Genomic DNA, 72,089 nt, shown 5'->3' with positions numbered 1-72,089 from the left:
TCAGTGTGTATGCCCAGCAGTGGGATTGCTGGGTCATATGGCAGTTCTATTTCTACTTTTTTTTAAGGAATCTCCACACTGTTCTCCATAGTGGCTGTACTAGTTTGCATTCCCACCAACAGTGTAAGAGGGTTCCCTTTTCTTCACACCCTCTCCAGCATTTATTGCTTGTAGACTTTTGGATAGCAGCCATTCTAACTGGTGTGAAATGGTATCTCATTGTGGTTTTGATTTGCATTTCTCTTTGGAAAGAATGATGCTAAAGCTGAAACTCCAGTACTTTGGCCACCTCATGCGAATAGTTGACTCATTGGAAAAGACTCTGATGCTGGGAGGGATTGGGGGAAGGAGGAAAAGGGGACGACAGAGGATGAGATGGCTGGATGGTAACACCAACTCGATGGACATGAGTTTGAGTGAACTCTGGGAGTTGGTGATGGACAGGGAGGCCTGGCATGCTGCGATTCATGGGGTCGCAAAGAGTTGGACACGACTGTGCGACTGAACTGATAGGAGTGATGTTGAACATCTTTTCATGTGTTTGTTAGCCATCTATATGTCTTCTTTGGAGAAATATCTGTTTAGTTCTTTGGCCCATTTTTTTATTGGGTCATTTATTTTTCTGGAATTGAGCTGCAGGAGTTGCTTGTATATTTTTTGAGATTAATTCTTTGTCAGTTGCTTCATTTGCTATTATTTCCCCCCATTCTTAAGGCTGTCTTTTCACCTTGCTTGTAGTTTCCTTTGTTGTGCAGAAGCTTTTAAGTTTAATTAGGTCCCATTTGTTTATTTTTGCTTTTATTTACAATATTCTGGGAGGTGGGTCATAGAGGATCCTGCTGTGGTTTATGTTGGAGAGCGTTTTGCCTGTGTTCTCCTCTAGGAGTTTTATAGTTTCTGGTCTTACATTTAGATCTTTAATCCATTTTGAGTTTATTTTTGTGTATGGTGTTAGAAAGTGTTCTAGTTTCATTCTTTTACAAGTGGTTGACCAGTTTTCCCAGCACCACTTGTTAAAGAGATAGTCTTTTCTCCATTGTTTATTCTTGCCTCCTTTGTCCAAGATAAGGTGTCCATAGGTGTGTGGATTTATCTCTGGGCTTCCTATTTTTTTCCATTGATCTATATTTCTGTCTTTGTGCCAATACCATACTGTCTTGATGACTGTGGCTTTGTAGTAGAGTGTGATGTCAGGCAGGTTGATTCCTCCAGTTCCATTCTTCTTTCTCAAGATTGCTTTGGCTATTCGAGGTTTTTTGTATTTCCATACAAATTGTGAAATTATTTGTTCTAGCTCTGTGAAAAATACCGTTGGTAGCTTGATAGGGATTGCATTGAATCTATAGATTGCTTTGGGTAGTATACTCATTTTCACTATATTGATTCTTCTGATCCATGAACACAGTATATTTCTCCATCTATTAGTGTCCTGCTTGCTTTCTTTCACCAGTGTTTTATAGTTTTCTGTATATAGGTATTTTTTTTCTTTAGGTAGATATATTCCTAAGTATATTATTCTTTTCAATGCAATGGTGAATGGAATTGTTTCCTTAATTTCTCTATTTTCTCATTATTAGTGTATAGGAATGCAAGGGATTTCTGTCTGTTGATTTTATATCCTGGAACTTTACTATATTAATTGATTAGCTCTAATAATTTTCTGGTGGAGTCTTTAGGGTTCTCTATGTAAAGGATCATGTCATCTGCAAACAGTTAGAGTTTTACTCCTTTTTTTCCAATCTGGATTCCTTTTATTTTTTTTTCTGCTCTAATTGCTGTGGCCAAAACTTCCAAAACTATGTTGAATAGTAGTGGTGAGAGTGGGCACCCTTGTCTTGTTCCTGACTTTAGGAGAAATACTTTCAGTTTTTCACCATTGAGGATAATGTTTGCTGTGGGTTTGTCATATATAGCTTTTATTATGTTGAGGTATGTTCCTTCTATTCCTGCTTTCTGGAGGGTTTTTATCATAAATGGATGTTGAATTTTGTCAAAGACCTTCTTTGAATCTATTGAGATAATCATATGGCTTTTATTTTTCAATTTGTTAATGTGGTGTATTACATTGATTGATTTGTGGATATTGAAGAATTCTTGCATCCCTGGGATAAAGCCTACTTGGTCATGATGTATGATCTTTTTAATGTATTGTTGGATTCTGATTGCTAGAATTTTGTTAAGGATTTTTGCATCAGTGTTCATCAGTGATATTGGCCTGTAGTTTTCTTTTTTTGTGGCATCTTTGTCAGGTTTTGGAATTAGGGTGATGGTGACCTCATAGAATAAGTCTGGAAGTTTACCTTTCTCTGCAATTTTCTGGAAGAGTTTGAGTAGGATAGGTGTTAGCTCTTCTCTAAATTTTTGGTAGAATTCAGCTGTGAAGCCATCTGGACCTGGGCTTTTGTTTGCTGGAAGATTTCTGATTACAGTTTCAATTTCCATGTTTGTGATGGGTCTGTTAACATTTTCTATTTCTTCCTGGTTCAATTTTGGAAAGTTGTACTTTTCTAAGAATTTGTCCATTTTTTCCATGTTGTCCATTTTATTGGCATATAATTGCTGATAGTAGTCTCTTATGATCCTTTGTATTTCTGTGTTGTCTGTTGTGATCTCTCCATTTTTATTTCTAATCTTATTGATTTGATTTTTCTCCCTTTGTTTCTTGATGAGTCTGGCTAATGGTTTGTCAATTTTATTTATCCTCTCAAAGAACCAGCTTTTGGCTTTGTTGATTTTTGCTATGGTCTCTTTTGTTTCTTTTGCATTTATTTCTGCCCTAATTTTTAAGATTTCTTTCCTTCCACTAACCCTGGGGTTCTTCATTTCTTCCTTTCCTAGTTGCTTTAGGTGTAGAGTTAGGTTATTTATTTGACTTTTGTTGTTGTTGTTTGTTTGTTTCTTGAGGTATGCCTGTATTGTTATGAACTTTTGCCTTATCACTGCTTTTACAGTGTCCCACTGGTTTTGGGTTGTTGTGTTTTCATTTTCATTTGTTTCTATCCATATTTTGATTTCTTTTTTTATTTCTTCTGTGATTTGCTGGTTATTCAGCAGCATGTTGTTCAACCTCCATATATTGGAGTTTTTAATAGATTTTCGCCTGTAATTGACATCTAATCTTACTGCATTGTTGTCAGAAAAGGTGCTTGGAATGATTTCAATTTTTTTGAATTTACAAAGACTAGATTTATGGCCCAGGATGTAGTCTATCCTGGAGAAGGTTCCGTGTGTGCTTGAGAAAAATGTGAAATTCATTCTTGTGGGGTGAAACGTCCTATAGATATCAATTAGGGCTAACTGGCCTATTGTACCATTTAAAGTTTGTGTTTCCTTGTTAATTTCCTGTTTAGTTGATCTATCCATAGGTGTGAGTTGGGTGTTAAAGTCTCCCACTATTATTGTGTTATTGTTAATTTCCCCTTTCATACTTGTTAGCATTTGTCTTATATATTGTGGTGCCCCTATGTTGGGTGCATATATATTCATAATTGTTATATCCTCTTCTTGGATTGATCATTTGATCATGATGTAGTGTCCTTCTTTGTCTCTTTTCACCGCCTTTGTTTTAAAGTCTATTTTATCTGATATGAGTACTGCTACTCCTGCTTTCTTTTGGTCTCTATTTGCATGGAAAATCTTTTTCCAACCCTTCACTTTCAGTCTGTATGTGTCCCTTGTTTTGAGGTGAGTTTCTTGTAGACAGCATATATAGGGGTCTTGTTTTTGTATCCATTCAGCCAATCTTTGTCTTTTGGTTGGGGCATTCAACCCATTTACATTTAAGATAATTATTGATAAGTATGATCCCGTTGCCACTTACTTTGTTGTTTTGGGTTCGAGTTTATACACCTATTCTGTGTTTCCTGTCTAGAGAAGATCCTTTAGCATTTGTTGAAGAGCTGGTTTGGCGGTACTGAATTCTCTCAGCTTTTGCTTGTCTGTAAAGCTTTTGATTTCTCCTTCATATTTGAATGAATTCCTTGCTGGGTACAGTAATTTGGGCTGTAGGTTATTTTCTTTCATCACTTTAAGTATGTCCTGCCATTCCCTCCTGGCCTGAAGAGCTTCTATTGAAAGATCAACTGTTATCCTTATGGGAATTCCCTTGTGTGTTATCTGTTGTTTTTCCCTTGTTGCTTTTAATATTTCTTCTTTGTGTTTGATCATTGTTAATTTGATTAATATGTGTCTTGGGGTGTTTCGCCTTCGGTTTATCCTTTTTGGGACTCTCTGGGTTTCTTGGACTTGGGTGATTATTTTCTTCCCCATTTTAGGGAAATTTTCAACTATTATCTCCTCAAGTATTTTCTCATGGTCTTTCTTTTTGTCTTCTTCTTCTGGGACTCCTATGATTTGAATGTTGGGGCACTTAACATTGTTCCAGAGGTCTCTAAGATTGTCCTCATTTCTTTTTATTTTTACCATTCTATCTTCTAACTCACTAATCCTATCTTCTGCTTCTGTTATTCTATTATTTGTTGCCTCCAGAGTGTTTTTGATCTCATTAATTGATTTATTCATTATATATTGATTCTTTTTTATTTCTTCTAGATCCTTGTTAAACCTTTCTTGCATCTTCTCAATCCTTGTCTCCAGGCTATTTATCTGTAACTCCATTTTGTTTTCAAGATTTTGGGTCATTTTAATTATCATTATTTGGAATTCTTTATCAGGTAGGTTCCCTTTCTCTTCCTCTTTGGTTTGGTTTGGTGGGCATTTATCCTGTTCCTTTACCTTCTGGGTATTCCTCTGTCTCTTCATCTTGTTTGTATTGCTGTGTTTGGGGTGGCCTTTCTGTATTCTGGCAGTTTGTGGAGTTCTCTTTATTGTGGAGTTTCCTCACTGTGAGTGGTGTTGGATGGGTGGTTTGTCAAAGTTTCCTGGTTAGGGAAGCTGTGTCAGTGTTCTGGTGGGTGGAGCTGGATATCTTCTCTCTGGAATGCAATGAAGTGTCCAGTAATGAGTTATGAGATGTCAGTGGGTTTGGAGTGACTTTGGGCAGACTGTATATTGAAGCTCAGGGCTATATTTTTGTGTTGCTGGAGGATTTGTGTGGTATGTCTTGCCCTGGAACTTGTTGGCCCTTGGGTGGTGCTTTGTTTCAGTGTAGGGATGGAGGCACTTGATGAGCTCCTGTTGATTAATGTTCCCTGGAGTCAGGAGTTCTCTGGTGTCCTCAGGATTTGGACTTAAGCCTCCTGCCTCTGGTTTTCAGTCTTGTTTTTAGCCTCAAGACTTCTCCATCTATACAGCACCATTGATAATACATCTAAGTTAATGATGAAAAGTTTCTCCACAGTGAGGGACACCCAGAGAGGTTCACAGAGTTACAGGGAGAAGAGAAGAGGGAGGAGGGAGATAGAGGTGACCAGGATGAGATGAGGGGGAATCAAAAGAGGAGAGAGCAAGCTAGCCAGTAGTCACTTCGTTATGTGTGCTCCACAGTCTGGACCGCTCAGAGATGTTCATGGAGTTATACAGAAGAGAAGAGGGAGGAAGGAGACAGAGGTGGCCAGGAGGATACAGAGAGGAATCAGAAGGAGAGAGACAGATCCAGCCAGTAATCAGTTCCCTAAGTGTTCTCCATAGTCCAGAACACAGAAAGAGATTCACAGAGTTGGGTAGAGAAGAGAAGGGGAAGGGAGGAGATAGAGATGACCTGTTGGAGAAAAAGGAGAGTCCAAAGGGGGAGAGAGCAGTCAAGCTAGTAATCTCGCTCCCAAGTGAAAATGGGTACTGAATATTGGGTTCTTAAAGGTACAAAATTGATAACAAATACCAAAAAGCAAAGATTAAAAATCTAGAGTAGAGGTTTTATTTTCAAAAATACAATATTTAAGAAAAAAAGTCACAAAAATTATAATATATATATATATATATATATATATATATATATGAAGTTTGGTTTAAAAAATAGGGTCTTTTCCCCCCCAAGTAATAGTAGGTTATAAAAATGAAAATTAAAGGAGTAATAGAGGACTTAAAAATTAAAAAATATAAAAAAAACTAAAGAATAATAATAGTAAAAATATATCTAGGACTTTCTCCGGTGTTGTGGACAGTGTGGGGTTAGTTCATTTTCAGATAGTTCCTTGATCCGGTTTATACTTCTCAAGATCTATAGACCCCTTCCTATGTAGTTGGTACTAACTACAGGGTTTTAATCTATTGCACCTGTCACTTCCAAGGACAGGTCCCTCTGTTTTAGCTTCTTCTGTTTGCTGGTCTCTTCAGTGTCTAATTTCCGCCCTGACACAAGGGGGCGGTGGTGGTCACTTTTTAAGGCTCACTTGTTCAGTCGTGCTGTGGGGAGGGAGGGACGCTGCAAACAGATATCACTGGCGTCTGTGGGGAGTGCTCACAGTGTCTCAGCTACACTGGGTTTGCCCCCGCTCACGGCATGTGTGCTTTCCCTGTGTACACCGCTTAGGCTCTAGGTTGCTCTGCTGGGAACTGTCTGAGGCCGGCCCTGGGCTGCATGCACCTCCCAGGTCTAAGCCGCTCAGGTTCAGGTACTCAAGTAGTCCTCAGAGGCACAGATTCAGCTGGGCCTGCGTTTTGTGCCCTTCCCAGGTCCGAGCAGCTCAGGTGACCAGGTGTTTGGTAAGTGCAGTCACTATGACTTATCACCTCCTCCTTCCCTGCCGCTCGATTTTCTGGGTGTACAACCGGCATACCTTCTCAGGTGGATGTTGACTGCCCAGAATCCCAAGAAGTCTTGGTTAGCAATGAAGCCTGCTTGCAGTTTGGTAGATAATATCTCTCTGGGGTTGCGATTGCCCCCTTCTGGCTCTGGCCGCCCTCGCCTGCCTGCTTCTGGAGTGGGGTGGGTCAGTCCGCAGCTGGCTAGCTCTGCTCAGTCCTTTGTTCTGTGAGCAGGCCTGGCGGTATCTTAGGTTAGGGCTTTTTGCGGGGTAGCTATCCCACAGTATGGTTTGCTATCTCAAGTTAGTTCCTTCAGGTTGCCCTCGGGGCATTCAGGCCCGGTCCTTACTCTAAGCAATGCGGCCCGCGCCTCCCTGCCCAGCCCCTGCTTGCTAGTGGTGGATGCAGTGTCTGTGCTGCTTCTCCGCTGGGGGAGTTACTGTTGGGCACATACTCTGTGAGTTTTAATTATTTGTTTATTTTTTCCTCCCAGTTATGTTGCCTTCTGTGGTTCCAATGCTCGCCACAGACTTGCCAGTGAGAGTGTTTCCTGGTGTTTGGGAACTTCTCTCTTTTTTAAGACTCCCTTCCCAGGACGGAGCTCTGTCCCTACCTCTTTTGTCTCTCTTTTTATCTTTTATATTTTTTCCTACCTCCTTTTGAAGACAATGGGCTGCTTTTCTGGGTGCCTGATGTCCTCTGCCAGCATTCAGAAGTTTTTTGTGGAATTTACTCAGCTTTCAAATGTTCTTTTGATGAATTTGTGGGGGAGAAAGTGGTCTCCCTGTCCTATTCCTCTGCCATCTTAGGATCGCCTCTCCCACTCCAGTATTCTTGCCTGGAGACTTCCATAGACAAAGGAGCCTGGCAAGCTACAGTTCATGGCATTGCAAAGAGTTGGACATGACTGAGTGACTAACACATACACACACTGCTGATTTGGGCTGCTGTATGGCAGAAAGCAATACAACATTGCAAAAAAATTTTTTTTAATATTTAAATTGTAAAGAATAGTAAAAAAAGATGTGCAGAGGAGGAAATGGCAACCCACTCCAGTGTTCTTCCTGGAGAATCCCATGGATAGAGGAGCCTGGTGGACTACAGTCCATGGGGTCACAAAGAGTTGGATATGACTGAATGAGCATGCAGGCACACACAATTGGTCACTCTATCTCCTTTACTCTGAGGGCCCTGTCCTCCTGTCTTGGCTGAACAGTTGCTATAATATTTGGGAAAGAGGAGGGTTGGTCTCTTACCTGTTTTCAAGCTACGTGCTTGTCTTCGGCTCCTTGAGTATCTGTTTCATGACAGACTGCCACCCGCTTTAAAAGAGGGTGGATCACAAGCTTCTCACTGGGTCATGCAATCTTCAGACTTTAGTTTCACTCTTGTGATGTTGATCTCTTCAAAACAGACACTGAGGCCCCCTGATGTCCCAGGTGGTTAAGCATCAGCTCTTCTGAGCTATTTTTGCCCAAAAGAATAATAGGTACGGCCCATTTGGGGCTCAGTGTCCAGAGGATCATTGGTGGATAAAACACATGTTATCTATGGACAAACTTGGGTGCAACAAGATAACAGATCATGCAGAGAAAGAGGAGCCTCTTCGTAAGATTCCCATGATAGTTCTTAGCACGTTCAGAAACTACCCCATGGAAAATACCACCACCTACACCTGAAAACCAGTGTCATATGTCTGTCTATGTAAAGTGATGCTAGCCTTAGGATGTGAAATTGAGTGGTGTAAATTCAGGATGCAGCTTTAAACTTGCTTACTACTTTTGCTGACCTTTCAATGGAGAAAGGGTGCTTCTACCGATATGTTCGGAAAATAGAGAATGGTTTGAAAGCTAAAGAGAATACATCATGCTAAAAGGTGATCATAACTTTCATTTTAGACACAGAAGAATGTGGAATCGACTTGATGGCTAGTATTAGGTCAATTTTCCTGAGTTTTATTATACAGAAGCCCTGGATTCTTGTGTAAACCATTTGCAGTCTAGCACTGATTGTGCCCACGGTGGGACACAGTTACATGGAGAAGTCTAAATGACTGAATTGCATAGTTACACCATTGATAACATTTGACTCTTTTTGTTTGGAAAAAAATGTACTGACCACATTTTTGCATTTTCCTTTGAATAGTCAGTGTTTAAAATTTTTCTGTGGGGTTTTGGCTTGTTGAGAACTCAACTCCTGCATATGTAACTATAACATTTGTGTCTCTTGTGGCTTATTAAGGTCAAGATGCTGCTAGCTATAGCCTAGCTAACGAAGTTTTAGATTTCCATGTCCCTTTTCTAAAGTGCTCCTGTAGCTTGACATCCTTAAGCAACTAGGCTAATGAGACAACCTTTGGAGATTACCTTTTTGAAAAGAGCAGTTCTCTCATCTTTATTTGGTTCTATCTCCTTGGTTAGCTTTTACATCAAGGTAGAAATCACAGTGCTGAGGAGACTAGCCTCTTCTAGGACTAGATAGAGTGTGAGAGCAACATACGAAGCTTTTCTCTTGTTTTGTTTCTGTGTTTCTTCAAAGCTGCTCTGTCCCCTGTATATTCTCCTTACACATCCCAAGCTGCCCTTGCATGTTTTCAGTGGGGTCCTGTGGTCAGGGGAGGCTTCAGGAGCCTGCTTCTTGCTTCCTCCCTCAGAAGAACTCTAGGGAAGGCTCCATGCTGCGCCATTGTTGCCTGGAGTCTTATTTTAATTAATTTATTTTTTTATTTTTTTGTAAAGGTGCATTTTCACTTTGCACTGGACCCCACAAATTTTGTGCCTGATTCTGCCTGTAGTCAAGGCCTAGATAACCTTCTGAAGCAGCATTAGCATTAGTCCTAATCACTTTTTACACCTTGACTTTGTAGGAATCTCCAGGTTTCTCCACGGCATCCTCTTTGGGACTTGTGTCTGACTTTCCTCGAATTTCTGTCTTCTTTGGGTATCAGTGACCCGGGGAGGGTATACTCAAGTATCTAAGGAATAGCTTGCAGGCCAATGTATTACCCAGCCATGCTGTGTGACGTCTTATCTAGAAAGAGTGATGACCAGTTCTGGAATTTCACGTGTCTCACATGAATTGTATGATACTTTTGACTAGAGAGAAATATGTGTGCAATGGTAACTGAAAAGAACAGTTTTCAAGTACATTTAGTCCCCTGCATACAAATGAATTCCATCCAAGGTGATGCTCATAAGTCCAACAAATTTAGCCTAACTAACACAATTGGTTCAGAAAAGGCAATGGCAACCCACTCTAGTACTCTTGCCTGGAAAATCCCATGGACAGAGGAGCCTGGTAGGCTGCAGTCCTTGGGGTCACTAAGAGTCGGACACGACTGAGCAACTTCACTTTCACTTTTCACTTTCATGCATTGGAGAAGGAAATGGCAACCCACTCCAGTGTTCTTGCCTGGAGAATCCCAGGGATGGGGAGCCTGGTGGGCTGCCATCTATGGGGTTGCACAGAGTCGGACACACCTGAAGCAACTTAGCAGCAGCAACACAATTGGTTATATGGCACTTTAGTAAAACTTCACACAAATAATAAATAAAGAGCAAATAAATACAAAAAGTAAACAATTTAAATCTTATAGGACCTTGAAAAGTTCAGTAGTATAGTGCAACAGCTGGCACACAGGGGCTGGCATCAAAAGAACAGGCAATAAGAATTACTGATTGGAGGATGGGGGGCGGGGATGATAGAGCTGAAGAATGGTCAGCAATAGGGGATGGAGGGCCAGCTGCAGTTTCACTCAGGCCCAACGTTGGTGGAAAGCATTTTCACATCTTTGAAAGTTAGCAACTTGAAGATTCATATGTAGGGACTTACCGTACCCAAACTGGGTAGATGCTGGCCCCTTACATATTTATTCCCTCCTTATCTCTCTCTCCTACCTCCAAGCTTTATCCAAAGGACATGCTTAGTGAGTATCTGGGCTATTTTAAATAAATGGAATTATTTCGTACTCAGACTATTCTGCAAAGAGGAGTCAGTGGGGTCAAGAATGGCACACATCTGAAGGAGAAATCAGAAGAGAGCTCTGGCTGCTCAAAGTACTGGCATGTCTTCTTCCCCATTTAGGAATCCTCCCTAGCTACTCTGTTCTTGAGGTCACTCTCCATTCCTCCTCCCTCTCAGCTGCCCTCTCCAGGATACCTGCTGCAGAATCACTGTTTGGGTACCAAGTTGTCTTGTATTTAGTAGGAAGGGGAAGTGCCTGCTCTCCATCTTCATCCACTTGTAAATGTGGCCATGGGCGTCTTGCAGAGATGGTTGGTTAAACCCAACCATGGTTGATCTGTGCATACCATAGAAACACTCACGTACCCCTGAGACTAATGTGTCCCTTTGTTACCCTTGCCTGGGATCTCCCATCTGGGACTAAAATTAATCTAAATCCGCTTCTTATAACCAATCCACATGGCTGTTGTATCTTGGTCAAGACATACTTCCTTTTATGTAACACAGTGTGTTCTGTTATTTGCTCATCATGTCCAACTCTTTGTGACCCCACGGGCTGCCCACCTGGTTTCAAGTTATGACCTGCTTATATTAACTCAGCAGGAAGCATCCCCTAACCCAAATTATGTTGGTGGTTTATTAAAGGAAATTTGAACCAAACAATATGTAATTTTGCAGGTTAGTATCATAATATTAAAAGTTGAAACATGCTGTCTTCATGCTCTTCCATTTAAATATGGAACAAAGAATGAGCGTCTCCAGAAGAAACTCCATGTTCTTTCCTTGATGTTTAAAATTCTATGAGTGTTAATTGCTCAGTTGTGTCTGACTCTTTGCAACCCTATAGACTGTAGCCCTTTAGGCTCCTCTGTCCATGGGGTTTTCCAGGCAAGAATACTGGAGTGGGTTGCCATTTCCTTCTCCAGGGGATCTTCCTGACCCAGGGATCAAACCCAGGTCTCCTGCATAGCAGGCAGACTCTTTGTTCTCTCAGTTCAGTTCAGTTCAGTTGCTCAGTTGTGTCTGACTCTTTGCAGACCCATGAATTGCAGCACGCCAGGACTCCCTGTCCATCACCATCTCCCAGAGTTCACTCAAACTCACGTCCATTGAGTCGGTGATGCCATCCAGCCATCTCATCCTCTGTTGTCCCTTTTTCCTCCTGCCCCCAATCCCTCCCTTCATCAGAGTCTTTTCCAATGAGTCAACTCTTTGCATGAGGTGGCCAAAGTACTCTAAACCTCTATAAATATCTCAAATTGTCTCCTTTCTGATAAAATAGTCTGCCTCAGCTCCAGTAATGAGTCCTTCATTGATACTGATTAATTTTTAATGTTAAAGATGAATGTAAGAACCTGTTTAAACAATTGCCAGGAGCTAAGAAAAATAATTTAAAATAATTGATTCAAAAGCCTGTAGAGACATTTGTTTCAAGGCCAGATTCCCTGGCAGACGTTCCACCTCTTCTATGAGGCTGTGGATGGTCGTAGACAAGTGGAGTTGATCGTCACAGTGAGATGGGCTTTAAAGGGCAATTAAAACCTGCACCCAGAGGTCTGTTTCTCTGGGCTGCTATGGAAGTTATTTCTGCCTTATCTTTTTCCCTCAGTTATTCCCATGGTAACCTGGCTAATTATGTTTTACCAATGCAATGAATCTTTAAAATAGCAAGGTATAGCTGTGGCCAAGATTCATTATTACTTTAAAAAGAAAAATGCAGACATGTATGGACTTTTAAGTAACATTTTTTTGTGTGTGAAATATTTTTTGGGAAGGAGGAATTAGAAACCTTGTAGTGGTTAAGCTTACAAAAAGACTGAACTTGGAGCTTTTATTATTTATTAATTATAGTTTTTTTGAACTGTTTGAACTTGTAATCATTAGCACAGGTAATTTTTTATTAATATCAGTATTGTTGCTTTTCAGTCCCTCAGTAGTGTCTGGCTCTTTGTGACCCTACGGATGGCAGCACGCCAGGCTTCCCTGTCCTTCACCAACTCCCAGAGTTTGCTCAAATTCATGTCCATTAAGTAGATGATACCACCCAACCATCTCATCCTCTGTTGTCTCCTTCTCCTCCTGCCCTCAATCTTTCCCAGCATCAGAGTCTTTTCCAGTGAGTCAGCTCTTCGAATCAGGTGGCCAAAGTATTGGAGCTTCAGCTGCAGCATCAGTCCTTCTAATGAGTGTTCAGGGTTGACAGCAATATGATTACCTAATATATTCATCCAGGCATAGATTATGCAGAAATATCACATCTCAAGGGTTTCTTATCACAAAAGTTTATTTCTCACTCCATATGGATTGGCAGGAGGTCTTGGCCTACATGGTAGAAGTTCTGCCGTCTGGACCACATGGCAGACTAGCAGCAGAGGAAGAGAGCCTGGACAGCAATCAGCAAAAGCTCTCCAACCAGGAAGCAGTAAGGAGGTGTGACATTCCTGCTTGAATTCTGTTGCCCAGTACTAGCTTCAAAGTGAGTGAAATTCTCTCAGTCATGTCCGACTCTTTGCGATCCCATGGACTGTATAGTCCATGGAATTCTTCAGGCCAGAATACTGGAGTGGGTAGCCTTTTCCTTCTCCAAGGGATCTTCCCAACACAGGGACCGAACCCAGGTCTCCTGCATTACAGGCAAATTCTTTACCAGCTGAGCCACAAGGGAAGCCTAGTTTCAAGGCCCCACCCAGTTGCAAGGAAGGCTAAGAATTATTAATGTCCCTTAAATAATCCCAAGTTTTTGGAGACAACATTATGTTAGACAGATAGATATTGTTTCTGAGACTACAGCAGACAGCATATAAATTGATAAGTGGCAGTTTGCTTTTACTAATAAGTAACGGTTTCATGTGCTTCATCTATTTACCATTTAAGTGAGGATACTTTCATTTCAGGTGTGGCTCCTTGTGGTTTCAATAAGGCTGCCACATCTCCTAGCATCATGTCCTCATGCAGCTGGGTCTTCCCAGGTGATTCAGTGGTAAAGAATCTGCCTGCATTGCAAGAAACACAGGAGACACAGGTTTGATCCCTGAAGGAGGAAATGATAACCCACTCTAATATTCCTGCCAGGAAAATCCCATGGACAGAGGGGACTGGCAGGCTGCAGTCCATGTGGTCACAAAGAGTCCAACGTGACTTAGTGACTGACCATGAGCACACACATAACAATATTCCTGTGCAACTGCATTAAAAGTTAGGAAGGAAAAATAGTATCAGTCAGTTCAGTCACTCAGTTGTGTCTGACTCTTTGTGACCCCATGGACTGCAGCACACCAGGCCTCCCTGTCCATCACCAACTCCTGGAGTTTACTCAAACTCAAGTCCATTGAGTCATTGATGCCATCCAGCCATTTCATCCTCTGTCATCCCTTTCGCCTCCTGCCTTCAATCTTTCCCAGCATCGGGCCTTTTCCAGTGAATCAGTTCTTTGCATCAGGTGGCCAAAGTATTGGAGTTTCAGCTTCAACATCAGTCCTTCCAATGAATATTCAGAACTGATTTCCTTTAGGATGGACTGGTTGGATCTCCTTGCAGTCCAAGGGACTCTCAAGAGTCTTCTCCAACACCATAGTTCAAAAGCATCAATTCTTTGATGTTCAGCTTTCTTTATAGTCCAACTCTTACATCCATACATGACTACTGGAAAAACCATAGCCTTGACTAGATGGAGCTTGACTAGAAAATCGTATACTTACTAGTTTATCAGCATATTGATAAGGGTTAGGTTTAGCTGTTTGAATCCAAAAACTGAATTTTGCAGTGGCTTAAATACACAATATGAAGGTTTATCAGGTTGATGGAAGCAGGGATGTTCTTACACTTCTATGACACTATCATAGCCCCAGGTCTCTGGCATTCCTGTGCTCTGCCATCCATAGAGTTTGCCTTGTTTCACATAGTACATGGTGGCCACTGCAGGCTCAGCAGTCACACCTGCTTCACACAGGCAGGGACAAGAAAATAAACTAATAAAAAGAGACAAAGGTCTCTAAATGCTGTATTTTGAGGAACATTCCCAGGGGCTTCCCCTCACTTTTATTTTCTCTCTGTTTTCCAGAACTCAGTGACATCATCCCACCTGACTACAATGATAGCACTACCATAAAATACTATAATGTTTTTTGTAGGATGCTTAAAAATACTTTCATTTTCTATTTTCTAATATGAACCTGGACTTTCACTAGAGAATTGTTGGAATATTTGGTGATGCTACTTCCAGAGTTTTGCCTCTGAGTTTCAGTAGAACTTCTATTACTACTATTAGCAAATACTGGTTTTTAAATAAAAATCCCAAAGGTTTTCTATAATGAAGAACATACAAGCAAGCTCAAAATATTTAGCAAACATGTGTGTTAGGTCACTTCATTTGTGTTCAACTCTTTGTGACCCTATGGACTGTAGCCTGCCAGGCTCCTCTGTTAATGGGATTTTCCAGGGAGAAATACTGGAGTGGGTTGCCAGGCCTTCCTCAGGGGATTTTCCCAACCCAGGGATTGAACCTGCATCTCCTGAGTCTCCTGCATTGGCAGGCAGATACTTTACCCCTAAGCCATCTGGGAAGCCCTAGTTCATGATATGCTTAATAGTAATAACACTATTCACAGGAGATAGAGTGATTTAAACAGGTTGCTTTGGTATAACTTCAAAAGAAATAATATGTGGAGCCAAAACAATTAATTCCTGATAATCAAATTGCAGAAGCATCCAATTAATGTTTACTGAATACTATGGAGACAGAATCAATAGATCGACTAAAAAATGTTGAGTGTAAAAATTTCAGAACACTTACCTTATGTTTCTAATAACCTCATTTTTTTTTTAACTTGCAGTGTCAAGGTGGTTGAAACCAGCCCTCCAAGATATGTCTAAGCAAGCTGCTTTTATCTTGATGCTGTGCTGTGCTTAGCCACTCAGCTGTGTCCGACTTTTTGCCACCCCATGAACTGTAGCCCACCAGGATCTTCTGACGTCCTGCAGGGGATCTTCCTACTTTTATCTTGGAGTTTTTATCTAATTCCACTGAGGACAAAGGGAGCAAAGAAACTAAAATCTGACAAATTCTTGACATTAAATATTCTAATTAAAAAAAAATTTTTGAGCGTAATTAATTTGTTGATTGGCCCACCAGTCCTGGATCATAATAAGAATCTTACAGGTATTTATTTCTAATAGACTCAGGGCAAAGATTTTTTTTCTTATATGAACACTTTACAAAGTTAAACATAACAGCATGATTTATATTTTTGAGGTAGATGACCCATATTCTGTTTTATTTGCAATTGTGAGAAAAAAGAAAATTTAGTGTGTATGATTCTTCCCAGATGTTACTTTCCCAGTGATTTCTACTGAATAGAACATGGGCTTTTTAGAGGACAATTGACTGAGACCACAGTCACAAGTTGAACCTTGAAAAAATAATAATTAGTATCAGTCAGGATAAGCCAAGTTTACCAAAAGAGGTTACTGGCTAAATACCCAAAGTTCAGTTCAGTTCAGTTCAGTCGCTCAGTCGTGTTCGACTCTTTGCGACCCCATGAATCACAGCACGCCAGGCCTCCCTGTCCATCACCAACTCCCGGAGTTCACTCAGACTCACGTCCACTGAGTCAGTGATGCCATCCAGCCATCTCATCCTCTGTCATCCCCTTCTCCTTCTGCCCCCAATCCCTCCCAGCATCATAGTCTTTTCCAATGAGTCAACTCTTCACATGAGGTGGCCAAAGTACTAGAGTTGCAGCTTTAGCATCATTCCTTCCAAAAAAATCCCAGGGCTGATCTCCTTCAGAATGGACTGGTTGGATCTCCTTGCCGTCCAAGGGACTCTCAAGAGTCTTCTCCAACACCACAGTTCAAAAGCATCAATTCTTCAGTGCTCAGCCTTCTTCACAGTCCAACTCTCACATTCATACATGACCACAGGAAAAACCATAGCCTTGACTAGACGGACCTTTGTTGGCAAAGTAATGTCCTTCCAACAGCACAAGAGAAGACTCTACACATGGACAACACCAGATGGTCAACACTGAAATCAGATTGATTATATTCTTTGCAGCCAAAGATGGAGAAGCTCTATACAGTCAACAAAAACAAGACCAGGAGCTGACTGTGGCTCAGATCATGAACTCCTTATTGCCAAATTCAGACTTAAATTGAAGGAAGTAGGGAAAACCACTAGACCATTCAGGTATGACCTAAGTCAAACCTCTTATGATTATACAGTGGAAGTGAGAAATAGATTTAAGGGCCTAGATCTGATACATAGAGTGCCTGATGAACTATGGAATGAGGTTCATGACATTGTACAGGAGACAGGGATCAAGACCATCCCCATGGAAAAGAAATGCAAAAAAGCAAAATGACTGTCTGAGGAGGCCTTACAAATAGCTGTGAAGAGAAGAGAAGTGAAAAGCAAAGGAGAAAAGGAAAGATATAAGCATCTGAATGCAGAGTTCAAAAGAATAGCAAGAAGAGATAAGAAAGTCTTCCTCAGTGACCAATGCAAAGAAATAGAGGAAAACAACAGAATGGGAAATACCCAAAAGATGGAGATAAATAAGCACAGGAGCTATGGTAGAAGTTCCATCATTTTGGAACTCCTAATAAAACAATAACTAAGTAACTGACTGCCAGCAGTGGCTGCTAATGGCATCAGGGAAAAGTTGATGTTATCCGGGTGGTAGATAAATGAGGCAGAAGCCCTGAAGTACACTAATTAATTGTAACATCACTAAAAGTGGGATAAGGAGAAACTATCCTCTGATAATGATGTGACTGAGATGCACTAATAGAACAGATTTTTGGCATCATCACCAGCTGAACCATATGGATGGAAAATAGGGTGTTTTCCTAAAAGAATATTCAAAATCTATGTCTTTTAAAGCATATTTGGGTAGGAATTGGGAGAAGCTGCATGTGGGGTTGAAGCAGAGAGTCTTCTCTGGGTTTTCATCTGCTGGGTGAGAGGTGTTATCTGTTTTCTCACCTGAGCATTCACCTTCACACCAACAGAATGACCTGTAAATGATGGAATGAAAGAGGGGTGTAGACAGACAAAGTCACAATAACATTAGTACAGATTATGAGAGAATGTAGGTGCTAAGTTTCTGCAACTGAAATTAACAGATGATCAAACTTTATTCATCAAAAGACTCTAATTTTAAAATATGCCTATTTACATGTAAACTATTTAGGGGTAGAGAAGGTAAATGAGAGAAGTTTCTGAAGGAAAGGGGAGAGTTAGGAGATATGGTGATGGGGTTGGGGGTGCTAATTCCTAGGAATATATAGGAGCATTCAGTCCATTAAAGGGGAAGAAGGGAGGATACATTAGGCATTTGGGATTAACAGATACACTGATAATACTAACAATACTACTGTATTTAAAATAGATAAAAAAACAAGCACCTACTGTATAACACAGGAAACTATACTATGCAATAACCTGTAATGGAAAAGAATTGGAAGAAGACATGTAGCTAAAAGTCTGGCTTAAAACTCAACATTCAAAAAACTAAGACCATGGCATCTGGTCCCATGACTTCATGCAAATAAATGGAGAAACAATGGAAACAGAGACAGACTTTATTTCTTGGGCTCCAAAATCACTGTGGATGGTGACTGCAGCCATGAAATTAAAAGATGCTTGCTCCTTGGAAGGAAAGCTATAGCAAACCTAGGCCAGTATATTAAAACGCAGACATGTTGCTTTGCTGACAAAGGTTCTCATTAGTCAAAGCTATGACTTTTCCAGTAGTTATGTACAGATGTGAGAGTTGGACCATAAAGAAGGCTGAATGCCAAAGAATTAATGCTTTTGAACTGTGGTGTTGGAGGAGACTTTTGAGAGTCCCTTGGACTGCAAGAAGATCAACCCAGTCCATCCTAAAGGAAACCAGCCCTGAACATTCATTGGAGGGACTGATGCTGAAGCTGAAGCTCCACAACTTTGGTCACCAGATGTCAAGAGTCGACTAACTGGAAAAGACCCTGATGCTGGAAAAGATTGAGGGCAGGAGAAGAAGGGGGTGATGGAGGATGAGATGGCTGAATGCCATCACTGACTCAAGGAACATGAGTTTGAACAAAATCAGGGAAGCCTGGCATGCTGCAGTTCTTGGGGTCACAAAGAGACAGGACTGAGCAATGGAACAACAATAGGGGCTTCCCAAGGGGCTTCCCAAAGAATCTGCCTTCCAGTGCAGGAGATGCAAGAGACGGGGGTTTGATCCTTGGGTCAGGAAGACCCCCTGGAGTAGGAAATGGGAAACTGATCCGAATTTGCCTGGAAAATTCCATGGACAGAGGAACCTGGTGTGCTACAGTCCATGGGGCCTCAAAGAGCCAGACATGACTGAGCATCTGTATAACTGACTTGCTTTGCTGTACATCTGAAACTAACACAACTTTGTAAATCAACTATACTTCAATTAAAAAAATAAAAAGAATGCACGAGAAATCATGAAACCATGATCTCATGCCAAGACCTGTCAGAAACCCATAAAGTTGCATAGAGAGTTTCTTTGAAACACTGGTCAGCTGTGCAGACAGCACTGGGGAGTGTGGCTCAGTACATCACAGTCACTTCAGTCCCTTCCTAAAATCCACCGGGGACTCACTATCCTTCTGAGACTGAAACACACATGATCTGTGCTCTCTTTGTCTCTCAGGCTTCATCTCAATCTCTTGGCACTGGGATCCCCACTGGGGATTTCTCTTTGCTTATCATTTGGTTCATCTCCTCTGCAGAGAGGATTCTCCTGACCATTCTTGCTCAACTCTCCTTTCCCCAGTTTCTCAAAGTTCCACGTTTAACTCTAGCCTTGTAGCTCATTTGGCAAAGAATCTTCCTGCAGTGCAGGAGACCTGTGTTCGATTCCTGGGTTGGGAAGATCCCCTTGGAGAAGGAAATGGCAACTCACTCCAGTATTCTTGCCTGGAGAATCCCACGGACGGAGGAGCCTGGTAGGTTACTGTCTGTGGGGTCGCAAGTGTCAGACAAGACTGGTGACTAAAGCACCACCCCCAGTTTGTTGATCTCTGCAGAGAGGACTGTCCTGACCACTCTTGCTAAACTCTCCTTTCCCCGGCTTCTCACTGTTATACACTGCTCTCATCTCTGGTTATTATCAATGGGATTTTTGTTTTAATGAAGCTGAATGAATCTGTAAGAGTGGACATTTCATAACTTGAATGAAAAGAATTTTTAAAAAAGATGAGAACCATTGATTAAGGAGCATGATTGCAGCCTGATTTGATCCTGTTGGTTACAGCATGACTGTGTTAATGGGGGTAAATAAAACTTAGTTACGTTCATTACAACTGCTTTCTGTGAGTGGTGGCTAGCTAAGATCATGGAAGTGTAAAGTGAAAAATGTGACCAGAAATAATAGTTCTGCCATGATGAAGCGAGAAAGGCCACCCCGTGAAGGCTAGATTTAGTCAAAACCTGCATGTACACAGTAATGTTAGATTTTATGGTTAGATATCTATAGGCATTAAAACATTTTCAAGTAATTTTGCACAGAAAACTTTATTTCTATGAGTCTGAAATGCTCCCCAAACTCCATTTAAAATCACTGATTTTATAATTTTATTTTTGGAACACTTCTTTACTCTAATTTCAAATTTGCAGAAAGATTTCAAGATTAGTACAAGGAACCTTTATGTAAATACCATTTACTCAAACTCAGGAATTGTTTGTTTTGCCTCGTTGCTTTCTCTCTCTCCTGTCTCCCACACACATGTACACAAACACACACACGTATTTTTATATCACTTTTTGGGGACATTCTATATTCCCTCTCTAAACATGCCCTCTTGTCATGATTCCTTGTTTGGTGAAATGATCCAAATCTCATTCCTGAAGGGTATGGACCTTTAGTTTTCCTGCCTAAATTGGATTGCTATAGCTTTCCATTGACTTTAGTTGCATTCATGAAAGTACTAAGACATCCTCAATTATCATGTTCCAGACACGCTCCTCCCTGCTGGCTTTTTGATGCTGCTGCTAAGTCACTTCAGTCGTGTCCAACTCTGTGCAACCCCATAGACCGCAGCCCACCAGGTTCCTCCGTCCCTGGGATTCTCCAGGCAAGAACACTGGAGTGGGGTGCCATTTCCTTCTCCAATGCAGGAAAGCGAAAAGTAAAAGTGAAGTTGCTCAGTCGTGTCCCACTCTTAGCGACCCCATGGGCTGCAGCCTACCAGGCTCCTCCGTCCATGGGATTTTCCAGGCAAGAGTACTGGAGTGGGGTGCCATTGCCTTCTCCATTGCTTTTTGCAGTAGTCACCAACTTCATAGTCAAGATCACCAGCCCAGCCAGCACAGTGACTCCCTTCTTTGCTTGTGGATCCAGAAGAATAAGACGCTCCAAGAGCCCAGGTGGCAGTATGAACTCCAGTTTGATAGGATCATTTGTCATGCCTCCTGGTGAAACCATTCCTCCCTTTGGACCTATGACCTCTAAACAGCAGAACCTAAAATCATAGCCAGGCAGGCAAATAAAACCAATGTTGAAGTCAAATTAAGAAGCACTTTTTTTTTTCTGTGTAAGGTAGAGTGATGTATGTCAGGTGTACTGGTGTAAAATGGTAATGAAATTCTCAGAGCAGTGAACCCAAAGGAGGGCAGCTCTGAGTTGCAAAAAGCTACCTGTCAAGCAGTGATTAAAATTAGTGGCTGCCATTTGCAGACAGAGAAATCAATACTAATGACTGCAAGACTTGCCTTCCGGGGTAGAAACAAATGGTTCAGAGCACTGCAGTAGGAGTCCCTGCAGGGAGCCCCTTACCCAGCAGAGAACCCACGTGTGGGGGCTGCTTTTTGATGCTCGTGCCCCAGAGGCAGTCTAGTCAATAGGAAACCCAGCAAATAAGCTGCAGGGAATTTTTTAAAAGACTGGAGTTCTGTTGTTTCTAATTTGTAATCCTTCCATTCATTTTCACTTTTAACAGATACCTGTGTTTCTATTTACCAGATAAAGTAGACAAAAATGATTGAAGCCTCAGTAATAACACTATTTTCTGAATTATTGTTTTACAAAAAAAAAGTATTGAGAAATATATGTGTTTGGGCAGCCCTCAGAAAGAGATGCAAAAGTTTATGTGATTTGAAAAATACACCCAGAAATCTTGAGAACTGTTATTTTTTTAATCAAATTTTAATTTAGATAATTGCAGATTTTTATGCGGTTGAAAGAAACAATACCTAAATAGCCCATGAAACCTTTGCCCAGGGTTTCCCAGTGGTAAACATCTTGTAAATGTGGTTGTGTAAGTTATCACAATGAAGGTATTGACCCTGAAATGAATCACTTATCTTACTCAGGTTTCCTCAGTTTTATATCTACTTGTGTGTGAGTGTTGTGCACTAGAATGTGCACTTTGAATCTATACAATTTGTGAATCTATGTCACAGTCAAGATTCCGTGGCTCAGATGGTAAAGAATCTGCCTGCAATGCAGGACACCCAGGTTCGATCCCTGGATCGGAAAGATCCCCTGGAGAAGGGAACGGCAACCCACGTCAGTATTCTTGCCTGGAGAATGAATCCCATGGACAGAGGAGCCTGGTGGGCTACGGTTCAGGGGCCACACAGAATCAGACGTGACTGAGCAACTAACACTTTCACTTTCATCACCTCAGGCTCTCTCATGCTGCCATTAACAACCCCTCCACCATCATCCCTAACATGTAATCATCAGTGATCTATTTTCTATTTCTAGACTTTTGCCATTTTAAAAAATATTCCATACATGAAACCATGTGGTATGTAACATATTGGGATAGGCATTTTCATCCAGCAAAATATATTTGATCCTTAGCCTTTATAAGGTTGAATTTTATTATATTATTACAATTGTATTTCATATTATATAATACAATAAATATATTAGTATTATAACTATATATTATATTCCAATTATAAGACTATAATAGATATAGGAGCCTGGCAGGCTACAGTACATGGGATTCTAAGAGTCAGATGTGATTTAGTGACTAAACTACCACCACCATTAAAGAAGGAAATTCTGACAGATACCACAACATCAATCAACCTTGAGGCTAATACATTAATTGAAATAAGCCAGTTATAGATAGACAAACATGTATGCTGCTAAGTCACTTCAGTCGTGTCCGACTCTGTGCGACCCCATAGACAGCAGCCCACCAGGCTCCCCTGTCCCTGGGATTCTCCAGGCAAGAACACTGGAGTGGATTGCCATTTCCTTCTCCAATGTGTGAAAGTGAAGTCGCTCAGTCATGTCTGACTCTTAGCGACCCCATGGACTGCAGCCTACCAGGCTCCTCTGTCCGTGGGATTTTCCAGGCAAGAGTACTGGAGTGGGGTGCCACTGCCTTCTCCAACAAACATGTATAATCCCACTTAAATGAGGTATCTACAGTTGTTACACTTGTAGTAACAGAAAGTGAAATGGTGAGGCCAGGGGCTGTGTGGGAGGAAGAAGTGGGTAGCTGTTGTTTTTGAGGTATAGAGTTCAGTTTTGCAGGACAAGAGTTCTGAACATCAGTTGCACGAATATCCTTAACATTACATCCCTTGTGGCTCAGCTGGTAAAGAATCCGCCTGCAATGTGGGTGACCTGGGTTCGATCCTTGGGTTGGGAAGGTCCCCTGGAGAAGGGAAGGGCTACCCACTCCAGTATTCTGGCCTGGAGAGTTCCATGGACTGTATAGTCCATGGGGTCGCAAAGAGTTGGACACGACTGAGTGACTTTCACTTCACTTCACTTCATACTTAGAATTGGTTAAGATGATAAATTTTATGTAACTTATGTTTTTCACAATTAAAAATAATAATGATCATAAAAAACATAAAAAGGTATATAGATATTCAGGAAAACCTATCTGTCTCAAACTATTGTAAAAAATGAAGAGGAAGCAATGCTCCCAAATTAATGATATAAAGCCAACTAATAACCAAGACAAACAAAGACAGCACAATCTGAAAAAGTTACAAACTGTATGATTCCAACTATATGACATTCTGGAAAAGGCAAAACAAAAAGACAGTAAAAATATCAGTGGTTTTCAGGGGCTGGAGGTGGAAGGGGCTGAGAGATGAGTACTCAGGACACAGAGGATTTTTAGAGAGTGAAAATACTGTATCTGATACTCTAATAATCGGTGCGTCATTACATGTGTGTCCAATCTGTAGAATGTACACCAGCAAGAGTGAATCTGAGTGTAAGCTATGGACTGTGGGTGATTTTGCTGTCAGTCAGTGTGGTTCATCAGTTGTAGCACGTGCTCCCCTCTGGTGGAGGGTGTTGATGGTGGGGGAGGCTGAGGGTGGGAGGGGGTGGGCAGGAGGTATATGGGAAATCTCCATACCTTCCTCTCAATTTTGCTATGAACCTAAAAATGCCCTAAAAATAAAGTCTTTAAAAAATCTGTAGAATTCACACCAGAGAGACTAATGAGTTCAAGAGAACTTGAGCTGATAGCAGGGAGAAGGGTAAAAGGAGCATGAAAGCTGAAGGATCTAATGCAAAGGCATGAGAAAGGAGAGGCAAGTGTGAGTCAGGGGACCACTTAGGAGGAGAAGACACACGTCTAAGCCAGTTAATCTGCACAAATGCAGTACTAACCTTCACTCAGCTTTTCTTTAATGGCCCCCAGTAGGGGGCAGACGTCACTCTCATTTTCCTCCCCCTCTGACTTCATGTTCACAAAGCCTTTTCTCATCCTGAATAATCACAATTGTCTGTTACAACTTTGTTAATTTCTTTCATTAGAACCCAACTGTTATTGGCCTGATATACATGGGAGAGACTGTGCACTTGTAGGCAGCAATCTGTGGCTTGGGCAGAAATGAATACTGTGCACATTTATAAGGTGTTATGATCTCCTGGAGCACCAAGAACAGCCACCCTGGCAAGCCTTGATGAATCAACAAGCACTCATTTTTGTGGCTGACTTTAGAGAAGTTCCACGACATTTTCTGGGACTAAACAGACTCTTATCTACCTGTTGAAAAGGCCTGGGAAGCTGGATTGAGCAACTCAGATCAAATAAAGAGCAACTCCATAGAGAGGCTGCCTCAGCAAGCTTACCACTTAAAAAGAAAATGAAATATTGTGAAGAAAGACTTTAGGTAAGCTGAATTATTCTCTTAAAAAAAAAGCCATTAACACATATGAGATGGTTGCAGAAAAATTTAAAAAGAAAGAAAAGATATTGATTTTTTTCCTCTCCTGTAACAACAATAAAATAAGAATAAGACAACTCCAAATGGTGATTTAGCAGTTTTACTAAAAGCTAAAGATGAAACCATTTCAGAAATTGAAATGAGAAGGGGACCCGTAAATACTATATCCTTTTTAGCTAGGATCCAGAATAAGGGAGAAAAAGCAGTTTAGCAAAGAAATAAGATCTTTACCATTAAGGCTGGTTTCATAGTCTCTGTAAACCTTGGAACTAATGAAAATCAATCTAAAGAGAAAATATTTACTTATTTAATGAATAGTATATTATTTTTCAGGGTTGCCTACGTCAAGCTAGGGGTAAAGAATCTGCCTGCCAATGTAGGAGATGCAAGAGACTGTGGGTTTGATCCCTGGGTTGGGAAGATACCCTGGAGTAGGAAATGGAGCCCACTCCAGTATTCTTGCCTAAAAGATTCCATGGACAGAGGAGCCTGGCACGCTACAGTCCACAGTTGTACATTTAAGTCACTAAGTCGTTTCAGTTGTGTCCAGCTGTTTGCGACCCCATGGACTGTAGCCCACCCGTCTCCTCTGTCCATGGGATTCTCCAGGCAAGAATCTTGGAGTGGGTTGCCATACCCTCCTTCAAGGGATCTTCCTGACCCAGGGATATGAGCCACATTTCTTACATCTCCTGCATTGACAGGAAGGTTCTTTACCACTAGCGCCACCTGGAAAGACCCAGCTAGAGTCCATTGGGGCTCAAAGAGTTGGACATGACTGAGCAACTGAGCACACACACACATATTGTCTTTCTCCATGTCCCTTGAAAGGAACAGTGTATGGCTTTATACCCAGTGGTTCTAGAATGTGATTCTCAGGCCAGCAACATTATCACTTGGAACTTGTTCAAAAAATTATTTGCCTTTGCCTCAAGCCTGAGAAACCAGACCAGGAAAGGGTCTTGGCAATATATGATAACAAGCTCCCCCATCCTGGTATTTCTAATACCTGCTAAAATTTGAGATCTACTGCCTTAAATCATGCCCATGTGTGTGAGTGCCCACTCACTTTAGTCGTGTCTGACTCTGCAACCCTATGGACTGTAGCATACCAGGCTCCTCTGTCCATGGGATTCTCCAGGCAAGAATACTGGAGTGGGTTGCCTTTCCTTATTCAGGGAATCTTCCCAACTCTGGGATCAAACTCACCTCTGCCTGCATCTCCTGAATTTCAGGCAGATTCTACACCCACTGAACCACCTGGAAAGCCCAAATCATGTCCGTATGCCATTTTAAAAAACCTCTCTGAAGACTGTGCAAGATGGAAAATATCTTATAACTGGTTTGATGCACTTACAATTCACACTTTCAGAGAGTTATAACTCGGGGGTTGTACAGAAACCTCCCTTACTATAGGAAAACCAGCATTCACACAATGATGTTCTGGGAGACTTTTCAAGCAATAAAGAAAATGGGCATGAAAAATAAGAGGGAGTTTTACCACTTAAAATTATCCCCTTATCCAGAGTCAAGAGAATTTTCCAGGACTTTTCTCTGGGGATCATCTCCTTCCTGAGATGTGGGATGAGAGAGATAATTTTAATCCTGTACAGACCAAAGCAATGTAAATTCAAAGAAACTCTGTAGTTGACAGACCTATGGTTGGACAGCAGCTTAGCTGCTAGTGTTTGTTATGGTGACATCGTCTGTACAGTTGTCCCCAAAGAGTTGATTCTAGGACCTCTGCAGATACCAAAGTCCCTGGATGCCCACATTCCTTACATAAAACCCTAGTAGATTCAACCTTCCATATCTGCCTGTTCTGCGTCCAAGGATTCAACCAATCTCAGATGCATTTTCCAACTGATGTGCAGTCGTGAAAACTGCCAATTGGAGGGCTGGTTCTATTCACTATTTTATTTCTTATTTATGGCTTTTAATGGTTTTCCCTTAATTTCCTGTGTATAAAGAGCTTAGTGATTCTGGGAGTTTTTTCCTTTCCCCATTCCTCTCATAATGCTCCAATATACTTCAGCCAGCTTAAAGATGATTTAAAATGAACTTGTATACAAATGAACTTGTATGCAAATAAACTTGTATACAAAATAGAAATTGACTCACAGACATAGGAAACAAACTTAGGGTTACCAAAGGGGTTAGGAGAAGGGATAAATTAGGAATTTGAAATTACCATATACACTACTACATATGAAATAGATGAACAACAGGACCTACTATATAGCACAGGGAACTATGATGAATATTTTATATTACCCTATAAGGGAAAACAAACTGAGAATATATCTATATATCTATATCTATATCTATATCTATATCTATATCTATATCAGTTCAGTTCAGTCGCTCAGTCGTGTTTGACTCTGCGACACCATGAATCGCAGCACGCCAGGCCTCCCTGTCCATCACCAACTCCCAGAGTTCACTCAGACTCACATCCATCAAGTCAGTGATGCCATCCAGCCATCTCATCCTCTGTCGTCCCCTTCTCCTCCTCCCCCCAATCCCTCCCAGCATCAGAGTCTTTTCCAATGAATCAATTCTTCACATGAGGTGGTCAAAGTACTGGAGTTTCAGCTTCAGCATCAGTCCTTCCAATGAACACTCAGGACTGATCTCCTTTAGAATGGACTGGTTGGATCTCCTTGCAGTCCAAGGAACTCTCAAGAGTCTTCTCCAACACCACAGTTCAAAAGCATCAATTCTTCGGCGCTCAGCTTTCTTCACAGTCCAACTCTCACAGCCATACATGACCACTGGAAAAACCATAGCCTTGACTAGACGGACCTTTGTTGGCAAAGTAATGTCTCTGCTTTTCAATATGCTAGGTTGGTCATTATATATATATATATATATATATATATATATATATATAATTGAATCACTGTGCTGTACACCTAAAACTAATATTGTAAATCAACTATAACTTCAATTTAAAAAGGTTTTTTTTGTACTTTGTGAGAGCAATTTAAATTAATATTCCTTTAAAAGTGAGATTTTATGTCACATACCATAAAACAGTCCTGCTAAAACATACAGTTCAGTGGATTTTATTATATTTGGAAAGTTGTGTAGGCATGATCGCTAATTCTATAACCAAGAATTGCAGCAGTTTTCCAATTCCTATGGAACATGTTGCTTCTCTTTAGGGCCCTCAGGACGAAGCTTCAGAGAGTGGAGTGAATTCAGGTCCACGTGATGGCACCTGGATTGTAGACTACCAAAAGCAGTAAGTAAATCTGAAAAGCACAATAGCATCAAGCAGACAGGCTTCCCAGTTGGCTCAGTGATAAAGAATCTGCCTGCCAATACAGGGGATGTGGGTTCAATCGCTGGGTCACGAAGATCCTGGAGAAGGCAATGGCAACCCACTCCAGCATTCTTGCCTGGGAAATCCCCTGGACAGAGAAGCCTGGCGGGCTATCATCCATGGGGTCTCAAAGAACTGAACACAACTTAGCGAATGAACAATAACCAACCAGACAAAAGCTTGAGCTTTACAGTCAACCCTCTGTAGTTATGGGTTTCACATTTAGGGATTCAATCAACTCCAGATCTAGCTTATTTGCAAAACCATTACAGAAAGTTCCAAAAAGCAGAACTTGAACTTGCTGCATTTGGGCACAGGTTTATACAGCATTTACATTGTGTTTACTACTATTGACATAGCATTTCTCGGCATCAAGCATTATAAATAATCTAGAGATGATTCAAAGTCTATGGAAGGATGTGTGTGGATTATATCCAGACACAGCACCATTTTATAGAAGGGACTTGAGTATGCTGGATTTAGGTCTGTGTAGGAATCCCTGAGCTAAGCCCCTGTGGATGCCAAGAGATGAACAACTGTACTTTGTGTACTAATCTGTGAGCATGGATATTCCAGATGAATATAGGAATTGGCTTGATTTTCACTCCTCTTTGGGTATATATTCTCAAAGATTTAGAGAAATATGCCAATCTTTTAAACCTCACAGAAGCAAGAGTAAAAATGAAGTAAAAATGAAGAGACCTCAAACTTCTTTTTTTTCCCAGATGTTTCTTATTAGCTACTTCTTATCAGTCAGGCAAGAAAGCTGCCAAGAATCAAGGGCCCTTTGGGAGGGAATGTCCTGAAGCACAAGTTTGGGTCTTCAGCATGAGGGAGACCAGTTGTCTCTCTCTTCTCCCTGCACCCCTCACCTCCTTCTGGATGCAGGATGTCTCCTTCTCTGAGTTAAGATCTGTGGCCCTGCCAAGTTTCATCTGACCAAATCCTGTCAGCTTTGATCCTGCATAATTGTTTGGGGATCTTGTCTCTGAATCCAGATGATGAATCCTGCAAACACAGAACATCTGAGCCTTTTCTGGTCCTGTTGGAGGCCATTAAGCCAGATATTGTCCAATATGTTTACCCGGGAAACAGGCAGAGGAGATTCATTTTGATACAACACAGAGCAAGGGAGTTTGATATTAATATAAATGAAAATAGATATAAACCGTGGCAGACTTTGCTGTCTGGTCTCTGAGGCATAAGTAAGAGCAATTGCTTCAGATTGCTTGATCAACATAACAAGTTACAAGGTCACCCCCGACACGGAAGAAGGCCAGGGTTTCTGAGGGACCCTCGGCATCCTGACCCTTATTTCAAAAGCTGTGCTGGGTGCCTGACTGCTGCTGTGTTAGAACTATTAGTACATGAGAACCTTGTATCTGAGCCCAAGTTTCTGTTGTGCAGCAGAGCAAGCAACACCTGCAGATTTGCACAGAGACCCTGGGACCAGCCAAGGGCTTCCCTGGAAGCTCACCAGTAAAGAATCCTCCTGCAACGCAGGAGAAGGGGATTCAATCCCTGGGTCGGGACGATCCCCTGGAGAAGGAAATGGAAACCCACTCCAGTATTCTTGCCTGGAAAATCCCACAGATGGGGGAGCCTGGCAGGCTACAGTCCATGGGGTCACAAAGAGTCAGACATGACTGAAGGGACTTAGCATGCATGCAGGAGGTCATCCAAAGGATCTAAATCCTCTTATCTCAAATCAGAAGAGAATTTAAAAGGGTTTGGACGATAAGGACACCAATTGTCATTATCTAAATGACAGTGGAACCAAGCAAGACATGGACTTACTGGTTTTTCAGGTTGACAAAAGAGTGAAAGTAACATATGTTAGAGACTTAGCAAAATTAGAATTTAGATACACTTATTGAGAGCCTATGGAGAAGGAAATGGCAACCCACTGTAGTATTTTTGCCTGGAGAATCCCCATGGACAGAGGAACCTGGCGGGCTACAGTCCATGGGGGTCACAAAGAGTCAGACACAACAGAGCACACACATGCATCGAAAGCCTAAGAGCCAGACACCATTAAACTACTTCCAAATTTACATTTATAAGACATTTGAAGATGTATGTTCCTACATGATTTTCTTTTAAGAAGGGGGTCTTTTTCTAAGAACTAACTTAAAGTTATTTGTTTGGCATCTAAGAAGCATCCTGAGTGTTCATTCATTTGTCCACTCATTTATTTATTCACACATCCATTAAATGTTACAAAGCTATTAGTACCATATTCTCTGCTCCGTGTGGTTGGTGGGGAGCAATGAGGCATGGATTTCTGTGTGGGGAGGCCATGGGCTACCTAGAGGGGAACTTCAACATAACATTTAGGAAATTCAAGCCGATCCTAAAGTTCTCTTGGATTCCCTCCCCAACCCTAGACTTCTTAAAATGCTTTTTTCCTCCTGTTGATTGACCTATCCACCCTGAAGAATGGAAGTATTAATACTAATTATTGACACTCTGACAAAAAATAGCAATGATAGATTAATTATTTCCCTTCCAAATTCAAGAAACTAATACCCAATATGAAAGCTCAATTTCATTTACAAGGAGAAGAAAATATCCCCTAATTCTTAATTTTTAAACATTTTTTAACCCAGAAGGAAAGAAAATATTATTTGAATACAATTTGGAAAATAGATAGACCTTTTTTAATACTGTTCTTAAATCATCAAATTTCAGATGAAAACATTTCCATTTTGAGCATCTAAGGACTTGAGCCCAAGCTATACTGGATTTAATACACAAGTGTAGCAGTGACGCTGTTATACATTCTTTTCCTAAGTGGATGTGATTAATTTTGCCATTTAAGAGAGCTCCTGAAAATCAGTGTCATATTTAAAGTTTAGCTTTATGACAGAAGAAAACATTAACCGTAATCTTATTCACACTGCTTTTTCAGGTGTCCAAGTCTATCATGAAATTCTGGAATCTTCAATCATCGCTTTGAAATACAAATGTCCTGAACAGCTCGGTCTTGTGCTCCAGCTTCCTCTAAGAGGACACTGGGAGGCACTAATATATGACCAGATTTTAATCTATCCTTTTTAGCATTCACATTTTTAATAAGGTCTCTTCTGCTGCTACACCTATTATAATAGCATTTTGAAGTTTGAATATGGTGTTGTATTTAGTCTGAATATGTGAGGAACTCAAGAGCACAATGAGGTATAATTACCATTCTCTTCTTTCAGACAATGCATCCAACCCTATGAAACATGGAGCTAGATGGTCAGATGTAAGCGGTTTGAATAGACAAACAACTCAGGGATATATTCAAGGCAGGATATTTGCAGGAATAATCACTAATAGATAAAATAAAGCTTGCCAAATAACATCAGGAAAAACTAAAATTTTGGAAGGACACTACAATGCCAGAGACAGACATAAAACCACCATATGCTGTGATGTTTAATTATATGCGAGTTGCCAAGCATTGTCAGAGGATGCTGATCTTAATCCACTGCTAAAAGTGGATTTGAACATCTGTGTTTCTATTTCTGCTTTGCAAGTAAGTGCATCTGTACCATTTTTCTAGATTTCATATATAAGCATCATTTTACAATGTTTATTTTTCTCTTTCAGATGTATTTCACTCTGTACAATGGTCTCTAGGTCTATCAATGTCTTTGCACATGGCACTATTTCATTCCTTTTTATGGCTGAGTAATATTCCATTGTTGGAGAAGGCGATGGCACCCCACTCCAGTACTCTTGCCTGGAAAATCCCATGGGCGGAGGAGCCTGGTAGGCTGCAGTCCATGGGGTAGCTAAAAGTCGGACACGACTGAGTGACTTCACTTTCATTTTTCACTTTCCTGCATTGGAGAAGGAAATGGCAGCCCACTCCAGTGTTCTTGCCTGGAGAATCCCAGGGATGAGGGAGCCTGATGGGCTGCCGTCTATGGGGTCTCACAGAGTCGGACACGACTGAAGTGACTTAGCAATATTCCACTGTATATAAGTGCCACATTTTCTCTTTCCATTCCTTTGTTGATGAACATTTAGGTTGCTTCTATGTCGTGGCTATTGCAAATAATGCAATGAACACATGTATCTTTTTGAATTACGGGTTTCTCCTTGGACAGCAAGGAGATCAAACCAGTCAATTCTAAAGGAAAGCAACTCTGAACATCCACTGGAAGGACTGATGCTGAAGCTGAAACTCCCATACTTTGGACACCTGATGTGAAGAGCTGACTCATTGGAAAAGACCCTGATGCTGGAAAAGATTGAAGGCAGAAGGAGAAGGGGATAATAGAGGATGAGATGGTTGGATGGCATCACTGACTCAGTGGCCATGAGTTTGAGCAAACTCTGGGAGATGGTGAAGGGCAAGGAAGCCTGGTGTCCTGCAGTCCATGGGGTTGCAAAGGGTCAGACACGACTGAGTGACTGAACAGCAATAGCAACAAGGTTTGTGTCCAGGAGAGAGACTGTTGGGTCATATGGTAGTTCTATTTTTCGTCTTTCGAGGAACCTCCATCCTGTTCTCCATAGTGGTTTTACCAATTTGCACTCCAATGAATAGTCTAAGAGGGTTTCCATTTCTCTACAAACTTTCCAGAATTTATTATTTGTAGACTTTTGGATGATGGCTATTTCTGACTGATGTGAAGTGATACCTCATTGTAATTTTTATTTGCATTTCTCTAATAATTAGTGATTATAATTATAAATAAAATATAAAACTATCATATATATTATATATAAAATATAAAGCTACTATATAGTTAGTGATAATAGTGATTATAATAACAATAATTAGTGATTCAAGCACATTTTCATGTGTTTGTTGATCACCTGTATGTCCTCTTTGGAGAAATTTCTATTTAGGTCTTCTACTCATATTTTCTTTTTCTTTTTTTTTTTTAGCCTCATGAGCAGTTTATGAGGCTTCCCAGGTGGCACAGTGGTAAAGAATCCTCTTGCCAATGCAGGGGATGCAGGTTTGATCCTGGGTCAGGAAGATCTCCTGGAGAAGGAAATGACTACCTGCTCCAGTACTCTTCCCTGGAAAATTTCGTGGACAGAGGAGCCTGGTGGGCTACAGTCCATGGGGTTGCAAAGAATTAGAAATAACTGAGAGTGTGCACACACACACACACACATGCAAGTTGTTTGTATATTTTGGAGATTAATCCCTTGTCAATTGCTTCGTTTGCAAATATTTTCTCCCATTCTGAGGACTGTGTTCTTGTTTTGCTTATGGTTTCCTTTGCTGTGCTGAAGTTTTTGACTAGGTGCTCTTATTTATTTTTGTTTTCATTTTCATTATTCTAGGAGATGGCAAAGCAGAAATAGAGACACAGATGTAAAGAAACTTATGGATACCAAGGAGTAAAGAGAGTGGTTGGAAGAGTTGGGAGACTGGGACCAACGTATACATACTACTGACCCTGATGCTGGGAAAGACTGAAGGCAGGAGGAGAAGGGGACAACAGATGAGATGGTTGGATGGCATCACTGACTCAGTGGACATGAGTTTGAGTAAACTCCGGGAGTTGGTGATGGACAGGGAGGCCTGGCATGCTGCAGTCCAGAGGGTCACAAAGTGTCAGACACGACTGAGTGACTGAACTGAACTGATGGCTGACTCACTTTGCTGTACAGCAGGAACTCACACAATGTTGTAAAGCACTTATATGCCAATAAAAAATTAATTAAAAACATTTTAAAAGTAGATTTCACCAAAAAAACTCTCAAAACAAACAAAAGCTATCTGAAGAGTTGAATATGTTAATTACCTTGTTCATAGGAATCCTTGTCATCATTTCAATGTGTATATAAAATCATCATGGTGTAGGCCTTAAATATGTTTAACTTTTCTTAAATTTCTTATTACAAATTATTAAAAAGGAACCACAATTCATAGTCTCTTTGGCATCTCAAGTGATTTAAGGTGTTTGTGCTGGAACTAAGTTGCCCTTCCACAGGGCTGGTTTCAGAGTTAGGATGTGATCTATGAACAATGTAAGATAATTTATTCTGTAATATTTTATGCTGTTTTGTGCCATTTTGAATTTATGTCAAGGACTTTCAATCTGATTTATTTCCTAAGTTTCAAAATCCACCATATTTGAAGAAAGAACAAAACCTTTTGGCACTACGCAACTGCTAACAAATTCATCTCAGATATTCCATTGAGTACCTATAGAAAAGCCTGAGTGCATGTGAGGAATTCAGTCATATGTTAAACATCAGATATACTCCAGTATGTCAGATTCAGGGGGCAACCAGCCAGGAGCATACCTGCCTTGGATACCCCAATGGACAGACAGAATCTCTCTGAAACTTGCTGTGGTATCATGGTATTTTAACACTAATCATGAAAAAGCTACTTTGATTTTTTTTGCTGGATGTTTAATTAATTTAACTGACAATGGCTGTCTGACAAAAGAAAAGAATCCTTTGGAAAACTGAAAATTTAATAGGAAATTTTATTAAATATGTCATTTTGATTTGCAACCTTATTATGAAATTTTAAAAATTCATATTCTACATTTGGATTGTCCATATGTTTCCTTAATAAGTGGCAATAAAAATAGAATTTTAATAAGCATGGAGCCTCCCATCATTTTTATGTTTTATTTAATTAAATATATCTGGCTTGGTCAATCATATAATCCTATTCGTGTTGATCCTGGTATGGGTGTTTTCCCCTTAGATATTTGTTGAATTCTATCCCATCTTTGTGCTTCCAGGTAGAACTAGTGGTAAAGAACTTGCCCCCCAACTCAGGAGACACAAGAGACATGGGTTCCACCCCTAGATTTGGAAGATCCCCTGGAGGTGGAAATGCCAACCCACTCCCGTATTCTTGCCTGGAGAATCCCCATGGACAGAGGAGCCTGGTGGGCTACAGTTCATAGGGTCACAGAGAGTCACATATGACTTAGGGACTGAGCACTTTGTCTCTTTAATACACATTTTTTGTTGTTGTTAACTGTCAAAAACTACTTAAGTGTCACTTTTCATTCTAGTTTTATTTTAAATATTCCCATTCTGTTTTATGGTCTTCAAGAAGCTTGCTTTGTCAATATAGATAGAGAAATTTTACATAGGAAGAATAGAAGAATGTAATGTGAACTGAAGGTGAAATCCATCACCATTCTAGACACCTTGCTCTGGCCTCCAGTGACGACAGGTTGGGGAAGAGATGGGGTGGAGGTGGGGGCTATAATTACATCAGTGTTTGCTCAGTCTTGAGCTCCTATGGGTGAGGTAGAGGAGATGGATCCATTCTTACAATTAAGGGGACCTGATTTCTGTTCATGGGCATAACCTCCAACTACAACAGAAGCAAGGTACATTTTTCTCTGGACTTGTGTTTGTCATATGGTTGTTATTTGACCTATGTGCTTAGATTTATGTTTTGTATGTGTCTCCAAATAAACAATAGAATTACTCTACATAGTTCTACTTTTCAGATTTTTAAGAGTTTTTCCTATTTGTTTGTTGGATTATGGTGTGTATATGTGTGTTTGTAAAAATGAAAATTTAGGGGTTTAGGAAATGTACCTTCTGAATATCATTTTTATTTCCCACCCTCAAATTATTACAGTAATTTTACACTTCATTTTTTAAGATGGCATGTACATGGCTACACACATGCATGCACACACACACACACATACACACACACACACACATACACACACACATACATACACACACACATACACATACACACACACGCACGCACACACACAAACACACACAATTCCATGTATGTCCTGTAGCTGAGGGATTCATATCCCAGTAAATGGAATCCAGTTTTTATCATAGGAAATTTGAGACCTTTGGACATTTTGTTTGGCTGATTTTGTGAACAATTAAGAATATGCAATCTAGCTTAGATTCTCTGCTTAGTGATTTTTGAAACATTAAGACTGATATCCAGTTGCATGGGGTGGTGTCTTAATAAGTAGTTCTTTACTTTTTCTTTATTTTTAAAAATCATTTATTTATTTTTGGAGTATAGTTGATTTGCAATCGTGTTAGTTTCAGATGTGCAGCATAGTGATGCATGTATTCATTCTTTTTCAGATTCTTTTCCCATACAGGTTTTCACAGAGTGTTGAGCAGAGTTCCTTGTGTGATACAGTAGGTCTTTGTTGGTTACCTGTTTTTATATATAGTAATGTGTGTATGTTCATCCCAGGATCCTAATTGATCCCCTCTGCTACCTTTCCCCTTTGGTAACCTTATGTTTGTTTTTGAAATCTGCAAGTCTGCTTCTGTTTTGTAAATAAATTCACTTATATCTTTTTTAAAATTAGATTTCACATATGAATAATGGGCTTCCCTGGTAGCTCAGCTGGTAAAGAATCTGCCTGCAATGTGGGAGACCTGGGTTCAATCCCCAGGTTAGGAAGATCCCCTGGAGAAGGGGCCAGCTACCCATTCCAGTATTCTGGCCTAGAGAATTCCAAGGACTGTATAGTCCAGGGGGTCAAAAAGGGTCTGACACGACTGAGCGACTTTCACTTTATGAATGATAAAATGAAGTGAAGTCACTCAGTGGTGTCCGACTCTTTGCGACCCATTGGACACCAGGCTCCTCCGTCCGTGGGATTTTCTAGGCAAGAGTACTGGAATGGGTTGCCTTTTCCTTCTCCAGGGAACTTCCCGACCCAGGGATTAAACCCAGGTCTCCCACATTGTAGACAGAAGCTTTACCGTCTGAGCCAATGGAAAGCCCTATATGAATGATACCATATGGTATTTGCCTTTCTCCATCTGACTTATTTCACTTAGAATGATAATCTCAAGGTCTATCCAAGTTGCTGCAAACAGTATTTTTTCATTCATTTTAATGGCTGAGTAATAGTTCATTGTCTATATGTGTCACTTCTTCTGTATCCATTTATCTGTTGATGAACATTTAGGCTGCTTCCATATCCTAGCTATTGTAAATAGTGGTGCAAAAAGTACTGGGTGAATGTATCATTTTGAATTATAACTTTCTCTAGATAGACACCCAGGAATGGGATTGGTGGATCATTTGGTAGAATTTTTAAAAAATTAAAATATGTATGGAAACACAAAAGACCCCAAATACCCACAGCAATCCTAAGAAAAATGGAGCTGGAAAAATCAGGCTCCCTGACTTCACTACACTACAAAGCTACAGTAATCAAAATAGTATAGTATTTACATTAAATAAAAATATAGATCAATGGAATAAGCTAGAAAGTCCAAAAATAAACACACACCTATTGTCAACTAATCTATGACAAAGGAAGCAACAAAATACAATGGAGAAAAGACAGTCTCTTCAGTCAGTGGTGTTGGGAAAACTACACAGCCACATGTGAAAGAATGAAATTAGAACATCCTCTAAAACCATATGCCATATACAAAATAAACCATATATAAAATAAACTCAAAATGGATCAAAGAGCTAAATGTAAAACTGTATACTACAAAATTCTTAGAAGAAAACATAAGCAGAACACTCTGACATAAACTGCAGCAGTATCTTTTTGTGTTCACCTCCTAAAGTAACTGGGCTTCCCTGAAAGTAATGAAAATAAAAGCAAAGATAAGCAAATGAAAGCTAATCATGTTTAAAGCCTCCTGCACAGCAAAGAAACCACAAACAAAACAAAAAGAAAAGCCAAAGAATGGGAGAAAATACTTGCAAAACAAAGCATCTGACAAGGGATTAATCTTCAAAATGTACAAAAAGCTCATGCAGCTCTTCTGCCAATCAAAACATGAGCAGAAGAGTCTAAATAGACATTTCTATAAGAATACACATAGAAGGTGAAAAAGCACATGATAATACACTCAGTTCAGTTCAGTTCAGTTCATTCGCTCAGTTGCGTCTGACTCTTTCCGACCCCATGAACCACAGCACGCCAGGCCTCCCTGTCCATCACTAACTCCCAGAGTTCACTCAAACTCATGTCCATTGAGTCAGTGATGCCCCAAATCACTAATTGAAATGCAAATCAAAACTGCAGTGTGGTCATACCAGTCAGAATATGTATCATCAAAAAGAGAATGCTGAGAAAAGGGAACACTCCTACACTGTTGGTGAGAAAGTAAATTGTTACAACCACTATGGAGAACAGTGTGGAAATCCCCTAAAAAACTAAAAACAAGCAATTCTTTGAATTTGTCACACATCACAGGGATTTCATCTTGATACCCTTGGCGTATATGACTCAAGTGCCACCATTAACGGTATCAAGAAATTAAGTACTTTCTTCAGAGTGAGATACTAAGATTACCACCAAAAAACCCAAACTTCACTGAACCAGAAATGCATATTATCTTCACATTTTAACATTTCATGCTAAGATGATCTTGTAATCTATTGTATCTTAAAATATGTTTGGTAGCAGCTTTGCTTTCTTACTAGTACATAAAAGATCAGTACATCTCATATTCAATGGTTTCTGATATTCCTGACTTGCAGTCTGCAGATAACATGGTTAGCACCCTTTGGCATGCCTCTCAGTGACACCCAGCTCCTGGCAGCCATACACCACACAATCCACTCCTTCCGAGTATGGGTGCTCCTAGTCCTACTGTTATAGCAGCCACAGAAAGTCACTTCCAAAATTAGGTTATAAAAAACCAGGAGCTGTCTTGCATATCTCTCTGGGATCTTCTTGCAAGCTCATGAGGATGGAGAGAATGGCCTCGCAAGGAACTGAGAGCAGCCTCCGTACCGTGGGTACTGTCGCAGTACAGTGTGCACGATTCACTCATTTAAAATATACAGCTAAATGGTTTCTAATACATTCACAGAGTTGTGCAACCACCTCTGGAATCTAACAGTAGAATATCTTCATCACTCCAAGAGAAGCCCTGTACCCATTAGCACTTTATTGCTCTTTTAATATTTTATTTAAATGGTACTCATTTCTACAAGTATTTGTTCCAATGTTAAAATACGCATTTTAAGATGTATGAAATAAGATATTCATTCAATATTCCCAAACACTTAATTAAAAAATTTTCCAAAAACTTTAATTCTGTTAGTATAGGTTGTAGATATACCAGCAATATCTGATTAAAAATCAATAATCCAAACAAATCATAAAATGGCAGATATCAATGTTAACCAGCTACCAATTACATCAAAAATAAATTTCGAGACCCACAGAAGTGGTCAAAATGAACCAAACAAATGAATAACTCACCTAGCTGTATGTTATCTGTAAGAAACGTGCCTCAAATATAAAAATACCTATAAGAAAATAGATACCTATTAGAAAAAGATCAGCCATGTGAAAGCTAATCAAGGAAAAACCAGTGTTCAGGCCAACTAGACTTGAGAAAAAAGCATATTCTGGGAACAAAGAAAGAAAATAAAGTGACGATGAAAGAACTATTTACCAAGAAGATTTATGTCCTCAAAGCATATGTACCAAACGAGAGATTCAAAACTCATGGGAAAAAAAAGCAACAGAACAGAAAGGGAAAACAGATGGATTCAAAATTATATTTGAACATATTAACAGCCTCTTTATAACTGATGTATGTACCACTGAATGTATAGACTGAATGTTGGAAAGTACACGGAAGAACTGAATAATACCACTGACAAACGGGGTGTACCTGACACTTGCAGAACCCGTTCGCCAACAGAGAACACACATTTTGTTCAAGGGTCCAATAAATAGTCACCAACATAATCTTTTTTCCTGGGTCATTAAATATATGAAAATAGGTAATAAAAGTATGATATATAAGTAATTTAATTAGAAATCAGTCACAGAAAGATGAGAGGAAAACCATCAAATGCTTGAATTAAAAAGAAAATATGTGTGTGTATATATATATATATATATATATATTTAACAATCCATGGTCCAAAGAAGAAGTCTTAAAGGAAGTTTTAAAAATATATGGCACTCCACTCCAGTACTCTTGCCTGGAAAATCCCATGGACAGAGGAGCCTGGTAGGCTTCAGTCCATGGGGTCACTAAGAGTTGGACACGACTGAACGACTTCACTTTCACTTTTCACTTTCATGCATTGGAGAAGGAAATGGCAACCCACTCCAGTGTTCTTGCCTGGAGAATCCCAGGGATGGGGGAGCCAGGTGGGCTCCCGTCTATGGGGCCACACAGAGTCAGACACGACTGAAGCGACTTAGCAGCAGCAGCATTGAACCAAATGAAAATAAATATATAGCATATTAAAAAAATGTGGAAATCAAATAAAGTTGTGCTAAAAATGAAACTGCGGCACTTAGAAATGGAAAGAATGTGAAATCAGTTAACTTAATAAAAAATAATAGCAAGAATAAAATAAAAAAGAAACCTATGAAAATAAAAACAGAAAAGTAGAGAAAAATCAGTGAACACAAAGTGTTTCTTTAAAAGATCAACAAAACTGATAAACATCTAGCAAGGTTGATAAAGAAAGAGAACATCCAAGCTATAAATATTTGAAATGAAGAGGGATTGTTACCACTGATCTGAAACACATTACAAAATAAGAGAATACTACAAATAGCTGGGCTCTATCCCTGGGTTGGGAGGATCCCCTGGAGAAGGGAATAGGCACCCACTCCAATATTTTGGCTTGGAGAATTTCATGGACCTTATAGTCCATGGGGTCACAAAGAGGCATGACTGGACGATTTTCACTTTACACTTTACTTTTTACAAATAGTTCCATGTACATAAAGAAACTTAGGTAAGATGAACTGATTCCTTAAACAGTACAAACTATCAAAACTCACCCAATATAGACCAGATAACTGAATTTTGTTGTTGTTCAGTTGCTCAGTTGTGTCCGACTCTTTGCCACCCCCTGGACAGCAGCATACAAGGCTTTCTTGTCCATCACCATCTCCTGGAGCTTGCCAAATTCATGTCCATTGAGTCAGTGATGCCATCCAGTCATCTCATCCTCTGTCGTCCCCTTCTCCTCATGCCTTCAATCTTTCCCAGCATCAGGGTCTTTTCTAATGAGTAGGCTCTTTGCATCCATTGGCCAAAGTACTGAAGCTTCAGTTTCAGCATCAGTCCTTCCAATGAATATTCAGGGCTGATTTCCTTTAGGATTGACTGGTTTGATCTCTTTGCAGTCCAAGGGACTCTCAATAGTGTTGGTGTTCTCCAACACCACATTTTGACAGCATCAGTTCTTCTGTAGGCAGCTTTCTTTATGGTCCAACTCTCCCATCCATACATGACTATGGGAAAAACCATGGCTTTGACTATACGGGAGCTTCCCTGATGGCTCAGCTGGTAAAGAATCCACCTGCAATGTGGGAGACCTCGGTTTGATCACTGAATTGGGAAGATCCTCTTGCAGAAGGGAAAGGCTACCCACTCTAGTTTTCTGGGCTGGAGAATTCCATGGACTGTACAGTCCATGGTGTCACAAAGAGTTGGACATGACTGAGTGACTTTCACTTTATGGACTTCCCTTGTGACTCAACTGGTAAAGAATCCACCTGCAATACAGGAGACCTTGGTTTGATCCCTGGGTTGGGAAGATCCCCTGGAGAAGGGAAAGGCTACCAACTCCAGTATTCTGGTCTGGAAAATTCCATGGACTACAGTCCATGGGGTTACAGAGAGTCAGACACCACTGAGGGATTTTCACTTGACTGTATGGACCTTTGTCGGCAAAGTAATGTCTATGCTTTTTGGTACACTGTCTAGGTTGGTCATAGCTTTTCTTCCAATGAGCAAGCATCTTTTAATTTCATGGCTGCAGTCACCATCTGCAGTGATTTTGAAGCTCAAGCAAATAAAGTCTGTCACTGTTTCCATTGTTTCCCCATCTATTTCCCAAGAAATGATGGTACCAGATGCCATGATTTTTGTTTTTTAAATGTTCAGTTTTAAGCCAGCTTTTCACTCTCCTCTTTCACCTTCATCAAGAGGTTCTTAAGTTCTTCTTTGCTTGAATAGTTCTACTAATACAATTAAAATTTAGTTAGTAGTTAAAAAGTTCCCAAAAGATAAATTATGAGGTTTAGATGGTCTTATTAGCAGAGTCTACGAAACTTAGAGAGTCAATGACAAGAAACTGTCCATTCTCTTTCTGAAAAGAGAAATATCTCTTCCAAAATTACTTTTTCTTTTGAGTGCATCATTTTCCTGGTAGCAGAACTAGGCAAAAACAATGCTTTAAAAAATAAATTATAGGCTACTCTTCCTTAAGAATATAAGCATGAAAATTCTCAACAAAATATTAGAAAAGTAAATCTAGTTATTCAGTTGGCTTAAAACTAAGTTCTAAGCTGGCTTAAACAACCCTGAAAGTTCATTGGAAGGACTGATGCTGAAACTGAAGCTCCAATACTTTAGCCACCTCATGGGAAGAGCCGACTCATTACTTAGTTCACTTAAAACTGGCTTAAAACTAAGTGATAAGCTGGCTTAAAACTCAACACTCAAAAAACAAAGATCATGGCATCCAGTCCCATCACTTCATAGCAAATAGATGGGGAAACAATGGAAATAAGAGAGACTTTATTTTCTTGGGCTCCAAAATCACTGCAGATGGTGACTGCAGTCAGGAAATTAAAAGATACTTGCTCCTCATATTAAAAAGCAGAATTACTTTGCTGACAAAGGTCCATCTAGTCAAAACTATGGTTTTTCCAGTGGTCATGTATGGATGTGAGAGTTGGAACATAAAGAAAGCTGAGCCCCTAAGAATTGATGTTTCTGAATGGTGGTGTTGGAGAAGACTTTTGAGAGTCCCTTGGACTGCAAGGAGATCAAACCAGGCAATCCTCAAGGAAATCAGTCCTGAATATTCATTGGAAAAACTGATGCTGAAGCTGAAGTTCTAATACTTTGGCCACCTGATGAGAAGAACTGACTCACTGGAAAAGACCCTGATGCTAGGAAAGATTGAAGGCAGGAGGAGAAGGGGGTGACAGAAGATGAGATATTTGGATGGCATCACAGACTCAATGGACATGAGTTTGAGCATGTTCCAAGAGTTGGTGATGGACAAAGAAAACTGGTGTGCTGCAGTCCATGGGATCAAAAAGAGTCAGACACGACTGAGCGACTGAACTAAACTGACTGAAATCTAGTTATATGTATTCATATAAATGTATAATACATTAATAATAATATATAATAATATTATATATATAATCACCTGCCATTGAAGTGGAGGATGGTTTATTCTTGTGACAAAAGGATAATTCAGTATTTTAAACATATCCACATAATTTATCATGTTAAAATTCTAAAGAAAAATGCCATATGGAGCAAAAGCATTTGGTAAAATTAAACATATATTTGTGATTTAAAAAATCTCAGCAACCTAGAAATAAAAAATTGTTTAATTCTGAAAAAAAATAAAAGGATCTATGAAAAACTACATTGAAAGGTATACAGTGGCCATTGATGCAACAGTTTGGACAAGAAAAATATAAGTATCAAGTAAATATCAATAAGTCCATACTAATAATAATGTGATAAATTAATAAATAGGAGAGACTAATTTTGTGAAGAAGAATGTTGAATAATTTATGTAGGTTCTTCATTCTCAAGAAGGGGAAGCCAATCCCATTCCTCACACATAGTCTGTAAAAGGCCACTTCCTTCCCAAGTGGACATCACAGAAGAGTCACTTTACCGTGGAGAGACTGGAAAATACAACTTCCACTGGTAATCAAGGTCAAAATCAACAGTGGTAAGCATACTGATAATATGTGCCCTTGCGTTGTAAAAATGAGACTTAACCTCTATGGTTTTCCTCCCCAAAATCCATAACCCCAGTTTAATCACTGTAATGATATAAAAAAAAATTGAATACAGGGATATTCTCTAATACCTCACCAGTACTCTTCAAAATGGTCAAAGTCATCAATGACAAAATAAATTTGAAACCTTTTACAGCCAAGAGGAGTCTCAGGAGAAATGACAACTAAACACAGTGTGGTAGCCTGGAGAGGACCCTAAAGCAGAAAAAGGCAAACACTGAGAAAACATGAATAAAACATGGGCTTTAGATAGAAATAAATATCAACATCGGTTCCTTAATTGTAACAAGTGAACTATACATATATAAGTTATTAATGATAGAGGATACTGGATGCAGGGGACATGGGAGCACTCTGTAATATTGTAGTATCTTCTCCATCTTTATGTAAGTCTAAAGTTGTTCTAAAAACTAAAACTGATTTAAAATCAACTAGTGATTTCACTATCTTATGAGAATAAGCTAGGAAAAAACAAACTTTTAATGTATACATAAAAATAATTTGACAAATCCTATGATCATTTATGAGGAAATCTCTCAGTCAAACTGAAATAGAAGAGAACATTCTAAATCCTATAAAGAGCATCTAAAGAACCCTACAACTAACATCATTTTAATGATTAACTATTGAATGATTATCTCCCTATGATCAAGCATAAGACAAGATGAAACTCTTACTTCAATTGCACATTAACAAAAAATGGACCAAAGATTTTTATAGACATTCCATAAAGCAATGTTTATGAATAGCCACAAAGTATATTTAAAAGTTATCAATCTCATTTGTTGTTGGGGAAATCTAAATTTAATCCATAATGAAATTTGAACTCACACTGAAAAGGGACCACCAAAATGGCTAATATTTAAAAGACCCTAAAAAAGCAGAGATGTTACTTTGCCGACAAAGGTCTGTCTAGTCAAGGCTATGGTTTTTCCTGTGGTCATGTATGGATGTGAGAGTTGGACTGTGAAGAAAGCTGAGCACCGAAGAATTGATGCTTTTGAATTGTGGTGTTGGAGAAGACTCTTGAGAGTTCCTTGGACTGCAAGGAGATCCAACCAGTCCATTCTAAAGGAGATCAGCCTGGGTGTTCATTGGAAGGACTGATGCTGAAACTGAAACTCTTAATACTTTGGCCACCTGATGCGAAGAGCTAACTCATTTGAAAAGACCCAGATGCTGGGAAAAATTGAAGGCAGGAGGAGAAGGGGACGACAGAGGATGAGATGGCTGGATGGCATCACCGACTCGATGGACATGAGTTTGAGTGAACTTCGGGACTTGGTGATGGACAGGGAGTCCTGGCGTGCTGTGATTCATGGGGTCGCAAAGAGTCAGACACGACTGAGTGACTGAACTAAACTGAACTGAAAATGCCAAATGTGATGAGGAATAGGACCGCTGGAACAGTCATGAAATCTTAGTAGGAATGTAACATGGAACAAACACTTTTAAACACTCTGACACAGAAAATATTCTGATGGCTTCTTAAAAAGTCAAACATATACCTTTTCTATGACCCAGAATTCTAGTCATATTTATTTATTTATGAGAAAAGAAAATATGTTTACAGGAAGATTGCCCAGGAATCCTCATCGTAGCTTTATTTATAATAGTTAAAAACTGGAAAACATCCCTGGTATTTATTGATAGATGAGTGAATAAATAAACCTTGGTACACTCCTATAGTGGAACATTACAATAAATAGGAACAAATATGTGACCTATGCAAGAACATGGATAGATCACAAAAATATGCTGGGCAGAAACCTTACACACAATAGAATATATGGTTTTATTACATTATATAAAATTCTACTTAAGCAAAACTGATCTTAGAAAACAAATCTGAACAATGATTGCCCATTTCAGTGAAGTAGAAATGAGTATTGACTGAGAAGAGATATAGGGAAATTCCTATATCCTTAATTCTTAATTCCTGTGGTGACTAACATTTTATATTTTGATAGTATTTACATTTGGAATTACAGTGGACACATTTGGAAAGACTTCAAATGTACAATTATTACTTGTGCCTTTCATTGTGTGTAAATTTTACATAGTATCTATGAACAAATGTTAAAATCTAGTCAATGGCATGTTCTAGTCAATGTTTAAGCATTTAAAAAGTTGTATTCTGATGTCTGCAGTTTACTTTGAAGTGCCTTATAAAATGATTAAGTAATCAACATCAAATGTGATAGAGCTTGTATAATGAATGATAATGGTAAAATTTAGGTGGGGGATGTTTGGATACTCAAATATCTTTCAATGCTCTGTTTTTGAAAATTTTCAGAAAAATCTCAGAAAAATTACAATCTTTTTATATAGATGCCATTTTCCCATGACAGAAAAAACTGGCTGATGCAGAAATTGCTTTAAGTCAGCTCATTCCATCATAATAAGGTCACCAAGCCCCTTGTTTGTCATTTTACATTTTTATGTTTTATATTCATAACATTTCCTATCTCTCCTTACTGCTGCAAGCCAACAACGAAATTATTGCTCTTAAAGATTTTGATATCCCAAGAGACTTCAGACAAGCAAACTTAATTATGTGGAAGGCTCTTATTGACTGACCTATATTTATCTGCAATGTGCCCACAAACATTGGTAATCTGCCACCAGGAGGCACATTTTAATAAGTGCTTCAAGGGAGCGAAGGTTTACAGGATCCGTTCCCAGCATGTTTCTTATTTACTCTAGGGTCTTAGCTAATATTTTAAACCCTGAATATAGCAAAGAGGCTGCATTTTGCTAGCGTGCTGTAAAATTACTCATGTATTGAAGTTACACTATCTGTTTTCTCCATCTATTACCTTCTCAGCCACATATGCCTCTGAAATCAAAGTGGAAGTGTTTAGCACCATCGGACAGAAAAGGTAGTTTTCAAGGACTACTCTTCAGAGTCAAAATGTTCTAAAAGGGATAGTCCAGGAGAGTTTGTGTGTGTGTGTGCTCAGTCAGGTCCGACTGTTTGCAACTCCCTGAACTGGAGCCCTCCAGGCTCCTCTGTCCATGGGATTTTCCAAGGAAGTATACTGGGGTGGGTTGCCCTTTCCTTTTCCAGGGGATCTTCCTGACCCAGGGATCGAACCCACATCTCTTGTGTCTCCTGCGTTGGTAGGTGGATTCTTTACCCCAGCACCACCTGGACAGGAAAGGTAACTTTTTAATTTATTTATTTATATTTATTTATTTTTATTTTTTTACTTTACAATATTGTATAAGTTGAATTGAGTGAGGACGTTCTAAAAGGGGTAGTCCAGGAAGGCATACAGTGGAAGAAAAATGAGGCATAGGGAACTAAATATGTAAGGAATGACTCTGCTATGGAAACTGCCATCAGTCAAATTTTCTCAATAGAAATCTGTAGATATAGTCCCTGGGCTTCATCTGTAGGACCAATTTACCTTGTTCCCACACAGCTACTCTAACATGGTGGGATTAGTGGGTTTAATCTGAATTTCACATTTCTGCATGGACATTGAGAAGTTTGATTACTCCAAGTGTGATTCTATGTGCAATATGACTTCTGCTGCTAGGGTGTGATTGTCAACACAACGGCAGCTGCAATTCTGTCTCAGTCCTATGAAAAGGAGTAGGATTTACCAATAAAGGTCTGTATAATCAAAGCTATGGTTTATCCAGTAGTCATGTATGGATGCGAGAGTTGGACCATAAAGAATGCTGAGCGCCAAAGAACTGATGTTCTTGAACTGTGGTGTTAGATAAGACTCTTGAGAGTCTCTTGGACTGCAAGGATATCAAACCAGTCCATCCTAAAGGAAATCAACCCTCAATATTTATTGGAAGGACTGTTGCTGAAGCTAAAGCTCCATTACTTTGGCCACTGGATGAGAAGAGCCAACTCAGTGGGAAAGACCCCAATGTTGGGAAAGATTGAGGGCAGGAGGAGCAGGGGATGACAGAGGATGAGATGGCTGGATGGCCTCATTAACTCAATGGACATGAATTTGAGTAATCTCCTGGAGTTGGTGATGGACAGGGAAGCCTGGCGTTCTGTGGTCCATGGGGTCGCAAAGAGTCAGACAGGACTGAGCAACTGAACAATGAAAAAGTTGTAAAGAAAAACAAATCAACTGAAAAAAAAAATACTCTGGATTAGTTAGCTAGGGCTGCTGTAATAAAGGATTATAGGCTGGATGATTTACACAACAGAAATGTATTTTCCCACAGTCTGGAAGTCCAAGATTAAGGTGCTGGTGGGATCATTTCTTCTGAGACCTCTCTCCTTGGCCTTTTGGTGGCCATCTTCTCCCTGTGTCCTCACAAGATCTTCACTCTGTGTGCCTGGGCACTAATTCTCTCTTCTCATAATATCACTAGTCATATCAGATTAGAGTACAGCCTGATGTCCACCAGGTCTTCCCTGGTGGCTCAGAGGGTAAAGAATCTCAGGAAGAGTCAGACACACCTTAATGTGCACCACCATGAGTGAAAGTTGCTCAGTCATGTCCGACTCTTTGTGACCCCATGGAATGTAGTCCATTTAATCCTCCAGGCCAGAATACTGGAGTGGGTACCTTTCCCTTCTCCAGGGGATCTTCCCAACCCAGGGATTGAATTCAGGTCTACCACACTGCAGGCGGACTCTGTACCAACTGAGCTATCAGGGAAGCTCACCATTATTAATCAACTCATTTAAACCCTTTCCCCAGATACGGTCAAACATGCTCACATTTCTGTCTCCCTTTGCTTTCCTCTTTCAAAGCTTAGGTATCTTTTATTACCTGATTTGTACCTCAACTTTGGATTTGTAAATTCTTAGATTTCCTGTCAAATATATCTCTTTGCACAGAGGATGAGTTTCAAGTCTTCACAAACATGTAAAGGTTTATGCTAGTTTATCCTGGTAATCAGAGTAGAGAGAATAAATGAGAGATGTGACTAAATTATGAAAGCAAAATAGAGTTGTCAGATTATGGGGTGAATCATGGCACAATGAGGTAGAAGGGAAAAATAATCTATGCTAAGATTGGTCATCAGCAGAGTAGATCTGGGATAAAATATAGAATCTTGGCTTGAAAGGGGCAGATGTGTGAGCAAATAATCATGGCAAATCTTGTCAATCATCTAACAGAAATTTTTAAATATACCATGAGAAGAAGATGAAGAAACCAGAGCCCTTGGGAAAGATTTCCTGGAGGAGGTAAATTCAGTTTGGTTCCTTGGGAGGGTGAGACGTGGCAAGGGCCTTTGGGAAGCTGGGCCAGCATGTGTACAGCATACAGGCGCCCAGGGCACTGCATGTGAAGTGGTGGAGATTCTGTGTTCTGAAAGCATCAGGTGCACATACTGGAGAGGTGGGAAAGGATCTGGGGGCTCACACGGCTGACAACCTTGAATAGGCAGAGTGGCTCATCACCCTGGGAAAGAGAAATGTAGACTCCAGTGAGCCAGTGAAATAGCTCAGTCGTGTCTGACTCTTTGCGATCCCATGGACTGTAGCCTACCATGGCTCCTCCATCCATGGAATTTTCCAGGCAAGAGTACTAGAATGGGTTGCCATTTCCTTCTCCAGGGGATCTTCCCATCCTGGGAATTGAACCTGGGTCTCCCGCATAGCAGGCAGATGCTCTACCGTCTTTGCTACCAGGGAAGCCCCTTAAACTGGGGTTTAAACATCGGTGCTGGTGTCAACTATAGGCTGCTGGAGGTTGGAGAAGAATGGGGGAAATGGGCTAATGGACTGAGCTTCCTATAAGGACAAGGGCAACGATGCTGACCTTTGTGGTCAGAGTCCACGGACCTCTAATTTTCCCCTTGGAGAGAAATAGTCCAACTTTTACTTTGAGGGTATTTGAACAGAAAGCACAGGGGGGCCGTTCCCCAAGTCCACGCTGCCTGCAAAGAGCAGAGAGGGGAGAGAGTGACAAGGAGCTGAGCAAAGAGACAAGAACAGAAGAGGGAGGTGCATGTGCCTGTGAGGTGGCAGTTAAACGGGAGTTTTGGCGGCAGAGGTGAAAGCCAAGGGAGACAGAGGGACTCCCAGTGGGTGCAGAGCTGAGATCTGCGGTGGACCCCCCGCCTGCAGCACCTGCACAGATATTACCTCTTCAGCCTGAGATAGAAGCTGCTGGAGCCAATATAATTCTATTTTATTACAAAATAAAAGCATACATATGGCCTTTGCGATAAAGCGTATCAGGGAGTTATTAGAAATCTTCAAAGAGTTAGACTGTCCTGTTTTGAAAACTGCTGCAAAACTGCAAAGCAAATACCCACAGGCTTTAAAGTATAAATCAAATTTAAGGATCATCAAGTGGGATGGTAAATAATGCTATTGCTGTATGAACCTTTAGATGAGCCTATTATTGATAAGGAAGATAATTTTTAAATTAATTGCTGTGTTACTAAAGATATGGTAATGGCACAAACAAGTGTTTTGAATTGTGTGCAAATCATGAATCTGCTTCTGGGTTCTTATATTTCATCTGCAAGTTACAGGAAATGCCAGAGGAAACATTAAAACATGATCATGGAAATTTACATTTAAGATTAAATCAGTTCACGCAAGAACCTGAACACAGATGTTTATAGCAGCTTTATTCATAGTCACTAAGACTTGGAATTAACCAAGATATCCTTCAGTAGATGAATGGATAAAAAACCGTGGTACATTTAGACAATGGAATGTTACTTAATGCTAAAAGGAAGTGAACTATTAAACCATAAAAAGCCTGGGAGGGACTCCCAGTGCCTATTACAAAGTGAAAGAAGCCAATCTGAAAAGGATTTCTGATTTCAACTTCATGATATTCTGGAAAAAGCAAAAATACAGAGACAAATAATAGATCAGTTGTTTCCAGAGGCTCAAGGGAGGAAGGGAGGGAGATGGAAAAAGAGAAATAGGACACAGAGTATTTGTAGGGCATCAAGATAATTCTGTATGATATAAAAGTGGATCCATGTTACACACTTGTCCAGGGCCATAGTATATACAACACCAAGAGTGAACCCCAATGTTAAGTATGGACTCTGGGTAATAATGATGTATCAATGTAGGTTCACGAACTGTAATCAATGTACCATTTGGTGGGAGATGTAGGTAGCAGGAGAGGCTGTGCATGCAGGGGGCAGGGTCTATGCAGAAACTCTGTGCACTTTCTGCTCAGTCTTGCTTTGAACTTAAAACTTCTGGAATCTATACAGTTGATTTAAAAAACTGCACACAGAAATTTTAATTCAAACATAAAGGTCACAATATTTTATAAAAATTGTTAGACAGGAATCATTATCCTTAGTTATACTAAACATTATATCTTAAAATAATTTATCAGAAATTTAAAGTTTACAGAATCTATATAACAATCTTCATGAATAGATGCATCTTGAGAAAGAAGAATGGAACTGGAGGAATCAACCTACCTGACTTCAGGCTCTACTACAAAGCCACAGTTATCAAGACAGTATGGTAATGGCACAAAGACAGAAATATAGATCAATGGAATAAAATAGAAAGCCCAGAGATAAATCCACGCACATATGGACACCTTATCTTTGACAAAGGAGGCAAGAATATACAATGGATTAAAGACAATCTCTTTAACAAGTGGTGCTGGGAAATCTGGTCAACCACTTGTAAAAGAATGAAACTAGACCACTTTCTAACACCATACACAAAAATAAACTCAAAATGGATTAAAGATCTAAACGTAAGACCAGAAACTATAAAACTCCTAGAGGAGAACATAGGCAAAACACTCTCTGACATACATCACAGCAGGATCCTCTATGACCCACCTCCCAGAATATTGGAAATAAAAGCAAAAATAAACAAATGGGACCTAATTAACCTTAAAAGCTTCTGCACATCAAAGGAAACTATTAGCAAGGTGAAAAGACAGCCTTCAGAATGGGAGAAAATAATTGCAAATGAAGCAACTGACAAACAACTAATCTCAAAAATATACAAGCAACTCCTACAGCTCAACTCCAGAAAAATAAATGACCCAATCAAAAAATGGGCCAAAGAACTAAATAGACATTTCTCCAAAGAAGACATACAGATGGCTAACAAACACATGAAAAGATGCTCAACATCACTCATTATCAGAGAAATGCAAATCAAAACCACTATGAGGTACCATTTCACACCAGTCAGAATGGCTGCGATCCAAAAGTCTACAAATAATAAATGCTGGAGAGGGTGTGGAGAAAAGGGAACCCTCTTACACTGTTGGTGGGAATGCAAACTAGTACAGCCACTATGGAGAACAGTGTGGAGATTCCTTAAAAAACTGGAAATAGAACTGCCTTATGATCCAGCAACCCCACTGCTGGGCATACACACTGAGGAAACCAGAAGGGAAAGAGACACGTGTACCCCAATGTTCATTGCAGCACTGTTTATAATAGCCAGGACATGGAAGCAACCTAGATGTCCATCAGCAGATGAATGGATAAGAAAGCAGTGGTACATATACACAATGGAGTATTACTCAGCCATTAAAAAGAATACATTTGAATCAGTTCTAATGAGGTGGATGAAACTGGAGCCTATAATACAGAGTGAAGTAAGCCAGAAGGAAAAACATAAATACAGTATACTAACGCATATATATGGGATTTAGAAAGATGGTAACAATAACCTGGTGTACGAGATAGCAAAAGAGACACTGATGTATAGAACAGTCTTATGGACTCTGTGGGAGAGGGAGAGGGTGGGAAGATTTGGGAGAGTGACATTGAAACATGTAGAATATCATGTAAGAAACGAGTTGCCAGTCCAGGTTCGATGCGCGATACTGGATGCTTGGGGCTGGTGCACTGGGACGACCCAGAGGGATGGTGTGGGGAGGGAGGAGGGAGGAGGGTTCAGGATGGGGAACACATGTATGCCTGTGGTGGATTCATTTTGATATTTGGCAAAACTAGTGCAATTATGTAAAGTTTAAAAATAAAATAAAATTTAAAAAAAAAGAACGAGTTAAAAATGCATCATAAAAAATAAAAAAAAAAACAATCTTCATGAATAGATGCATCAACAAAAAGATTCTACTTAAAATTATTTGTGATCTTGCATTTGCCAAGAGCAAATGATGTTGCTGGCAATTATGTCAATAGAAAATTAGGTATTTGGGGATACTCATTTTGATGACCTATCAAAGGAATTTTCAGAAAAGGGAGCCAGAGAAACTTTCTGCTCAATTAAACTATCATATTAATGAAGTATGATTATTATCTGTCCATTTTATAAAATTATTATACCAGAATATTTTTTCAATTTATAAGTTCATGTTGTTGTTCTTGTATAAAATTATCGACATGAATTGTATTAATAATAAAATATTTCTGAATAAAAAGGGGTTTATATTTTTCTATTTTTGTGATTTTTCCCTGCTTTTTGAACAAGGACACTCACATTTTATTTTTGCAATATCTCCATAAATTAAGTAGCTAGTTGTATTCATAAATGTACTAAATCCACAGGGTATATTTGTTTGTCCATCTCAAATGTATTTTCTTTTCTTTTTTGGAGGTAGCTTAATCTGCTTCTTCACATTACTAATGTATTCTGGCTAATTTTCTCTTTCAGATTAATTACTCTGGATGAATTGCATAGGCTTACAGGGTAAACAAGTCTAACGATTTGTAAACTTCCTCCAGCACACTGTGTGCTGTACTGTTTTTAATAGAAACTATTTGTTCATGTTTGTGAACATTCCTCCTTCCCAGTGAATAGAGCGGCACTAAGCCAACAAGCTTGAGGCAGTGTCGCCAAATCCCCAGTTTAAACATAAGGTTGCAGAGCATTACCACTCCTTTTTCAGGAACCATCCCCAGGACCATTTCTTGGGGACCACAAATGAGTTTACCTCCAGAGACTGTGGGCCCAGAAATTGAGGAGAACGTCCTTCAACACTTCCCTGGTGGCTCAGGTGGTAAAGAATCCATACGCAATTCAGAAGACCTGGGTTCAAGCCCTTGGTCAGGAAGATCCCCTGGAGGAGGGCATGGCAACCCACTCCAGTATTCTTGCCTGGAGAATCCCATGGACAGAGGAGCCTGGAGGGCTACAGTCCTTGGGTTGCAAAGTGTTGGACACGACTGAGTGACTAAGCAGCAGCGTCAGCAGCCAGTATTCTTGCCTGGAGAATTCCATGGACAGAGGAGTCTGGCGGTCTACAGTCCAGGGGAATGCAAAGAGTCAGACACAACTGAGCGACTAACGCTTTCACTTTCTTCCTTCAACCCCAGTTTGATCCTACCTGTCTGCTTGCCTGCAGCAGTTGCCAGCTATGTGCCTACTGTTACCTATGTGTCATGCTACTAACTACGTATCACACCAGGCCTCCAGGATTCTAAGGGCATGGCACCACCACATTTTAAGACTATGGTGCAGGCCTGACTGCCAGCGTGGCTGGTCTGGGGGAGTTATGGGGAAAGTGTATGGACAAGGCTCTACAACCCACCTTCCAGGGTGCGAGTTCACACAAATTCAGATTAATGACTACTGTTACTGCTTCAGGAGAGGGGAGGAGACACTCTATCATGTGATATGGGATGGACAGGCAATCCCTGAATCTAAGCTATTGTGTTGGAAGAGGCAGAGATGGGTTGATGGGTGTGGCTTTGTGAGATTTGAATGGCTTCATGATCTCATACTCACTCCCAACCCAAGACATGACAGCATACAAAATATACAAATATATATACACAAGACACAAGTTAATCTTAAAAATGTATTCCAATATGCATTTGTTGCTCAGTTGCCCAGTCATGACCAACTCTTTGCCACCCCATGGAATGCAGCACACCAGGCTTCCCTGTCCTTCACCATCTCCCAGAGCTTGCTCAAACTCATGTCCACTGAGTCAGTGATGTCATTCTCATCCTCTGTTGTCTGCTTCTCTTCCTCCCTTCAATCTTTCCCAGCATCAGGGTCTTTTCTAATGAGATGTAATGTGTTACATGCAGACAGATAGTTCAGTTCCACTTGTCCAACATACCCAAAGCAGTCAAATTCAGAGAGTAGGAAATTACAGTGGTAGATGCCAGGGGTGGGGAGGCAGGATGGGAAGTTACTGTTGAAGGAGAAAAATGTGGGAAGTGGATGATGGTGAGAGTTGCACAATATTGTAAATGTGCCTGGTTCCACTGAACTGTACAGTTATGCATGGTTAAAATAGTACATGCTATATTATGTGAGTTTTACCACAATAAAAACAATAAAATATAAAAATCAGAGGATATTTGCAGATAAGCACCCTGCCCTTCCTTCATCCAGATCGCTTCCCTAAGCCCCTCCTCTATAGTATCTCTAGAACTTTCCCAGGTTGAGTGGATGGCTGGTGGGGAGGGAGAGGTTCTTGGTCGGCATGGAAGCAGACAGAGCTCTCCCAGGAGATGTGTAGTTTCCTGATGTTCTGTGTTCTGGAAGGTTCTAGGGTCAGGTCCGGAGGAAGAAATTTGCTCACGGCCTAGTGACCTGGTGCTTCTTTGGCAGTTCAACAGAGATAGATCTCAACAAAACCATACAGGGTCTACTCAGCGGGAGGCAGGTCTTTCTCCCAGATGTACTTTGACATTCTGTTCACAGATTTCTGTGTTCTCTAAAGACTTAACTGTCACTCTGTGCTCTGCTTTGGATATTAACTTCTGATTTTTAGCTAAGAAGTGCCAACACCTTCCTTTGACTGCACATCATACATAATTTATTTGTAACAAATCTCTCCTATCCGTCATTATCTCTCTCAGTTTTATGACATCAGGCGTAGAGCAAGATCTTTTAGTCAGTTCTGCAAACTGATATGGAATTTTTCTGTGGAGTACTAAGTTTAAGATTCACTTTTCTGAAAGTTTAGTAGATGTGATCCAAGCAGAAGTGAAAAAGTTGGCTTAAAACTCAACATTCAAAAAACTAAGATCATAGCATCTGGTCCCATTACTTCATGACAAATAGATGGGGAAACAGTGACAGACTTTATTTGGGGGGGGTGGGGCTCCAAAATTACTGCAGATGGTGACTGCAGCCATGAAATTAAAAGATGCTTGCTCCTTGGAAGAAAAGTTATGACCAACCTAGACAGCATATTAAAAAGCAGAGTCATTACTTTGCCAACAAAGGTCCGTCTAGTCAGAGCTATGGTTTTTCCAGTGGTCATGTATGGATGTGAGAGTTGGACTATAAAGAAAGCTGAGCATCAAAGAACTGAAGCTTTTGAACTGTGGTGTTGGAGAAGACCTTTGAGAGTCCCTTGGACTGCAAGGAGATCCAACCAGTCTATCCTAAAGGAAATCAGTCCTGAATATTCATTGGAAGGACTGATGCTGAAGCTGAAACTCCAAAACTTTGGCCACCTGATGTGAAGAACTGATTCATTTAAAAAGACCCTCATGCTGGGAAAGATTGAAGGCAGGAGGAGAAGGGGATGACAGAAGATGAGATGGTTGGATGGCATCACCACTCAATGGACATGAGTTTGAGTATAACCGGGAGTTGGTATGGACAGGGAGGCCTGGCATGCTACAGTCCATGGGGTTGCAAAGAGTAGGACACTAGTGAGCAACTGAACTGAACTGAAGCAGAAGTGGATTGCTGGGTAGCTGGTTTTCTTCCTGTGAAAGATAGAAGTGCTATAAGCCTGTAACCACCATTTCGGCATTCTGTCTGGAGGGAAAGGAGGAACTCTGGTCAATTCCGGAAAGTAACCACGCATGCCCAGTTGGGATCATTCTTCTATTTTGGAAAGAAATCAGATGAGGCCACCATTGTCCAGCGTTAACTGAAACTCAACAAGAACATCTGACTAATTCTGGAATTCAATGATCTCTCACATAAGCTACACCCTCCAGTTTAGCCCCTTTCAATAAAGAGGTTATAATTTAACCACTATATTTATTTAAGATAAAAAAAGAGAGAGAGGCAAGTAGACGGTTGCTATTTCTTGCTATTTCATTGGGAAAACCCAGCGAGTGGGTTTTTTTGGGGGTGGGGGTGGTTAATATGATAAGCTGAATTCCACAACTCATTTACCACTGAACAGTACGGTTGTCTCCATTGGGCAAAGATTAATTTAATCTACAATTGCTTAGTTTTCCTCACAGTTATTTACTGAGAAGAAGTATAATTTGCATTCATCCCAAGAAACCCCTAAGGATGCTTCTAAGGCTAGTTAATGTTTGAAGATGAATGATGGGATAGTGATTATTTCTGGACAATTCGATTATGAAGAATGTATGCAACTAGCGGGTGTTACCTCTGAGTCCTTTTTGATCTCAGGGTTTCTGGCAGAAATCTATAATGAAGGAGCTACTATTGGTTAGCTGGTAATTACTGGGTTCAGGTGCATCTGGTGAACCATACATCAATCCTACAGAAGGTTGCTCTGCTACTTTGAGAACCTCATTATTGCATTTTGTTTATCCCAGTACTTCAGAATCAATCCATGCCTTATCTGAATGAAAAATATATGATAGTGCTGCAAATGAGCAGAGAGTAAGAGGAGAAAAGACAGCAATGACCCTGAGAAAAATTTCTAATGAATTGTTGAGCAGTCTTGGCAGTAGTATCATAATTAACCAACCATTGGTTGCTGCACTGCTATATTATTTTTACTCTGAAAATGTAGTCAGTATGTTTTTAGCAAAATTTATTCTGAATTTAGTATAGTTGTGGCATTCAAAAGGTACTTCTCAATTTGGGAGACTCAATTTGGTTGAGGAAAGAAGTAGAATTTTGTTTCTACAAAATTTCTACTTATAGAAACAGAAACAAGTAGAACTTTACACTTGGGCAGAAGATCAGCTAAAAGTACAAGAAACTTCCCTGAGAGGTGATTTAAATTCTGTTCATTAAACTAGAGTATCTTGTCATTAAATCAGTAAGATGAGATGGTTTTCAAAACGTATAGCATTCTCATACTAATTTTCTAATCATGTGTAACCAGTTACTACAGGCTTACTGGATCCTCTGCCCTGGGTCAATTCAGGTTACAGTTTGATGTCTGTTAGGTTGAATTCTTATCTGGAGGCTTGGCTATGGAAGAACCCATGTCCATTTTATTCAGGTGGACAGAACTCATCTCCTTGGATTGAATAACTGAGGACCCTGGCTTCCTACTGAATGGAGGCTGCCCCCAGAATCTAGCAGCCACCCGCGATTTTCTGCCTCATGAGTCTCTCCACTTGCTTCTTTCAGGCCAGAAGAAGCCTTTGCTTATAAGATCCATTTCCTTATAGGGTCTCCAGTTGTCTTTTAAGGGTTTTCACCTGATTAAGTCCCACTCAAGATAAATTCTCTTTTGCTTAATTCAAAGTGAATTCACTCTGTCATGTCCAACTCTTTGTGACACCATGGACTGTAGCTTACCAGGTTCCTCCATCCATGGGATTTTCCAAGCAAGAGTACTGGAGTGGGCTGCCACTTCCTTCTCCAGGGTATCTTCCCAACTTAGGGATTGAACCCAGTCTCCCACATTGCAGGCAGATGCTTTACTGTCTGAGCCACCAGGGAAGCCAACTTCAATTCTTTGAAGCCTAATTCAAAGAATCAGCTAATTTATGATCTTAATTATCTACAAAATCCCATCACTTTTGCCTTACAATATAACTTATCAAAGGGAATGAAAACAATTCCTTTTGCCAAAGAACACAGCCTAATCAAAGGGCTGACATTCCTCCCATGTGTCTTATTCTATTGGTTAGAACAGCTGATAATGAATCGGCCTGCAATACAGGAGACCCTGGTTCGATTCCTGGGTCAGGAAGGTCCCCTGGAAAAGGGATAGGCTACCCACTCCAGTATTCTTAGGCTTCTGTGGTGGCTCAGCTGGTAAAGAATCCGCCTGCAATGCAGGAAACCTGGGTTCGATCCCTGGCTTGGGAAGATCCCCTGGAGAAAGGAATGGCTACCCATTCCAGTATTCTGGCCTGGAGAATTCCATGGACTGTATAGTCCATGGGGTCGCAAAGAGCTGGACACAACTGAGTGACTTTCAGTTTCAAGGCATAGTTTCTGCCACACTCAAGAGGAGAGCATGTTTCCTTGAGGATCACTGTAGAGTGTATCTGCCACACTTATTCATAATTTAAAATATTTGTTGTGACATCTTATGCAGAGAATTGAATAGATTTTAGAAAGAGAGAATACAATATCTTCTTAGATTTACCCAGTCCATTTACCCCAAGTAATGGGGATTTGACTTTAGTAATAATTTTTACTGGTTATGTGGACAGAAAAATACCGTTTACATTTTCCTTGACTAATGGAAATATCCCTTAAGAATGTCACTGCCTCTATTCTTTTTTTCCTACTCCCTCCATTCTAACTCTGTTCATCAAACAACCTTAACATTTACATTTTTTTCTCCTGGATGAACAGACCCATCCAAAAGGGTGTTCTGAGAAAATTTATAATTCCAACAGCTCTAACCGTATTTGAACAATTAAATTGTCACTCTGTTCTTCCCTCCAGTCTGAAATACTTTTAGTTGAGATAACTCTCTCCATGCTTCATCAGTTGGGGCGAGCTAACCTTTTTCCAGGGTGCTTCCCAGGTCGCGCTAGTGGTAAAGAACCCACCTGCCAGTGCAGGTAGATGTAAGAGACACAGGTTCAATCCCTGGGTCAGAAAGATCCCTTGGAGGAGGGCATGTCAATCCACTCCTGGATTCTTGCCTGGAGAATCCCATGGACAGAGGAGCCTGGAGGGTTACAGTCCATAGGGTCACAAAGAGTCAGACATGATTGAAGCAACAACACCCACCTGTGCAAACTTTTCCCAGAGATACACACATAAAGTTCTTGCTTTGGGTAGCCCTGCCTGAAGTGGGTGGAAAGGTTTCTTCCTCAGCCTCACACTTTCTGCAGGGCCATGCGCTTAGTTAATGTGATCTTCAAGGTCTTCTGTCAACACAGATCTAGAATCCATGTTCTTCTTTCAGGGTAATGGCTCTCAATAAGGCTTTTCAGTAGTGTGTTCCCAATGCAAAACTGTAAGTAAGAACACAGATGTGATAAATGAAGGCTGGAGAAGGCAATGGCACCCCACTCCAGTGCTGTTACCTGGAAAATTCCATGGACAGAGGAGCCTGGTGGGCTGCAGTCCATGGGGTCACTAAAAGTCAGAAATGACTGAGCAACTTCATTTTCACTTTTTACTTTCATGCATTGGAGAAGGAAATGGCAACCCACTCCGGTGTTCTTGCAGGAGAATCCCAGGGACAGGGGACCCTGGTGGGCGGCTGTCTATGGGGTCGCAGAGTCGGACACGACTAAAGTGACTAAGCAGCAGCAGCAGCAGCAGTGATAAATGAAGCAATTGGCATAGATGTGGACCACTGAAGGAGATCAAAGTGTCTGGCTTTATAATTACGTATTGTGAAGACTCAAGTGGAGTGTTGTTCTCTGTCCTGTCCCTTTAAGAATGGGGCAGTGACTCCCCTCCTCTTGGCACTTAGGGAATCCTGACAGTCCTGACTTGTCATCTTTGAAAATTCTTCAAAAGTCTTGCGTGTAGTTGTTGCACATAGTAGGCTCCCCTCGGGAACTCATGGGTATTTCAGGTTTGGAGGAATGGGTCTCAGTCTCTACATGCGCCTCAAGAAACTGGCTGAATATCTAGGCCCTGGGTCCAGCTTGTGACTCAGAGGTCTTAGTTTCTGACACAACACTCCCACAGGCCAAGCTGTCTCTGACCTTAGATTTCCCAGCTTGAAATGTGAATCATTTTAGTAGAAATTTATCAACAACTTTTGAGCTTAGCCTCAGAGCTGAGTAACACCATTAATAGTCAACTATATGCTTCCATGGAGAAGGCAATGGCACCCCACTCCAGTACTCTTGCCTGGAAAAATCCCATGGATGGAGGAGCCTAGTAGGCTGCAGTCCATGGGGTCGCTAAGAGTCTGACACGACTGAGCGACTTCCCTTTCACTTTTCACTTTCATGCATTGGAGAAGGAAATGGCAACCCACTCCAGTGTTCTTGCCTGGAGAATCCCAGGGATGGGGGAGCCTGGTGGGCTCCGTCTATGGGGTCACACAGAGTCGGACACGACTGAAGTGACTTAGCAGCAGCATATGCTTCCTTGGGCTTCCTTGGTAGCTCAGACAGTAAAGAATCTGCCTGAAATACAGGAGACCTGTATTCAATCCCTGGGATAATCCCCTGGAGAAGGGAATGGCAACCCACTCCAGTATTCTTGCCTGAAGAATCCCATGGACAGAGGAGTCTGGTGGGCTACAACCCATGGAGTCTCAAAGAGTCAGACACACCTAAGAGGCTAACACTTACACTTTGACTTTCACAGACTTCCTTACCAGTTTGTCTCCCATCCTCAGGGTGGGGGAACCTCTGGAAATCAGGCCTTCCTTTAGTGTCAGACAGGACTTTTCCTTCTCCAGCCCATGTCCTTCAGCCTGCTTGTTAAGATCCCACCTGCTTTCTTCTCTCCATTCTTCTCCCTTCATTCACTCTAATTCCATTTCACTTGTATTGGGAATGAATCTCTCCCCTGTTCCAGCCCCTGTTTATGACTTCCTCCTTCCCTCATCAAAATAAATGCTCCTGAAGGCATCTTATCCAGTAAGAACATAGTTTAAGTAGTATTTTTGCAGAAAATTTTAAGACTTTAAGAGCATCATGAAGGTGTTCTCTGGCTTCTGTAGTTCATTTATCTTGTTAAGACATAATATTAAAGATCAAACATTCTCCACTATATCATAGTTGACAAGTGAGCTATTTTTGATTCTTAACCTTTGTATCCATTTACAAAAAAAAAAAAAAAAAAAGTTTCTAAGGCTAGATGAAGTAAGCAATCAAAACCAAAACACCAGGAAAGAATTGCTATAATGGTTGAATTTTCTAAGATTTGTAAGGTAAAACTGAAACCTCAGTATGACAATCTGTTTAATTCTAAAAATGCAGTGGTGATTTCAATCAAGATAACTACACGAAAATAAAGTAGAAAGTATGCACAGAGTGACAGCTGGAAAATCTTTTATTTTATTATATGACACAACAGAGGATGAGATGGTTGGATGGCATCACTGATTCAATGGACATGAGTTTGAGCAGACTCTGGGAGGTAGTGAAGGCCAGGGAAGCTTTTTGCTTCATGGGGTCACAAAGAGTTGGACATGACTTATTGACTGACCAACAACAATAGAATGTCTTAGCCCACTCCTCACCAAGGTCTTGGGGAATGCCACATTTGCAGCAAGTTGCAGTTAAATGAAATTATGTGAAACACACGATAAAGCCAAATCTGATGACTAGAGGTGAGCACACTTACTTCTGGACTCACCACAAAAAAAGTTTGGCACAATTATGGGAGACTTCCTTTCCTCCTGTGCACAAATTCTCCACCTTCTCTGTTTTGGACACTAATCCTGAATCACTAGTCCCACAAACAGCTTGTTGTTTGGGTGTCTTTTCATTTCAATCTCACATTACTTGGCATAAACATTTAACTGTTGCACATCTGTACGCAATCATCTGAATTCAGGTTTTGATTTGTATTTTTGGAGTCTCTGAGAGATAAAGCTTTCTTTAGTGCAAAAATTCTGTGATTGCTGTTGTCAGCAAAAGAGTCCATAATCAGTCTAGGGATGTGCCATGTTCAAAAAGCCCAAGTGTCAACCTAAGACAGAATGATTTCTTCGATGGCATAGAGAGTACAGCTTCTGCCAGAAGCTCCTGGTAATTTTTGCTCTTGGGCCTCTGTACTAATGAATATGTATTGAGTCCCATTATTAAATATCTATTGCATTTATACTTGTATTAAAGGCCCCATAGGAACAGAAGTTAGATTGCTGAGATATGCATAATGATCGCTGCAAAATAATCTCAGAGATGATGCAGCGCTGGCCACCTCTTTTTATCATTTTCCTTCCGTGAGCTAGGCTCTATTCTAGGTGCTTCCCACAAACTTTCTGAAATTATCTTTGGGGTGGTATTACTAGCCATCTTTTAAAAATAGGGAAGACAAGGCTCAGAATGTGTTAGTTGTTCAGTCGTGTCCAACTCTTTGTGACCCCATGGACTGTAGCCTGCCAGACTCCTCTGTCCATGGAATTTTCCAGGCAAGAACATTGAAGTGGGTTCCCATTTCCTTCTCCAGGGGATCTTCCTGACCCAGGGATCAACTGCAGATTTTTCAAGCAGATTTTTTTTTTTTTGGCCATCTGAGCTACAAGGGAGGCTAAGAATAAATTTACCCACATCTCCACATACATCATACGTGAATAAGAAAGCACCACTAGTATAATAATTGTTATGATGATGCTATCAACAGATAATTGGTGAGTGCCTCTATATAAGTGGGATTATAGGACAGGAGGTGCATATTTTGTGAGTTGAGATGGAAACAGGGTAAACTGGAATTGAATAGTTTATTTTACTCACACTAATATGGTATACTTTTATTCTTGGAAACTGAATATTAGAGAACCCTTATCTAGCCATGGTCTTGGTATTGAAGATAGGTAACAAAATCTACCAGCCAATTTGTTTTTTCACTGAATTGGATAGAAACGCTCAATTTTAACCTCTGTGATTATGCATTTTTCTTATGCTTTTTGGCATTTTCAATTTTTGAAGCAAATGAAGAAAAGCAAGTAAGACACCAAAGATAAAATAAAGTCAAGCGCAGATCACACTATAGGCAATTTGACAAAAGTTTGACTGAGCATGGAAGTTATCTTCTTTAAGCTTCACCTGTAGAAAAGCTTCTTCCTCACCTGTAGGAAAAAGAATATGTATATACATGACAAGAAAGTGAATGAGATAATACGTGTAAGGTACTCAGTATCTTCAAGGCACATGGAAAGATAGAATCAGTAGATAATACCTTTGAATAGGGAAATTAAATTTTGTCTAATTGCCATCAAATTTATCTTTCAAAATAAAAATATTTGGGTGGTATGTTAGTTCACTTTCCTAGTGAGATCAGATCAGATCAGTTGCTCAGTTGTGTCCGACTCTTTGCGACCCCATGAATCGAAGCACACCAGGCCTCCCTGTCCATCACCAATGCCCGGAGTTCACTCAGACTCACGTCCATCGAATCAGTGATGCCATCCAGCCATCTCATCCTCTGTCGTCCCCTTCTCCTCCTGCCCCCAATTCCTCCCAGCATCAGACTCTTTTCCAATGAGTCAACTCTTCGCATGAGGTGGCCAAAGTACTGGAGTTCCAGCTTTAGCATCATTTCTTCCAAAGAAATCCCAGGGCTGATCTCCTTCAGGATGGACTGGTTGGATCTCCTTGCAGTCCAAGGGACTCTCAAGAGTCTTCTCCAACACCACAGTTCAAAAGCATCAATTCTTCGGCACTCAGCCTTCTTCACAGTCCAACTCTCACATCCATACATGACCACAGGAAAAACCATAGCCTTGACTAGACGAACCTTTGTTGGCAAAGTACTGTCTCTGCTTTTGAATATGCTATCTAGGTTGGTCATAACTTTCCTTCCAAGGAGTAAGTGTCTTTTAATTTCATGGCTGCAGTCACCATCTGTAGTGATTTTGCAGCCCCCAAAAATAAAGTCTGACACTGTTTCCACTATTTCCCCATCTATTTCCCATGAAGTGGTGGGACCGGATGCCATGATCTTCATTTTCTGAACGTTGAGCTTTAAGCCAACTTTTTCACTCTCCACTTTCACTTTCATCAAGAGGCTTTTTAGTTCCTCTTCACTTTCTGCCATGAGGATGGTGTCATCTGCATATCTGAGGTTATTGATATTTCTCCCGGCAATCTTGATTCCAGCTTCTGCTTCTTCCAGTCCACCGTTTCTCATGATGTACTCTGCATAGAAGTTAAATAAACAGGGTGACAATATACAGCCTTGACGTACTCCTTTTCCTATTTGGAACCAGTCTGTTGTTCCATGTCCAGTTCTAACTGTTGCTTCCTGACCTGCATACAAATCTCTCAAGAGGCAGATCAGGTGGTCTGGTATTCCCATCTCTTTCAGAATTTTCCACAGTTTATTGTGATCCACACAGTCAAAGGCTTTGGCATAGTCAATAAAGCAGAAATAGATGTTTTTCTGGAACTCTCTTGCTTTTTCTATGATCCAGCGGATGTTGGCAATTTGATCTCTGGTTCCTCTGCCTTTTCTAAAACCAGCTTGAACATCAGGAAGTTCACGGTTCACATATTACTGAAGCCTGGCTTGGAGAATTTTGAGCATTACTTTACTAGCGTGTGAGATGAGCGCAATTGTGCTGTAGTTTGAGGATTCTTTGGCATTGCCTTTCTTTGGGATTGGAATGAAAACTGACCTTTTCCAGTCCTGTGGCCACTGCTGAGTTTTCCAAATTTGCTGGCATATTGAGTGCAGCACTTTCACAGCATCATCTTTCAGGAGCCCTCAAATAATTTCATCAATTTTCAAAAGATCAATCTTATTATGTAGTCAGCCTTTCTCTTGCTCAAATTTCAGCAAATTCAAAGATCTCTAATTTCAATTTCCCAGCACCACTTACTGAAGAGATTGGTTTTTTCCATCTAGAGAAAACACTTTCAAAAAGATACATGCTCCCAATGCTCATATTAGCAACAATAACCACGACATTGAAGCAACCTAATAAGGGTCCATCAAAAAAGAAATGGATAAAGAAGAGGCAGTACATATACACAGTGGAATATTACTCAGCTATGAAAATGAAATAATGCCATTCACAGCAATATGGATGGACCTTAGCATGCATGCCTGTATTGGAGAAGGAAATGGCAACCCACTCCAGTATTCTTACCTGGAGAATCCCAGGGACAGAGGAGCCTGATGGGCTGCCATGTATGGGGTTGCACAGAGTCAAACACAACTGAAGTGACTTAGCAGCAGCAGTACATAAAATAGAGAAACAGCATAGGTCTACTGTATAGCACAATGAAATGCACTCAATATCTTATAATAACCTACAATGAAAAATAATTTGAAAAGAATATATATGTAATATATAAAATATGTATAACTGAATCACTTTGCTGTACACTAGAAACTAATGCAACATTGTAAATTAACTATGCTTCAATAAAAAATAAACCTTACAGAAATTCTAAACAAAAATTTCTAGGAATGTCCAGAGTTATAAGCTAGTTCTAGTATTGAAAACTTTTGCTTTTGGTGGTGTTTCTAAATCAATGATTTTAATATTATTCACCATTAAGAGTTCTTGGCAAATGATATATCATACACACGGTTAAAACACGAAAAGGAACTAGGCTCTTAAACAATTCTAAGGAAGCCAACACAACTTAGATCTGACTTTAAATTCTGACTCCCTCAGGGATCTTTGCAGATTGAAAATCATTATCATCCCCTTTAGGAAAAAAATAGAATAAAATCTTTGTATTCTATTATTTCTTTCTATTTCTACCTTGAGGATGAAAGTGACAGGAAATTTAACCAAAATGTTGGACCTCAGTTAACACTTCTAGATCAGGAAGCTTGATCTGACCTAGAGGGTGACAGTTCTCAGTCAAATCTCTTTCTCATTTTGTTGGCACAAGGATCCATTTGGATTAAGCTAAATTCAGAGAGTAAATTTTGGGGAGGGAGGGGGAGTCCTGCTTGATGTCTTGTGGGTGAAAATTTGAAATATTGCATTTTTGTAAAACCATTTACAAAGAACTTTTCAATGATAGCTTTTATAAACAAATCTTAAATGCTACAGACCTTTTAAGCTATCATATTGGAATACGTTACTTTGTTACTTTGAAAAAACTTTAACAGTCATTGGAATATTCTGCCCCAATTCCAGTGAAAGCTATTTCTTTCTTTTCAGTAGCCATTCCTGTCCTACCAAGGAAAGGAATCTTCTTAATGAGGCGGTTAATCCCAGTGCTGCGCTTCCTGGTGACTCAGTGGTAAAGAATCCACCAGCCATTGCAGAATGCTTGGGTTAGATCCCAGGGTCAGGAAGAGCCCCTGGAGAAGAAAATGGCAAACCACTCCAATATTCTTACCTGTGAAATCCCAGGGACAGAGGAGCCTGGAGGGCTACAGTCATGGGACCACAAAGAGTCAGACAGCACTTGGCAAGTGAGCACATAGGCAATGTCAATGCCACGACATGTTCAGCTGCAAACTTGTGTAAACTGGACGAAAGGGGAGCTTTTCTGGCTATCTGCTTTCTTCCACAAAGAATCTAAAATTTTAAGAATTGACCAAAGAAAATTCATAGAGAAGGGAAGGAAACATTATAATTTATACAATTGAAAAACGTGCACTAGTTTATTCTGATAAACCATGTGGATATTTCTGATATCCTAAGGATTTAGCCACCAACTCACACCATCCCAGGATCTTACCACAGATAGATATCAGAATTATGCTTTGAATTCAAGCAGAACAAAAATCACAAATTGTGGTCAAAATGATGCCTGGAAGAATATTGCTGACTCTTAATTTAGATCAACTGTCAAACTCTCAAAATTAAAAAAAAAAAATCCTAGCCTCTCACTGGGGAACCAGATTCCCTGGTCTGAATACACCTTCTATGGTCACCTACTTCCTTTGCACCTATCTTCTATTTTTATAAAATGAAACCAGCCTCAAAGACGCTTTGTAGTTCTATAACATCAAAGTAGAAAAAAATGTGTATGACCAAAGTGAACTATTCAGTTCAACACATACTTATTAAACATCTGCTACAGAAAACCAGGACCATCTAAATATGAAAAGAATATAGTCTCTGACTTCTAAAGCTTATAGTTAATGGACTCTGCTGAAAATTATAATTTGAAGGCATGGTTATTTTTCTGAACTACTTTTCTTAGAATAAATTGCAGTTCTCAGTTTATCGTACAGAGTTGAAATAAGCTACTGCCTCAGCTTCCTTGCTATATATTTTTAATGAAAGTGTCAGTTAAGAGAATTTTTAATGGAAAATACCAAGTAAGACATTATTTTTAGTGATTGAAATTTTAAGATTTACCACATCCCTCCACTGCTGGGAAGTGTTAAATAACTGAAGGGAATTTTTGTCTAGGAGACCACATGCTGGAGTAGGCCAATGCAAAGATCAGATTACAAAACAGTAAATAAAAATTTCTGTGTCATATAACTTTATAAGGGAAATTGCTCTATAATGGAAGGTAAAGACCCCAATTATACAAATCAAACGTTTAACTAAGAGAAGAACATTTAATCTAAGAAGAGGACCCATAGCATGTCTTGGATATTTTTGTAAGAAGTGTGTTCTCTACTTTCCTGTCCACTATGGGCTGTTCCAGAAATGCCAGGGTTTATGCATGTGTGTGGAGCTATAATCCTTGTACCATAGATGTGTGCTGTCCTCCTGCCCAGGTGGGGTTTGAAGAGTGATTGGAGAAAGGAAAAAGTAAGTGAAATATTTAAGATGAAAATTACTACAGTGCTGGGAGGGAGAAATATCAACAACCTCAGATATGCTGATGATACCACTCTGATGGCAGAAAGCGAAGAGGAATTGAAGAGCCTCTTGATGCGGGTGAAAGAGGAGAGTGAAAAAGCTGGCTTGAAACTCAACTAAAACTTGAAAAATCTGGCTTGAAACTCAACCAAAAAACTAAGATCTGGTTCCATCACTTCATGGCAAATAGATGGGGAAACAATGAAAACAGTGAGAGACTATTTTGGGGGCTCCAAAACCACTGCCAATGGTGACTGCAGCCTTGGAATTAAAAGACACTTGCTCCTTGGAGAAAAAGCTATGACAAATTAAGACAGCATATTCAAAGGCAGAGACATTACTTTGCTGACAAAGGTCTTTCTAGTCAAAGCTATGGTTTTTCCAGTGGTCATGTATGGAAGTGAGAGGTGGAACATAAAGAAAGCTGAGCCTTGAAGAATAAATGCTTTTGAACTGTGGTGTTGGAGAAGACTCTTGAGAGTCCCTTGAACTGCAAGGAGATCAAACCAGTCAATACTAAAGGAAATCAGTCTTGAATATTTATTGGAAGGACTGATGCTGAAGCTGAAACTCTAATACTTTGGCCACCTGATGTGAAGAACTGACTCATTGAAAAAGACCCTGATGCTGGGAATGATTGCAGGGAGGAGGAGAAGGGGACGACAGAGGAAAAAATGGTTGGATGGCATTACTGACTCAGTGGACATGAGTTTGGAGATGGACAGTGAAGCCTGGCATGCTGCAATCCATGGAGTCGCAAAGAGTAGGACATGACTGGGTGACTGAACTGAACAGAAAACAGTTAATTAAAGTTGCCAACAGTTTCAAATTTATTAACCATAAAATGCTATTTGGAAAATTAAAACTAATATAACCACATTAATAAAATACACTCATAATTATGCAATTTTGATGTGAATTAAGAAATACTGTATTTTAGAAGAAGAATTGCAGTTGTGGTAAAAGCATTAACAGTCTTGATCAGGAGGTTGGGGCCAAGTACCGCTTCTGGGATGTAGGAAAAGGAACTGTGGCTGCCCGCTTGTGACATACTTTTGAGTTTGAGAAGAGGAAGCAGAAACTGAGAGGGGTTTGTGTACACGCAGGTGGGCGGTATGGGCGTGAATTCACATCCTTCTTCTGAAGCAAGTGAACCATGCAGAAACAAATGGCTTCATGGTTTAGTGAGGTCCACAGTCAGAAACAACAGTAACTAACTGAAGGGAGATCTAGACCCACCTCCTCTTCCTGCCTTGATACAGACGTGCATTCCTTTCCTGACCCCAACCCATCCTTACTCCCTGGAGAAGTGCAAAGACACAGGTCCCACTTCACCTTGTCTTCTCTCTCTTGGGAGCTTATTAGAGGATTATTTACCCAAAGAAAAGTAAGAGTGAACAATTGCAGTAAACTGCAAACTACTGAATAACTTTCTTTCTTTGTTTTTGTTACCATGCTGTGTGGCTATTGAAATATCACAGGAACTGAACCCAGGCCTTGACAGTGAAAACACAAAGTCCTAACCAGCAGGGGATTCACTAACTTTATTTCTCTTTATGGAATCTCTAGAATGAATGGCAATGTGACTTAAAAGAGGCAAGGCAAATAGTGATTATTGGCGTAAAGCTGTTCTATCTCAGCACCTCATTAAGTATTCACAAGAAAACACAAAGGCTATGAATATCCATACATATTCTAATGCCAGATAATTCAGAATCAGCATTTACTTTTCTTTATTCTTTATCACACAAGCCCTATTGATTGTGTGGCTTTTTTTTTTTTTTTTAATTCTGAGCTGTATAAGCTGTTTGCATCAATTGCAAATTGTTTTCTCATTACATAGGTTGTCTTTTTATTCTGTTTATGGTTTCTTTTGCTGTGCAAAAGCTTTTAAATTAGATCTCATTTGTTTAGTTTTGCTTTTGTTTCCATTATTCTAGGATATGGATCCAAAAAATATTGCAATATTGCTGCAATTTATATTAGAGTGTTCTGCTTGTTTTCCTCTAGGAGTTTTATAGTATCTAGACTTACATGTAGGTCTTTAACTCATTTTGAATTTATTTTTGTATGTGGTGTTAGAGGATGTTCTAATTTCATTCTTTTACTTGTGATTGTCCAGTTTTCCCAGCACCACTTATTGAAGACACCATCTTTTCTCCATTGTTTATTCTTGCTTCCTTTGTCATAGATTAATTGACCACAAGTGTGTGGGTTTACTTCCAAGCTTTCAATCCTAATTCCATTGATTCATGTGCCTGGTTTTGTGCCAGTACCATACTGTTTTGATTAGTGTAGCTTTGTAGCCTCTTTTACTTTCTGTGTATTTCTAGGTGTGTTAACTTCTCTTTAGCATCATCACCATCACCTTGGTCCAAACCACCATCAGCTCTCACCAGAATTAATGCAATTTTTCTCCCAACTGTTTCTCCTGTCTCCATGTTGATGTCTCTCCAAATTATACTTCATACAGCAACCATATGAACATTAAAAAGAATAACCATGACAGGAATTAATCAATGCAATCTATTGTTCTCTTATTTCTATGCAGCGGCTTCTTCAGAAAATAAAACCCAAAGTCAATCACATGATCTCATTGGCCATGATAATGACATTTATCTACTATTTCAGCTCCATTTCCTACCACTCAATTTTTCTCACTTTATCACAGGGGTACTTTTGTCTTCTATTTTCTGAAAATCCAAATTACCTCCCATCTCCCATGACCTTCCTACCTGTCCTCTACTTGGGTTATTCCTCTGCTAAGCCTCGCCTAGCTAACACTCACTCATCCTTACTGATTTTACTAAGTAAAATTTACTAAGGTGACTTAGTTCATCTTCCCATGCTTGAATTCTTCCAGATTATTGAGTCTAACATAATTAGCTGTTTTCATTTTGTAAAATTCATTATAATTTTCATGAAATACATTGTGTGATTATGTGTTTCATATTTGGTTTGCTTTTAGATCATAAGTTCTATGGCAGACTGAGATGGCATAAGGGAAAACCCACACCAGCTTTGTTGATTGAATATTTGATAAGACATGGGCTAGATTGCATTCTTGAGAGTGTTATCTGGGAAAGAAAATTCTCTGCTATCAAAGTGATGATGAAAGCATTAGCCAATCAGCACCAAGGGGAGTCTTCTCCTTTCCCAGTGGGTTTACAACTTCTTTTAAGGCATTTTATCAGCCGAGCCTGGCATAGGCTACCAGAGTCAGGAAACTAAACTGGAAAAGTATGCCTCTGTTGACCAACACCTGAATCCATTCCAGAAAATAAGGACTGTATTCCCAGTTTGGCTATTAATTTTCTCTGTGGTCCTGAGCAAAGTACTAAGCATTTCCAAGTACTTCATCCCTTAAGCAAAATGCTGACTTGGCTCCTTAGGGAAATAGCATATTATTGTGCATTTCAGATTTTTTAAAAATGGCCTTGAAATGCAAAGCAATTACTTTCTTATGATGTAATATTGATCACAGTCCAGCTCTGGTATTGACCCAACAACATATCAATTATTGATGTAAATTGTTTGCCTGAATCTAATTCAATTAAATGTTTTAGTCATCATCCCTCATGGTAAAGTTGCATTTATCACCAGGGCTGTTCACTGCTAGACAGTCTGAATGCCCTGCCAGGTGTTGCTCAATAAGTGGTTGCTTTGCAGCTAAAAACATGCCAGAGAATGATGGGCTTGATTCTAGTAAGATGTAAAGGGCATACTCAAATGCCTCACTAGATTTCTCCTAAGTTGTGACATGTTCAATAGAACACTTAAACTATTAAAAGGAATTATTCCAAATACTCCAAGGTCAGGATGGGGGGAGTGGGGGCTTGACTAGAGATAGAACATCTACTTCCCCCAAATTCTAAAGACATCTAATGCTT

Source organism: Bos javanicus, chromosome 20, assembly GCF_032452875.1.
Source record: "Bos javanicus breed banteng chromosome 20, ARS-OSU_banteng_1.0, whole genome shotgun sequence".
Taxonomy (NCBI): Eukaryota; Metazoa; Chordata; class Mammalia; order Artiodactyla; family Bovidae; genus Bos; species Bos javanicus.
The sequence above is the reverse complement of the archived record's forward strand: the minus strand, read 5'-3'. Positions refer to the sequence as shown.